General features: G+C 36.4%; 3 protein-coding genes across 5 annotated transcripts; 1 reads left to right on the top strand and 2 right to left on the bottom strand.

Annotated features, from left to right (window-relative positions):
* Positions 1-2,007: 2,007 nt before the first annotated feature.
* Positions 2,008-34,268, bottom strand: LOC104906282 (probable inactive shikimate kinase like 2, chloroplastic). 3 transcript variants are annotated; one of them, XM_048638771.2, is made up of 8 exons: positions 33,786-34,267; positions 31,394-31,584; positions 31,120-31,314; positions 20,617-20,678; positions 15,768-15,834; positions 15,566-15,684; positions 14,165-14,341; positions 2,008-2,295 (listed from the first exon to the last, which is right to left on the bottom strand). In XM_048638771.2, the coding sequence occupies exons 1-8, from the start codon at positions 33,951-33,953 to the stop codon at positions 2,276-2,278; spliced, it is 999 nt and encodes a 332-aa protein (XP_048494728.1). In that variant the 5' UTR covers positions 33,954-34,267; the 3' UTR covers positions 2,008-2,275. The 3 variants fall into 3 exon arrangements, with proteins under 3 accessions (XP_048494728.1, XP_048494726.1, XP_010693320.2); XM_048638769.2 differs by lacking the exon at positions 2,008-2,295 and adding an exon at positions 3,208-3,457 and having other exon boundaries at positions 15,566-15,655; positions 15,772-15,834; positions 33,786-34,268; XM_010695018.4 differs by lacking the exon at positions 2,008-2,295 and adding an exon at positions 3,208-3,457 and having other exon boundaries at positions 33,786-34,265.
* A 19,259-nt stretch (positions 34,269-53,527) lies between these two features.
* On the top strand, positions 53,528-55,969 carry LOC125498681 (uncharacterized). The gene has a single exon (XM_057392910.1). The coding sequence runs from the start codon at positions 53,528-53,530 to the stop codon at positions 55,967-55,969; it is 2,442 nt and encodes an 813-aa protein (XP_057248893.1).
* Positions 55,970-69,054: 13,085 nt separating this feature from the next.
* LOC125494748 (uncharacterized) lies at positions 69,055-69,777 on the bottom strand. The gene has a single exon (XM_048638524.1). It carries the CDS (start codon positions 69,775-69,777, stop codon positions 69,055-69,057), a length of 723 nt encoding a protein of 240 aa, XP_048494481.1.
* Positions 69,778-72,089: the final 2,312 nt, after the last annotated feature.

The raw sequence follows: 72,089 nt of genomic DNA on the forward strand, positions 1-72,089 counted from the left end.
GTAATCTTCTATTTTTTTATTTTTAAAGTGGTTTTTTTTTTGTTTTAATATAGTAAACCATATACGAAAAAGTATACTCCCATATTCGATATGGAGCAACTTTTCCATACCATTTACTTGATATGATTAGATGTAGTCCAGATATGATTTAATAGCTAACTGATATGATAAGATATTGTTAAGATATAATATAAGATTTCAACTAACAATGAAAATTCTATTGTGCTCCCCGGAGCACGGTGCACATCCTGCACCCGGTAAAATTATTCCATTTCCGATAAGTAAATGTTCTATTTCAACAAATGTTCATTTTAAGCATATTTTTCAGCAAAAAAAATATGTTCTAGTTTTCGTAAAAATTGTTCTAATTTCAATAAACAAATGCTCTATTTCAACAAATGTTCGTTTTTAAGCTTATTTTTCAGCAAAAAATTATGTTCTACATGTTGTGAATCTGTTTTATTTTCGATAAGCAAATGTTCAATTTAAAAAAATGTTCTTTCAAAACTTATTTTCCACCAAAAAATATGTTCTATTTTCACTAAAAATATGTTCTATTTTTGATAAGCATATGTTCGATTTAAGTAATTGAATTCTAGTAATGTTCCACTTCAACCAAAAATGTTCATTTTCGTATTTGGATTCTGGTAATGTTCCACTTCAACAGTAAAATGTTCTTTTTCATAAATGAATTCTTGTAATGTTCCATTTCAATTGAAATTTACGTTTTCGTAAATGAATTTTGTAATGTTCCACTTCAACAGTAAAATGTTCGTTTTCGTATTCGTAAATGTTTGTTTTCGTGTTCGTAAATGTTCTATTTTGCATTGTGGGAGCACAGTTCTCATTGTGCTCCCGGGAGCACAATACACGCATTAAACTAACAAGCCCCCAAAAAAACAATATGAAAAACAAAAAATTTATAATTTTTTAACATTAATTTTGTCATAAAAATTACATAAATGCCATGGTATTGGTCCATACTCGATATGGGAATATCATTGCTCTACCATATACTATATAACTAGTGTGTAGCTCGAACGATGTCCCGAGATTTTACTTTGAATAATACTTCTAAATTCCGAGCTTATATTTTTTCCATATTAGTTTGTTATATATTTTTATGTTCTAAGCTATATATATTATTTATGTTCTAAGCTATATATATTATTTATGTGGAGTAAAGAACACATCTAATAGTTGGTTGAGATGGTAAGTCTTTCACTTTACAATGAATTGGTCGCATGTTCGAATCTTACTATATAAATTTTTGTAATACGTATTTCTTGTTAAATATATGACATGGCATGTTTCTAATGAATGGGGGGGTTCCACATGGCAACATATATTTTTCTAGAAACACCTTTTAAGATATTAGTATACACTAATGCTTGTTTAGTTGAATGTAAGAAGTATGAATTCTTTGGAAGTTTATTTTCCCATGTAATTGTATTTCATATGATTTCCTAATTGTTGTCTGGTGACTCATGGGAAAAAATTTCATGGAAATTTCCACTTACCTAATTCCCCCTAGGTAAGTAATTTCCTCAATTTTGTTGAAAGTGAAACTTTCTAGGAATTTCTACTTCCCATGAATTTGTCAAAGAAACAACATCAAAAATTTCCAATTCCTAAGAATTCTAACTTCCCTGTTAAACAATATCAACCAAACATGCACATAATATTTTATTCCGAACGATGCATTGGATCAATTACAATCATCAAATATATTATTTATAAATTTCATTAATTTTATTAACTTTTCATAATATTCTATACAGTACGAAATTGAAAAATGAACATTATGACATGATAAGTTATAAAAAAAAATTGTAAGAAATTGAGAATAAAAATAACAATTTCAATAAAATTTGGGTAAACAAATGTCATTATTTAATAAAAGCGTTAAAGATTAGAAAGATCGTCTACATGATTTTATAGCTACATATAATTATGAGACTTTATTATGTTTTACTTTGAAACATCAAGCATTGAAATTGTATTGGATTAGTGGTTAAACTCTCACATTTCATTTCAAGGGTCATGTATTCGAATCATAGTAACTACACATTGTTAATATTTTTTTATTGAGATTATAAACATGTGTTTAGAAGCTTGAGAAGAGTGTCACGTACCGCAATTTCTTTAATAGGAACGTCTTTTAATATATTTGTATAAATTACCTAACGTTGTTGAGTGTGTAACAACTAGCACACTAGCATAGTGATTAGTCTGCAGCATGCCCTCATCTTTTCTATGCCCAAGAGCCCCAAGTTCATTCGAGCGAGCGCTTCCCTCAAAGGAAGAAAAAAAGTTTGGTAAAGTAATAATGTACGAAACTGAATAGTTCGAACGACAATTAGACAAAATCCAAGAGTCATCTAATCATCTTAAGAAAAGATATAAAAACAAACATGTGCATAAAAACTACGGTAATTTTACCAAATATCCCGAATTTTCAAAAAATTCACTAGGTACCCTCCATATTTTCAAAATTTACAAAACACCCCTCAATTATATCTTAATACACCCAAATACCCTTAATAACAAACGACTTTAAGTGTTGTTAGTTATTAACCCTAATTTTCTTTATTTAACCGTAATTAATCCCTAAACCTAACCCCAAACTCTAACCCTAACCCCTCCACCCTAGCTGCCCCCCACCCTCCCGGTCCCCCTCCCACCCCCCCGCAGCCCCTTTCCCCACCCCCTCGCAACCCCAATCGAGTTTCGTTCCCCAACCCTCCACCCCCGTCGATTTATGAGCCAAGAAAATCGACGGGGGTAGGAGAGGGGAGCGAAAATCGACAACAAGATGAGGAGCTAAAATCGACAGGGGGTGGAGGAATGGGAGCGAAACTCGAATGGGGGGTTGCGAGGGGTGGGGAGGGGTTGTAGGGGATGGGAGAGGGGAGCAGCTAGGGTGGGGCAGGGGTGGTGGAAGGGTTATGGTTTAGGGTTAGGATATGGTTAAAAGTTAAGATTAAGTTAGGTTAATTAGGACTAATTAGGATTTGATTAGGATTAAAACTAATGGCGATTAACGTCGTTAGTCATTAATGGTATTTAGGTGTATTTACATAAAACTAAGGGGTACTGTGTGAATTTTGAAAACATGGAGATTATGATGAATTTTTTGAAAACATGGAGGTTACCTGATGAACTTTTTGAAAACTTAGGAGTGTCCAGGGAAAAAACAGTAAAAACTATGTTAAGTTTCTCTAAACAAGTCTTGGAAAATATATTCACATTCGCATTTACACAAATCATAGTACACCATTACATTTAGCAAGAGCATTAAAAAACACCAAATTCCTAACCCCATGTCCATACACCCTAAACACGTTTACAATCTACAATGCTTTATAATCGTTTACCGTTGAAGGGTCCCAACCTGGAGGCTTGATGTTTGGCCAATCTCCACGACATCCTAGCCTTATATAGAGACTCTTTTTACCTTCAAAACAAGGCAATTTATAAAAAGTATAACATTGTTTGTAGTTTCAATTTTGCAACATTAAATACAAAAAGAATACAGCTTTGTTTGAATGTGCCCCAGCTAACAAGAGACGAACACGACTTTAGACCAATTTATAGATCAAATTGGTTTACAGTATCCCATTAGAAGAAAAGATGTATGTAGCTTTGTTGTAATTTTCGTGGTTACTGAAATTTAATGAAGAGAAGTTTGTTGCAAAAATGTATATTCATTCATGTATATTCATTCATCATTAACCTTATCCCTCTTTTAACCCCACTTTCCTCTACCATGATTCCGCACCGCCTTCAAAGGGAATCATCCTTACCTCCAAACTCCTCTATCCAATGACCACCTTCACAAACATTGACCACCCCATTACACCACACTTACGCCCAACCCATCCTCCAAAAGACCCCCAATCGCCACCATCACAGTCTTGCCGTCTAACCAACACCACCAGAATTGTCCCACCGCTACCATTTACCAAGAAAATTGTCATCCCTGCCCAACTCAACGTTCAACCACCCAAAAAACAACCATAACCACTTCAAATCAACCCACAACCACCTCAGGATTAACCACAACCACGTAAAATGAGAAATCAACCTAACTACCTCGAAAAAAACTCACCCCTAAATAACTACCCTACCCATCCAAAAACAACCTCACCGAACCCACAAACCACCCAATCCAACCATAATACCCTAGACTCAAAAGTACCGCTCTTGGTTCAACATCCACATATGGTTCTCATTTGTGCCCTGACCCCAGACAAACTTCCAAGCCGAATCAGCCAACAAAGTCGTCCTGAATATGATTAAAAAGTCACTAGAAAGCGCCAAGGGAGCATACGGTGACCTCTCGGGAGTTTTATGCTCCACCACGACCATAGTCAAATAAGCAACGACACGCTCTTTCAGCTTGGTCTATGGAAGTGAAGTCGTCCTGCCAGTCAAGATTTGGATACTCTCCACTCATGTCACCTTGTAGAACTTTGAACATAATGAGGAAGAAAAGAAGGTTAACCTCGACTTGGTCTCAAAGTGTAGAGGTAATTCCTTGTTCAAATCCACTCGCAATAAGCAACGACTCACAAAGCGGTTCAACCTTCGAATCAAGACCACACCCATTCATAAGGGGGTTGGTAGTAAGGAAAGTCGAGGCAACAAGGGTCGTAAATTTTAAAGATAAGTCGGGTCCCAAGTGAGATGGTCCCTACAAAGTGGCCCAAACGATCAAGTCGGGAACCTACCGACTCGAATCTCCTAGAGCATTCCACTAACTCAACCCTAGAGCCAAACAATTTGATAAAGTATTTGACTCAATGAAATCCTGTAACTTGGTTAATTGTAGCCATTATCTTTATCTTATTAGAAACAATTCGCGGCAAGATGAAGTACCCTAGAGCCATCCATGTACTTTTGACTATGATTGAAAGTCACAGTTTAGACGAAATCTAATCACATTTCGAAACAAACTCGGGTTCAGTTGTATCAAACAAGATAAGAGACAAAAAATGATACACAAAAGTCGTGATCAATTACTTGAAAGCAGATTTACAAACTGACCCCGAGAACATGCTCTCGAGGACTAGAAATTCTAAGGAAAATAAAAATTTTCAAGGCTTGGCCCACAAGGCTCAATATGAGCATATAAATGACCCTCCCTCCTCATCACCAACATCCTCAATATGGACACCCTCGAAGGCCTTGACTCGACGTTCTCTAGAACTTGAGAAGCCTCCCCAACTTGGCCCTTGATGGGAGCCGCCTACTCGAGGGAAATTCGATGGTCAAACTCTGCCTACACCTTGTTCCAATCCACGGAAGCATTGGATTGTGCCAGGATGGCCCTGAGTCACTCCTTTGTCTCGTGAACCCCAATACGGTGGACCCTGGCACCATACTCCATTCGTGAAGCTACTCCCCCTCGGTTTTCTTCGGCTTGGATCTAGCCTTCTTTAGATCATGTTTAGTAGACTTAATCTTCTCGTTGGCCTTGTCCAGTAGGTCGTCAACAACCTTCTTGGTTGTGCTCCTTCGTCGTTGCGTCCAAAGAAGCTCGGAGGGCTACTTTACTCGCTTGTTCCAAGGTTCCCTTCTAAGAATCGAGCTTCGTGTTAAGCTTCAAGATCTCGACATCATTAGCCGAGACCTTAGCCTCCAGCTCCTCCACTTGCTTCCAGAGGGCAACTACGATGTCTCCCTCCTAAACTCATCGATGAATAACCAAGTTCATCCGGATGGAGGCCGGCAAACAAACAAACAGATTAAGACAAGTATAAGATTAAGGGTAACTAAAACAACTCGCGAGGTTTCCATCTGCCTAGGACTTGTAAAGAGTGTTGACCTCCTTCTCACCTTCCGGGATGAGAAAATAACCGTCAACATCCGAGTATATCTCCCTCACAACATGACAGACTTTAGCCATTTTCAGGGTTATGGCGAGGCAAGTAAAAGGTGTACTCGAGCCTGCCTATTCAGCCTGTTACCGCTTTGATGCGGATCCAAAGGCATCAAGTCAAGTAGAGCCAATTGCACTTCTTATGGAACACATGGGGTACATTTTGAAGACTTACAACAATGCATTTGTATCATGTGTCACTTGGCTCGAAGAAGAAGCTACTTAGCATTTTAACTTAGTGTCACTATTAGTTAAAATGTTAGTTAAGTTAGTTAAGTTGTTTAGCTTTCAATAAAATCCGAAAATGACTTATTAGTTTCGGATTTTTAAGTCTTAATGTCATGGTTGTATTTTAGGAAATAGTTGACTTAACTTAGAGGGTAACTTGGTTGTGTGGTCCTTATTAGGGCTGTTCAAAGTGCGGTCTGGACCGCACCAAACCGCAACCCAAATCATTTTTTCGCGGTTTGGGTTGGTTTGCGGTTTCAAAATTGCGGTTTGGGTTATGATTTCAAGCAAACCGCGGTTTGCGGTTTGGGTTGGGTTTTAATTTTTGTAAACCAAAACCGCACCGCAAACCGCAATTCTATATACTTTTAAAAATAATAATATTAATTACACTTGACAAGGTGGTATACAAGTATAAAACTTAAAAAAGAAGTTTGAGGTAAAGAACATTAACATTTTTGATAAATCATTATTTATGTTTAATTATGAAGCCAACTTTATATCTATTTGGACTCTTATTAAAAAAAAGTTTTACTCTTAGATTATAAAATTAATATTGCGGAGGAAAAAATGGTTAAACCGCAAACCAAACCACACCAAACCGTTTTGCGCGGTTTGGTTTGGGTTGGTTTGGGCAAAAGTGCGGTGCGGTTTGGGTTGAAAAAATGTGAAACCGTATATTTGCGGTTTGGGTTGGGTTACATCCCAAACCGCACCAACCCAAACCGCGAACACCCCTAGTCCTTATGTAATTAAGGAAAGATTCGCCATCTTTCGTTAAACTTTTGTTTCTTTAAGTTCTAGCTAGATTCTAGGCTAGAAAAAAGGGAGAATACTTTCCTAAAATGGCCTTGGCCCAGGCTTTGAGCTTTGGACTTTGGGGAATAAATTTAACTTAACTAACTTTTTGGATCAACATTCTATCAGATTTATGACCGTAATAATCTAGAATTAAGTGACAAATTTCCCCTTAATTTCTCCCCACGTTTTTAGCCTCCTTCTAGTTTTCCTCTCTCTATAAATACCGAGGTTAAGATTTATTTAAAAAACACGAAAAAAAGCCGAAACATTTTTCTTCTCGACTTTCTCTCTTCTCTGCAATGGGCAATATTCTAGGGCATTTTCAATCTGTTTTTCCATCAACACTGGAAACACAGAGACCATGTATCCCTGAGGTTTTGAATCTGTATGTTATTACGGGGCAAATTCAACTTTAGGCCAGTGATCTTCTCACGCCACGGTCATCACATAAGTTAGATTTATTTGTTACAAGTTTTCGCTCATACATTCGAATGGCTTAGTTGATTGGAGGGCAAGTTGATCTTGTCATTATAAATAAACATGTCATGCTACATTACAAGAGCATGAATGATTTAGACAAAAACCTTGTTATTGAATTTTAATCATGCCTTGCAATTATTTTCGACCACTATTTAACTTTGAAGATTGTTAATTAACTAGTGTTTAATCTACTTAATTCCAGGAGTGGTTTGAGTGAGATTAAAGAGTTTACTAAAATATTCAGGAGTGTTTATTTTGGTTATCATATCTAAAATTCATTGTGCGTGTTCGAAGTTCATGAGTGTCCAACTATACTAGTTGTGCATTCATATCAAGTGGTATCAGATTTTCGAGGAGGGTGAGGATAGAAGGGATTCAACTCTCTCAAGATCCAAGTAAGTTGTTACTTTTATTATCTAAAGTTTCAATCTTTTAGTGGTGTTAGGGTTTGTTGTGCTTCTTCTGTGGCATGTGGTTGTTAGTATTATTGGTACTTGGTTGATATGGAACGTGTGTTAGAGAAGATCAAAAAAGCTCTTGCTGATTTAACTAAGCAACAATTTAATTTCAAATTAAGTATAAAGCGGGTTCTAGTAATGTTAGTAGACTTGAAACTAGAATGGATGTTATAGCTTCTATAATCACAAAGAAGTTAGATAAAAATAGCATTGGTTACATAGGGAATTCAGACGATGATGATGTGGAGGAAGTTAGAATTGTAAAACCTACTTTCAATGATGATAGAGGGTTAAATTGGAGGACTTTAAAGATTTACTTATGTGGATTAGGCAATTGGAGAAGGTATGTGACTATAGGGGATTTGATGATCAAAGGAGATTCAAGTTTGTTTCGGTTAGGTTAACCAAGTATGCTGGAATTTGGCTTGAAAACTTGAAAGCTAAGCGTGCTAGAAGAGGAAGGGAGAAGCTTAGTAGTTGGACTAAGTTGAAAGAAAAGCTGAAAGAGAAGTTTTTACCTAGTGATCTCAAGCAAAAACTATACATCAAATTGACAGCTTTGTGCCAAGATATGTTGAGTGTGCATGAGTACACTATGGAGTTTGATAAGTTATGTCTTAATTGTGACTTGGACGAAAAGGAAGCTCTCAAGATTGCTCGTTACATCAAGGGGTTGAATCGTACCATTGCAAGGAAAATAGAGGTGTCTAGCTACCATACTTTTGAGGATGTGTGTAGATTGACTCTCTAAGTTTGAAGCTCGTGAGAAGGAAGAAAAGCCGAAAATTCCCTATACAAAAACAAAAACAGGTAACTCTTTCAAACCTTCTTCATCTTATCATTCTTATTCATCTTCCAATAAGAACTATAAGGGTTTTAAGAAAGACAATGCATCTAAAGATGAGAAAAGGGTGGAGAAACAAAAGGTGTTCGTTCCTAAAGAAAAATTTGAAGAGAATAGGAAATGTTTCCAGTGTCAAGGGAGAGGACATATTGCTAGTAACTGTCCAACCAAGAAAGCTCTTACTATGAGGCAATATATAACTTTGAATGAAGAAAAAGAGTTGTATGAATTTGTGCCTCAAGAAGAAGAACATGGTGAGTGTGAAGAGGAGGATGCATATGCCGAAGATGATGGAAGACTTATTGGTATTGTTAGGAGGGTTTTACATGTTGATTCCCTTCCAAGCAAAGAACAGAGGGAAAACTAATTTCATACTCGTTACAAGGTGGGTGAAAACACTTGTTACATGATCATTGATAGTGGTTCTTGCACTGATGTAGTGGCGGCAGATGTGGTGAAGAAGTTGAGCTTGTTGTGAAGGATCATCCACACCCTTACAAGTTAAGTTAGCTTGATGGTACGCGATTGAAGGTAAAGAAACAAACACTACTTTCTTTCTCCATTGGAAGCTACAAAGATGAGCTATGGTGTGATGTACTTCCTATGAGTGCTTGTCATGTTTTGCTAGGAAGACCATGGCAATTTGATAGAAAGGTGATTCATGAAGGTGATTCAAAAGTGTATTCTGTTTTGGTTGGTACAAAGAGAATAAGGCTGCACCTTTTGACTCCTATTGAAGTGATCCACACGAAAGAAGAAAGAAGAAAGAAGGTCTAGTGTGTTGCTTTCAAGTAAAGAATTCGAGAAAGAGGTGGAAGAAGAGGTCTTGTGCTATGCTTTGTTTGTGAGACATGCTATGGTTAGTGAGAAGAAGCCATGTGAACCGAAGCTTGATGCTTCCACAACCACCTTTGAGAGGCATTGAGCATGTTGTAAACTTGGTTCCGCGAGCTCCTCTACCTAATAAACTAGCTTATAGGTGTGATCCAAGTGCTTCAAAAGAGTTGCAACGCCAAATTGAAGTGTTGATTGAAAGGGAATATATTAGAGAAAGTATGAGTCCATATGCGTTTCCAACTTTGCTTGCGCCTAAAACAGATGGAACATGGAGGATGTTTATTGATAATAGGGCTCTGAATAACATAACTCTGAAGTATAGTTTTCCCATGCCTAGATGGGAGGATATGCTTGATGAACTCAATGGAGCTTCGATTTTTTCGAAAATTGATCTTAGGAGTGGCTATCATCAACTGAGAATTAGAGAAGTGGATGAGTGGAAAACAGCCTTCACGATTATGCAAAGTCTTTATGAGTGGATGGTGATGCCCTTTGGCTTATGAAACACCCCAAGTTCTTTCATGAGACTCATGAATGAGGTACTTTGTTCCTTTTTAAACAAATTTGTTGTTGTTTACTTAGATGATATCCTTGTTTATAGTAAAAATGTTGATGATCATTTAATGCACTTGAGAAGTTTATTTCAGAAACTTAGGGAACAAAAATTGTATGACAAGATGGAAAAGTGTGAGTTCCTTGTTTCAAGCATTGCATTCCTTGGTTACATAGTGTCGAAAGAAGGTGTACATGTTGATCTTTCAAAAGCTTCATGGAAAGCTCCTATTGATGCTCATGAATGTCGAAGCTTCCATGGCTTGGCTTCCTTCTATAGAAGATTCATCCGAAACTTCTCATCCATCATGGCTCCCATCACAGCCTTGTTGAAGAAAGGAGAGTTTGAGTGATCTTCTTTAGCTCAGAAGGCCTTTGAAGAAGTAAAAGAGAATTTATGCATCGCCCCTATACTAGCTTTGTCGGATTTCAATAAGCTTTTTGAAGTAGAGTGTGATGCAAGTGGATTGGGTATTGGTGTTATTCTAATCTAAGAGAAAAGGCCAATTTCTTATTTTAGTGAGAAGCTTAATGGTGCTAACTTGAACTACTCCAACTATGATTGAGTTTTATGCTATTGTTCGAGCTTTGGACCATTGGTCCTAGTATTTGATGCCTAAACCTTTCATTCTCCATTCGGATCATGAGGCACTCAAACACATTCATGGACAACAAAAACTCAATCATATGCACGCCAAGTGGGTTGAATTTCTCCAATCTTTCACTTGAGGTGCTTATGATCAATTAGTGTTAATTAAGTCCTGAACATGCTTTACGTTCACTAATTGTATTAGTTAACTACTTAACTCCTCAATCAGTTTTTTGTAACTTGTTGTTTGTAAACCGATTTTGTTTACTTAACCTATGATGTATGCCATGTTGGACGTCCAAGTATGCAGCAAGTAATCATGAGTTTTCTTGATTTGAGGAGTCTTCACAAGGAGGAAAGGCTCTCATTGGTTCTCTTTGGCTACCCCTTAGAACCTCACGTCCAAGAGAAACTTAGGGGAAGCAAGTGGATGATTTCAGTAGCTCTAGGAGATATTTGGAGTATTTTGGCTTTGTTTAATCTCCTTAGTGTACCAGACTTAGTTTCTTTTATAGTAAGTCTTTTAATCTATGTACTACATATATGTAACTCAAAACATGAATGAAAATCATATTTGAAGTTGCAAACAAGCTTAGAAAAACCGTTGTGTTTAAAGACTAAAAACCGAGTGTTTTTAATCTACTTTGCACGAATTACTTGGGAGGTAAAACTACGAAGTGTTCAATCCAATTAACAAGATTTGAGAATGATTCACTTATTTTGTTAATTAAAACCCTTAGTTAATAGTGGAGATTCACTTCCTTAGCTAAAACCGAATTAGAAACTTAAAGAGGAGTCTTTTATTTTGTAATTCATTCTATCCTAAACACAATTCTTCATAAGAGTGTGTTTGTTTCACACGCCTCTACTTCTTGGTAGTTGGGACTCGAAGAACTTCATCTCGACAAGAACTCAAGCATGTTTGAGAACCCTTGGTCGCAGCAACCAACCCCATGGCAACTTCCTCCTCAACAGCAGTCATAGTTATCGTAGGCGCACACCTCAGCGCCAATGGTTTCGATCCAATGTGTTCCCCATTCACAAGCACCTAGCATATACTATCCCTCCCATGGCGAATCATACTCCTATCCCACGACCATGGATGACCAAGAAGTAAAGAGCATGTAGTCATGGACACCATATCACACCAAATTTGATCTATATAAACACATATTTGAAAAGAGACAAACACTTACTTTTTCACTCAAACACTACTATCAACATCCAACCAACTTAACTTGTAGAGCTTAGAATGAGGTTGAGAAGACGAGTTAACCTTGTTCACCATAGAAACAACACACAGGTTAGCACAAGATCCACTATCAACAATTATGGAAAACGTCTTACCATTAATAAGGCACTGTGTTTGAAACAAATTCTCTTGTTGTTCTTGCTTGTCTGGAAGTTGTGGTGTAGCCATTAAGGTCTTGCACAAGATCAAGTTTTAACGCTCTTGTTCCGGTTCAAACATGGGGGAAGAGTCCCAAAAAGATGCAACAGCCACGGTTTCCAATGATGCATGTTCCTTGTCTAGCTCAAGCGTAGCAAGCAAGACTTGATGATCCTTATAGGATAACCAAAGTTTGTTTGGACATTCCCGTTGAAGGTGACCAAAGCCTTGCACTGAAACACATAAGTTTCTTCATGCTCATCTTCATCCTCACTATTAGGCTTAGATGCAACATCTCCTACCTTTGTTCCTTGGACCCTCGGCGCCATCATACCACTCCCTTTTCTAGCCATTTGGTCTTAATGCCTTTCTACCTTCTTGGCTAGTAAACACAAGTCATCAAGCGTATCATATGGATGGAGTTCCACAAAATCAACAATTTTCTTCTTAAGACCAATTAGGAACTTGGTTGATTTTCGCTCATCTTCATCCTTGCAATCACACGCCAACCACAACCTTTCAAACTCCGAAATATAGGCTTCCACACTCAATTGATTTTGTTGTAAGGAATTCAATTTGATGAAGAGTTCTTGCTTGTCCTAGAGACAAATTGTTTCTTCATCTTGGCACGCAAATCTGTCCAAGTTGCTAACTCCTCCTCCCCTTCTCTCCTACACCTATTTTGATAGCTATCAAACCAATCACTTGCATAAGCAATCCTAATTAAGCTAGGATATCAATGTTATCACACGCCTAGCCTACTCCTAATCCAAGTAGGAATCTAACAAGACTATATTTGATCCATTGAAAGAAGCTCAATTGTTGGCTCTTGCTTCAAAGGTTCCTCAACTAGAGTGGGATTGTTCCTATGATGCTTGCTTGGGGTTTGCTAACTCCAAGGTGTTGGTGTGCATGGGAGAAGGAGCAGCATCAACGTAGACATGCATTGTGCTACGCAATGTGCCATACATTGTGTTCTACATTGTGTTACGCATTATGCTAGTTGATATTCAACTAGGACTCTTCATCTTTACTTGCTTTCTAGTTTAGAATTTAACAGGACTCGTTTTTATTTATCTTTATAGTTATGTTTATCTTGTTTGGTGTGTTTAATCGTGTTAATGACTTAAGGACTTGTCCTAAGCATGATAAGAGTTTGCTTTCATTTATATAGCATAAGTTGTAGTTCGATTTGATCATAGTCGAATAATATTGAGTGTTTTTGTATTGTCGAATACATTGAGTGTTCGTGGGTGATTAAATTCTTTAAGCTATCAAACCCTTGGTTTAATTCCTTGGTGCTTAAATTCTTTATAGGAACCCTAAACTAAGTTCTATCCGGTCCTAGTTCGAACCATCTTCATTGCATCCTACCATCTTTCATTGAAGTTACTATTTTAAACACACAAACTCTGCACAAGTGTTAGATCCCCTATATCAAATACATCACTATGATTAAGGGCATTAGACTCCTAAACATAATAGGATCCCATTCATCATTTCGCACAACTAACATAAGAGTTATACATAGTTTTCTAACAGAACTAGAGAACTACATAAAGAGTCCTAACAAAACTAGAACTTGTGGAAATGAGCCATCCTACATACATGAACATTTACTCACTCTCTCTCTTTCTCTACCTCAATCAAATCTGACTGGAGCATCAAAGGGGCGTTGTCGGGGAAAGTTTAACAGTCTCTTGTAGGATTGCCAACGATAAGGGTCTCGAGATTTCACACCTTCTCGGGATTTTGGACTCTCATCAACACTCATTCCTTTGACTAGTTTCTAAACAAAAACGCCTATATATGTCTTGGAATGTGTGTATAGTAAGTTATAAATCATTAACGTAAAGTTCGCAAGAAAAGACTACAAATCATCAAAGACTTGTAAAGAATGCTCTAGCCTAATTAGATTTGAATACATGGTATGTGTGTATCAAGAGCTTGTAAATATGATATCTAGGTAGATAAACTAAACGAGTAATATAAAATCAGGGAAGATTTTCTATTTGGAAATTTGAAGACTCAACAAGGTGAATCCTCTTTAGTTAACAGCACATAAGTGTAAATTCCTCGAAAGCAAAGCAGTAACACGTACCTGGGAGCTTTTTATCAGATAAAATTAGTTGTTTCAAAGCACTCAAGGAAGCCTGGGCTACAGATTTGGCATGACAATCATCCCAACTGTCATACTTGACAACAACATCAGCTTTTGAATATGATTCACAACCATCATAGACTTGCTTGATTGCCTCTTCTTTTGCTGAATCTTCATCTGCATTAATGGTCATGCAAACTTAGAAACCTAAAGATGCATTGAAGAGTACATGGGGAGCTGAATTTGCAATACCCCACCCAGAAATAGAAGAGAAAATAAACAAGCCAAAGTTGAGACACCAATTACTACTTTATTATTAAAAAGATAAGGTAAATTGGCGTAGAAATATTATGATCTTTCACTCATGTGCAAAATAATATGAACTGAGCTATTTGCACTTATAGTTAATACTACTGTATTAATATGAATTGTACTGTTAATTGTGCAAAATAATATGCGGCTACTCCAAGCATATGTTGAAAAACTTGATAAAATAATTAATTAAATCAGATATATCAACATGTTTATAGATTTATAAAATTTGAAAGTAGTCTTTCATTTAAAAATATTAATGATAGCATATTATCAGGATACTCTGTCATTTGTGAGTTGTGACTCTCATATTATTTTGCACAAGTAACAGAATAGTTCATATTATTCATAACTAATAGCACAGTTTGTATTATCTTATGCCTATGAGTGAAAGTTCATATTGTTTTAAACTAATTTTCCAAAAATAAAAAATGACATAATAAGATATTTACAATTAAGGACTAGATGAAGTAGATTCTTTAATACATTTTAGATGCATCAATCTTCTGTTTTAATTTTTCTCGTTTCCCAGATCCTTGAGCGTGGTACAACTAGGTTATCAGCTAAACAACCACCAGTTTCCATTCAATATATACTTGCTCGCTTGAAAGTGGTTTTGGGTGTTCCTAAGTTACTTTTATCTTGTTCTCAAATATAAGCTCGAAAAATAGAATTGTTTAATACTTCTTCTATTTAAATTCATCGATTCATTCATGTTCAGACGTATATACAAATAGACGGTAGTATGTGCAGAACTGCAGCTATAGGTCTACGAAATATAACCTTCTTACTCTTAAAAGTTTTCTTGGTAAGAAACTAGCACATAAGCCATATTTGTTTCAAAACGCTTTAAGAAACCTTCTTAGATACTCTAATAACATGCAGCACCGTCACCTACATTCAATTAGTTTTGTGAGCATATACCATGTTGGGTGTCGTCTCAGATTGTCTGCAGTCTATAATTTGTAATTGTTTCCCAAAGTATAATAATTCAAAAGGTACACCAGAAGTCAATTTCATCAACTAGTTTTAATTTAGAAAGTTCAGAGAATCCATCTAGCTTGCATGTCAAAAGTAAGATGGAGGTACCTGTCGCTTCAGATTGTGATAACCAAACAGTAAAGCCTGCATAAAGATGCCGCCATTTGTCTGCTCGTCCAGCAGCACCATGCTTGCCACCTAATGTTGCAACAATGGCTCGAACATGGCTGAGAAAAAAGAAATCATAAACGAAAAGGCTGCTTCTCACATACATAAACCAAAGCACTTCTTGCTTATGCTAGAAGATTACCTACTTAGACTCTCTAAAACTGCTTCCTCTGCTTCTGCCACAGCATCTGGTCCTTCTGTTAACACCCCTATCATTTCAGGTAGTCATTAATGCACTGCAAGATAGATATAAAAGTAGCAATTCTTACATAAGATAAGCAATTGTTAAGTCTACTACACCTTCTCCAATTCCCACAACACCAAATAAGTAATGAATCAATAAATAAGATTCCAAGCAGCACTAATGACTTATGGGATCAGGGACACACACAAATGCAGCTAAAGGTAAACTTAAGCAGCCAGAGATTGATTAGATTAGATCATTGTAAAAGCACTGAAGCCAGAGGAGACATGAAAAAAGTAGTATTACAGAGACAAAGAACGCATGACAAATGAAACACACTTAGTGTAAGATATTTCACGGCTGACCCCATAGGCATGGAAAAGGGTTCTGTTAGCAATATGGTGGAGCACATGGAAAGAAAGGAACCAGAAGGCAGAGTGTGTTCAAGCCAACGTTTGAAATCCCTTTTGTTGAGGTTACTTTGGGCTAAGTGTTGTATGTCAAGCAGCACCTGCACTTTTACAATGTTGTAGATATGTTTATACATGACAGCTTGAGGGCACATATAATTTGGTTCCAGGCCTTTTCGCACATGGGCAATACACCCTTCATGTCTATTTGATATACTCAATTTCACTTAAGAGGCATAACCTACTTTACCCTTCAAAGTTTAATGATAAGAAATGAGCATTTGATAAGCAGCTTGAACTCAAACCTGTAGATAGCTTAAGTTTTTCCGCTTAATATTTAGAGCTGGATTACTAAATGGAGTAGGCTTGACAAGTTGGGGATGCAGTCCTATTCCCAAGAACTGCTCATTCATATAGGAATGACAACGGGTCGGACTTAGACCGAACTATGCGTAATCCAACTCCGACCCTACATGAAGTCGGATTTTAATTCTGACATCCGACTCCAATAATCCGATCTGACCTCAAATCCGAACATCCGACTCTGATACTCCGAATCCGATCCGACTTAAACTCCGAAAATCTGACTCCGACTTTTTTCTTGCACGATTTTATATTATAAAAAACTTGTATATATTTCAAATGATAGTTAAAAATCTTCAAAAGTATATAATTAACTAAAATTAATTATTATATATATGACATGATGTGTATATATATATATATATATATATATATATATATATATATATATAATATTAATATAAAATAAGACCAATTGTCTTGAAAGCACGGAATTAAAACTCTCCCGTTCCGTTATAGAACGGCCGTTCTGTAACGGATTTTGGATTTGCCGTTCCGCGAAATCCCGTTACGGAACGCCATAATAAAATTCACATACTTCTCGCCGCGTTGTCCGTTCCGTAACGCGAACTCGCCGCGTTAGAACGCTTTTATCCCCGTTACATCCGTTTTTTTCAAACATTGGCCAAATTCTTTCTATGATTTAATTATATAGTTGATGAAACATGATATTCTATTAGATTTGATTATATTATGTTGTAATAATGCTTCATAAACTAAAAAATGCAAATAAAGTTGAAACATATTATGTGAATTTTTTAAAAAAATTCACGCCGCGTCGGCCGCGAAACGTTCTATTTGCCCGTTACAAGCCGTTCCCGCGAAAACGTGACCGTTCCCGCGAACGCGACCGCGACCGCGTTTTTTTTCCCTGCTTGAAAGTTAAAATCAAAGTTAGAGTATGCATACATAATACATTAATATAAAAAAATAAGATTATGTCGAAGTCGGATCTGGTGAGTCGTATTTTTATGACATCCAACTCCAACCCTACTCCGATTCGGAGTCAGACTTTTTAAGCGGAGTCCGATGCGGATTTTTTTTTTCTCATAGAAGGATCGGATTTTTTGCCTCGAAACGGACCAGACAGGTTCGGATTCGGACTGGATTGCCAACCCTATTCATGAGACCATTGAAGCAAAAATATGATAATTTCTGATTTTCGGTACTAATTTTTGGCTGAAAAAAGAAAATATGAAATCTATGAATGGCAACAAAACATCAATGGATTAACTAAAAGACCTTTACTGAATGGAAGGAAAAGTTTGTGCAAGTTTGTGTACAACTAACACCCTGCTAAGCGACACTGGACCTACCAAAATTTAACCCAAATGAAGAATTATCCACACAACCTACTAATAAATCAATCAAAACTGATTTGTAATCTTGAAAGCCCATGAAAGGTTATTTTAAATCTGCATTTTTAACTCAGAAATTGAGATCGATTGACCCAAACCTGATATGAGCAGCTAACCTGAGAATCAACCCGACCAGAAACTAACAAAAGGTTAAGTTTAATCACATAAGACCACTTGAAGTTGGAACTACAAAATCTTGAAACCATAAACATTCAAATTAGCTGGTCCGAACCTGACCCAACCGACCATTTTGCCACCTCTAGGCAGTGGGATAAGATAATCATTGACAAAATCATAAAGCAATCAGTTGCAACTTGCAACTGCGAAAATACTATGACAAAATTGTAGGTGGTTGGAACATATGTTTGTTAATTAACAAAGCTTTCATCCTAATTTTGATGTAACCCCCACAATATACCAATAGGATCTTTCCATCCTCATCCATCTTCCCACCTGGATTTTTCTCAGAAACTCCCAAACCCAGTCACTTCCTTTTCTATCATTAATTGCTGAGAGAACCATATCCACGACCACTTTTTTTTGAAAGAATATCCACGACCACTTAACACTACCTTGTTACGTTAAAGAGGATACTTTCGCGAACCAACATAAAAGAGGATGACACGGAGTTTGCTATTGCCATATGATATGCACCAACAAAGAGCTTCCTTGGTGAAGCAACAAATACCTCAGCTAAAACAGCAAATAGAAAACCAAAGAGGAAACAGAGAAGCGAAAAACCGAAAATGCACGTCAGTTAGTCCCCAGCATCCGATGAGCACCAAAAGAGAAGTGAGGAATCCCCTTTTCAACTCTAACTCTCCCTCTCAGACATCCCTTTTCTTTTGTCAGGTTCATTGATGGCTATTGCTTCTCCGAAGAACTATTCAATCCTTTTACTTCTTGTAAGTCCCCTTGTTGCTTTATAAAGGGAAGGTTGGGAAGGACTGGTTATTAGGATTTGATATGCTGTCATAGGTATGAAAGTAAAGAAAATTCACTTGAAAGACACTTCCACTAAACCAAATGTCAGTACCAGTTGAGGACTGAAGTCATCAAATTACATAATATTGGAGGAAGTGCCACACAAAATTGCACCAATGAACCATGCTGACATTATATCCTCCCCTCATCATCAAATATAGTAACACGTACTATTTGGGATATTCAGAAATAGTTGTCATCTCCTTCAAATCAGCAATAGGCTATACGTGTATCTCCAAGAACAACCCACTAACATCCCCTTCTTTTCATATCTATGCATGTGATGGGACTTCGGTTAAGATGTTGAATGTCTGAAAAAACAATAGTTGATCAGAATCTCATGTTCTCCTTTGTTTTATGAAGGGTCTTTAAATATACTGAGCCTTGGGCCTGTATTTTATTTCAGCTTTTTACCTATAATAATTACCTTGCTAGGTTGATCCAAGCAGTGCAGTGTGCATGCTCAGTTTTAGTTAACTTGCGTTATGAAACGACGGGAAAGGGTAGTTTGATGGTATATTTTGTCTATTAGATTGAATCCTTGCGTTTAAGGGGAAAGCACAATCTGAACAAAAGCTCCAGGTGGAAGTAGTTATAAAGTAAACACTGGCAGTACAATGGTATGAAACCACAACATCTGACATTACTTCTTAACTAGTTCACATGACCAGTCAACAACTTGCAGGTTTTCTTTTGAAGTGTATTTAAGAACTATTTACAGCATAGAACCAGGTATTAGATGTATACAACAAATCTATTCTCGATACTTAATCATTAAAGCACTCAAGCATATACCTTAAGCTGTCCATCACACAACTATAAGTATTCCAGCAATCTGAAAGAGACCTCATACATTCGTAAGAAATTCATTGTCCTGTCTTGACTTTATTTGGGCCTTGAATAATCTTGACTATTATATTTTACACATTGTAGGTAAAATGATGTCAAACGCACAAGTGGAGTCTATTTTTCATGACAAATCCAAAAATGAATACTTGCATACTCTGAACAAACATAGTATATGATCTATTGATAGGCACAAATATTAAAAGCTATTTTGATATCTTATAAGGCAATGTAATATTGACCAGAAGCAGCAACTAATTATCGACACTTTCCCGAGTGACAAACATGATACACAGTGTACCAAAAGTTCGTATTAAACACAAATAGAAGTCTTTCATAGGTAAAGGCAACAGTAATTGCTAAACTGAGCCATCCAATCCCCATGGTATGCAAAAAGGGAAAAAACACAGTAAACACACTAGTTTAAAACGAAAAACTTTGGGCACTGTAATACTAATGCATGCAGCATATTAAGATATACTTAACGCGATGTTAGTACGTTGGAACATACATGACCCTGCCTATGGTCACCAAGATGGAGAGAATAATACATAATCATAATACATTGGTGCATAAACATCATATACTGCCTCTGTTTTTTTTAGTTGCAACGATTAGACATAAAGTGTGAGTAGAAAATGTCTAATCGTTGCAACTAAAAAAAACAGAGGTAGTATAATTTATCAAACATCTATAAGAGCACATTTTCGATTCTGTATGTAGATGCATACCCAAAAAAATGCAGTAACAGAGTGAACAAAATGTGCACCACGAAATAAAAGATGGATAAACTCCATGTGCAATCAAGACCAGCATATAGCAACACCACAATCAATGTAAACTTACAAGAGTCTATACTTTTCCTTGCATATGTTTCGAGCAAGCTTTTTGTATCGAGTGGAGTATACCTGATCAGAATCAATGTATCAATTAGAATTACAAAAAGAATTACAAGCTTTGTAGCAGAGCATTACTGGTCAACCGTCAAAGTGGGAAAACCCTGTAAAGATAAGGGAGCGAACATCAGAAGTCAAATGCATGCCACTAAAATGAAGAAGTTCTCAACCAACCATAAACCCTCAATCAGGCCTTTCACACCAAACTGAACACTCTCTAAATAGTTTTCTTCCAAAGTCAATAATATTTCCTTCATAAATACTATACAGCCGCCTCTCTTTCGTCTTCAGTCCCAATCTAAAGCACCAGACACCAAATAAGTAATCAAATAGAATAAAAGATATAGCGAATTCCATGTGAATGCAAAGCTCAAAGAATATATAGAAGCTTCAGGAGTAAACTACTGCAAATTCACCACTGGACACAGCTATCCAGAATACGAATAGGTATTACATCAGAAGATAAGGGTGCACGGTGCGGATTTACACCTCACATCATGGATTGCAATTGTTAGCATAAACTAATATGGTTTTTCTCTTACACTATATGTATCTTCACATATAGGATTCGTATTAGGTGTTTGGGCCTTTAGTTGGGTTCCAAGTTATGAGGGCTATTTTGTGCAAATTTGTTCATTGATTGCTTCTTTTGGATTTATTAGGCTTTTTAATTTTCCTAGTTTTCTTATTTCCTTGTCCATGTAAGGAGCAAGGTGATTCGACTATAGATATGGACCTAGGGTTGTACATTCATATTGACAATGAATGAAAATATGCGACTTAAGTGTGACCTTCCTTGTTAGAATTTTCAAATTTGAGCAATTCAATTCAGAGTTGAGTTTCTTTCTCATCAAATTACCATTCAGCTTTTATCTCTAAAATCACTTATCATATTCCATATGTCCAAAGCCCCAAGTCACTCAACTCCCTATGAACTTGGTACCAAATCCAAATTTCTAATTCCTATCGTGATATGGGTAAAATTTAATTGCAGTTGCTGTTCAAATTTTCTCTAAGTCAGGTACGGCCAATGCTCTTGAAAATTCTGGCCTACTTTGGAATTCTTAGGGACATAATAAGACATAGTATGATAAGGAGGAAGTCGAGGATATTTGCGAGACCGTAGCAATCCTCTAAGGTGAAAAGGAAAATACTAAAGACCGCTATAAGACCAGTGTTATTATATTCACATTCACGAAGGAACATTAAGAGAAGCGCATTTTGAGATGGATCAGAGTCACCTAATTCGCCGAACGCTTCGAATTGCGGAACGGGTACGGGAAGTCAGTTAAGAGAATCCGAATTGTCAGGGAAATTTTGTTTACTATGAAATTTGGGAACATAATCTGTCATATTTTATTTGTTTAATTCGCTAGTGTATTTAATTATATAATTACAAAGAGAACTAATAATAAATAAGGATGCCCATTCATATCTTTGCATCAATTATATACAAAAATCCTAGTTAATGTGGTATAATTTGTTAATTATCTTTAATAGTTAAACAGAAAAGCTTAGCAATAAGAGTGAGTACTTCCATTTCAATAAGGAAAAGATAAAGAGAATATGGAAAGTCAAAAGGGAAAAGATAAAAAGAATATGAAAAGTCTTGACAATGAGTAGATAATGTTAGATTATTAATAACCTCCAGTTATTTTAAGAAAACTAAAATAGTAAATCAATGAAATCCTTTGAAAATTTAGAAAGCTTAAAATATTCAAAGGAAGATATCAATTTGCTAAATTTAGATAACCACGTTTAGCAAGTATGAAAACTATATATATGAAGTTTGAAATCATATATTAAATCATCTTAAGAACAAAACAAATAAGCTTAGAGAGAAAGAGAAGCTTTGAAAAGAATTTCTGCGAAAATTCTTGAGTGTATTTGAGGTGTGTGATATTTGTTTTATAAGTGTTGTAAACACTTGTTATATTTTTTCTTTACCATTCTAATAAAAGTTTTGCAGCAGAGTTAGATATACAAATATTCTTGTAATATTTGGTTGTGCCATTTCTACTAAAGTTGTGTTCCCAATAATCTGATTCTAAAGGAAATTTGCATATTATTTCCTAACAACTGGTATCAGAGCCGAGTTGGTAAATTTTGTTCGTATCCATAGACGAATTGTAAAATACGATCCAAAGAAGTTAGAATTGAGTGGGAGTAATGGCTGCAGATGAAGGAAAGATAAAAATCTAGAAATTTGATGGTGCAGATTTCGGGTTTTGGAAGATGCAGATCGAAGATTACCTATACCAGCAAAATCTTTATGAACCTCTCTCGGAAACTAAGCCAGAGAGAATGAAAGATGAAGATTGGAATCTTCTTGATGGACAAGCCCTCAGAGTTATCCGATTAACGTTATCACGCAATGTTGCTTTTAATATAACAAAGGAAAAGACCACGGCAGGTCTTATGAAAGCTCTCTCGAATATGTATGAGAAGCCATCAGCCTCTAATAAAGTTCATTTAATGAGGCGGTTATTCAATTTGCGGATGACGGAAGGTGCATCGGTAGCTCAACATCTCTAACAAACTTAATTCAGTCACAACTCAATTAAGTTCAGTCGAAATAGATTTTGAAGATGAAGTTTGAGCATTGATACTTTTGTCTTCATTACCATATAGCTGGAATGCTACAGTCACAGCTGTGAGTAGCTCGTTAGGCAGCAATAAGTTGAAATTTGACGATGTTTGTGATCTGGTTCTCAGTGAAGAGATCCGGCGGAGAGAGTCGGGTGAATCATCAACCTCTTCAATATTGCATACAGAGTCAAGAGGAAGAAATTCAACCAGAAGGAATGAACGTGGAAGATCAAGCTATCAAGGTAAATCTAGAAATTGGAGATCGAAATCAAGGGCTCCCAATAATTCAACGAGCTCGAAGACTATCGAGTGTTAGAATTGTGGGAAGACCGGGCACTACAAAAATCAGTGCAAGAGTGCACCGAAAAATCAAGAAGCAAATATCACTTCTACCTTGGAAGGAGATGATGCGTTGATATGCTCTCTAGAGAGTAAGGAAGAGTCTTGGGTGTTAGACTGTGGAGCATCATTCCACGCTACTTCGAAGAAAGATTTCTTCGAGAGATATGTCCCTGGAAACCTTGGAAAAGTATATCTGGGTGATGATCAACCTTGTAACATTGTTGGTAAAGGTGTAGTTAAGATTAAGTTAAATGGGTCGGTTTGGGAGCTGAAGGATGTCAGGCATATTCCCGACCTAAGAAAGAACTTGATCTCAGTTGGGCAATTGGCTAGTGAAGGCTACACTACAAAATTCCAAGGTGATGATTGGAAGATTACAAAGGGAGCCATGTCAGTTGCTCACGGTAAATGGTACTCTTTACATGACAGCAGGGGCATGTTGTATGATTGCAGTTGTAGTAGGGAATGAAAATTCCAAATTGTGGCACCAAAGACTTGGCCACATGAGTGAGAAAGGGATGAAGCTTATGCATTCAAAAGGAAAAATTCCAAAGTTACAATCTGTTGAAGTAGACATGTGCGAGGAGTGCATACTTGGAAAGCAGAAGAGGGTAAGCTTTCAGACTAGTGGTAGAACCCCAAAGAAAGAAAAGTTGGAGCTTGTTCACTCTGGGGACCAACAACTACCTCATCTATTGGCGAAAAACACTATTTTGTAACTTTCATCGACGATCACTCTCGGAAGGTATGGGTTTACTTCCTAAAACATAAATCTGAAGTTTTTGAAGCTTTCAAGAGATGGAAAGCTATGGTGGAAAATGAGACAGGTCTGAAAATTAAGAAGTTAAGAACCGACAATGGTGGTGAATATGAAGACACCACATTAAAGAAGTTTTGCTATGAGCATGGAATCAAGATGGAGAGAACTGTGCCGGGTACGCCTCAACACAATGGTGTAGCTGAGCGTATGAACCAAACATTGACAGAAAGAGCCAGAAGCATTCGTATACATTCAGGTTTACCGAAGCAATTCTCGGCAGAAGCAGTCAACACAGCAGCTTACTTGATCAATCGAGGACCATCGACTCCACTAGAATATAAAATATCAGAAGAGGTGTGGACTGGAAAAGAGATAAATTTGTCTCATCTAAAGGTCTTTGGTTGTGTAGCATATGTGCATATTAGTGATCAAGGCAGGAATAAGCTTGATCCTAAATCAAAGAAATGTACTTTCATTGGCTATGGTGGGGATGAGTTCGGTTACCGCATTTGGGATGATGAAAATAAAAAGGTGATACGTACACGAGATGTGATTTTTAATGAAAGAGTCATGTATAAGGATAGACATAAAACTGACGCCAACGACTCATACAAGAGTGGGACCATATTTGTCGATCCAAGTTCTATCCCAGATTGTCCCGTGACAACGCACAATCCTGTTACAGAAGAAGCTATAACAAGTCATCAAGAAGAAGAACATAGTGGTATGCAACTGTACGAAACAACGCAACCTTCTATTACAGCTCCTCCTGTACTAAGAAGGTCTTCTCGACCTCGTGTACCTAATAAAAGGTATATGAATTATCTATTATTAACTGATGAGGGGGAGCCTGAATGTTATGATTAAGCATGTAAAACCAGTGATGCTAGCAAGTGGGAGCTTGCAATGAAAGATGAGATGCAATCTTTGATCTCAAACCAGACATGGGAATTAGCTGAATTACCCATGGGTAAAAAGGCACTTCACAACAAATGGGTATATCGAGTGAAAAAGGAGCATGATGGTTCCAAGAGATACAAAGCTCGAGTAGTAGTCAAAGGATTCCAACAAAAAGAAGGGATTGACTACAATGAGATTTTTGCACCTGTTGTGAAACTCAATACCATCAGAACTGTATTGAGTATTGTTGCCATTGAAGATCTTCATCTTGAGCAATTAGATGTGAAAACTGCATTTCTTCATGGAGATCTGGATGAAGAAATATACATGCATCAACCAGAAGGTTTCTTAGAAAGAGGGAAAGAAAATATGGTGTGCAAACTTAAGAAAAGTTTGTATGGCCTAAAACAAGCCCCAAGACAATGGTACAAAAAGTTTGATAACTTTATGCATAGGGAAGATTTCCAGAAGTGCAATGCTGACCACTGTTGCTATGTCAAGAGATATAAATCCAGTTATATCATCTTACTACTTTATGTTGATGATATGTTAGTAGCAGGTTCGAATATGGATGATATAAGAAGATTGAAGCAGCAATTGTCAAAGGAGTTTGACATGAAGGACTTAGGTCCAGCAAAGAAGATTCTTGGAATGCAAATTACAAGAGATAAGCATAAAGGTACTTTGCAGCTATCTCAAGTAGATTACATCAATCGTGTTTTGCAAAAATTTAATATGACCGACGCTAAACCAGTGAACACGCCCTTAGCAAGTCACTTTCGATTATCCAAGGATCAATCTCCTCAGACGGAGGAAGATAAAGATTATATGGCTAGAATTCCTTATGCCTCAGCTATTGGAAGTTTAATGTATGCAATGGTTTGTACAAGACCAGATATTGGACATGCAGTGGGAGTTGTTAGCAGGTTCATGTCAAATCCAGGAAAAATTCATTGGGAAGTAGTTAAGTGGATTTTGAGGTATCTACGAGGCAAAGGTGAATTAAAACTAAAAGGCTATGTCGATGCTGATTACGGAGGTGAAGTCGACCAAAGAAAAAGTACCACCGATTATATATTCACAGTTGGAGATACAACAGTTAGTTGGATGTCGCGGTTGCAGAAGATTGTTGCTCTATCCACTACAGAAACTGAATATATGGTAGTAACTGAAGCTAGTAAAGAGATGATATGGCTTCAAGGTTTGTTAACTGAGTTAGGATTCAAGCAAAAGAATAATTTGTTGTATAGTGATAGTCAAAGTGCAATACATTTGGCAAAGAATTCAGCATTCCATTCTAGAACAAAATATATCGGGCTTCGGTATCATTGCATAAGATCTCTATTAGAAGATGGAGTGTTAAAGCTCGAGAAAATTCATGGAATTGAGAATCCGGCAGATATGTTAACAAAGACGGTAACTATTGACAAACTGAAGTTGTGTTCAACTTTAGTTGGCCTACATGAGTGACATATGAGAAATGATTGTGCTACATGGAATAAGGTGTGAAGACAGATTAAAATCAGTCTTCAAGTGGGAGATTGTTAGATTATTAATAACCTCCAGTTATTTTAAGAAAACTAAAATAGTAAATCAATGAAATCCTTTGAAAATTTAGAAAGCTTAAAATATTCAAAGGAAGATATCAATTTGCTAAATTTAGATAACCACTTTTAGCAAGTATGAAAACTATATATATGAAGTTTGAAATCATATATTAAATCATCTTAAGAACAAAACAAATAAGCTTAGAGAGAAAGAGAAGCTTTGAAAAGAATTTCTGCGAAAATTCTTGAGTGTATTTGAGGTGTGTGATATTTGTTTTATAAGTGTTGTAAACACTTGTTATATTTTTCTTTACCATTCTAATAAAAGTTTTGCAGCAGAGTCAGATATACAAATATTCTTGTAATATTTGATTGTGCCATTTCTACTAAAGTTTTGTTCCCAATAATCTGATTCTAAAGGAAATTTGCATATTATTTCCTAACAGATAAGGAGAGAGTAAAAGTCTTCAATCACACGGGTCATTTTCCACTTTCCAAAACTACCTAACCCCTTTTACTCCTTTTGTAAGGAAACAACCCCTTCTACTCATAGACAAATACGACCAAAGAACAGAGACACCGAAGAACAAAGAGGTTGACAACGACCAAGACTCATCAACGTCGGAGGAGACGCCATAGATGATTGGTGGCGAGATAATCTCCGATGAAATTTCACATCATCTTGTTCAACTCAACCTTCTTAACAAACACCCTAACATTTAAACCAAAAAATATATTAATTTGTCTTTGATTACCAGATCTAGGGTTTTGTACTTTTATTCTCAAGCCCTAGTTCGAACATTTTCTTTAAGAATGCTGCATCTTCGTGCATTTTTTCTTTAGAACAAAGACAAAAAGCAATGTCTAAGGGTTTGGTGCACCATGTGGTAAACCCACTAGCAAAGTAACAACTCACGCAAAAATATAAGGGAAGTACAGAGGAAAGCTTAACATTGATAAACCCATAAATGGGTGAGGATAACGTACTGCATTCGAGAGACAGACTCTCTCCAAATACAAATAACTTAGCTAATTTCTCAACGCCTTCGTTCATAGCACTAACTTCTATTTATAGAGTCACCCTAACAGTAAGATGCTCCTAATTACACCCGAGCAATTTTGTTTCTCTATAGCAAACTAACCATGACTCACCAAATCTATCAATCATAATTAACAGAATCATTCTTCTAGAAGGCATCTAGAATTACGCTATAGGCAAAACGTATGGGAATTCTAGGTGAGTATATTGCATTACCCCCTTCCCAAACTCACAGCTTGTCCTGAAGGTGGAAAGCAGGGAAACGTTCTTGTATGAGAGAGGAAGGTTCCCAGGCAGCTTCAAACGCGGTCATGCCCTGCCACTGAATAAGAACTCTACAATTGATACAATCCCCTTAGAAGTAGCGCACACCCCCAACAGTTGTTGTGGATAGTGTCAAGCTCCATATCTACAGTAAGCTGGAGTGGTAATTCAGTAAGAGGTACTGTAGTATTGCCATAAGCCCGTTTGAGTTAGGAGACATGGAATACTGGATGGATTTTGCTAGCAGCAGGTAGAGCTAATTTGTAAGCCGCGGGACCAATGTGAGCGACAATGGTATAAGGCCCATAGAACTTGGCAGCCAATTTCTCCCAAGGTCGACGGGGAAGGGATTTTTGGCGGTAGAGCTGCAGCTTGATGTACACCAAGTCTCCTACCGAGAAAGCTTCGTCACACCTTTTTCCATTAGCTATGGCCTTCATACGATGTGCTTGGAGCATGTGAGCTCGTAAAACATAAAGGATAGCATCAAGTTCTTGCAAGTGATTATCTAGTGAGCCGAGTAGGCTATGGCGAATAATGTGAGGAGCTTCCCTTCCATATAAAGCTTGGGATGCTGTCATGTTGATGGAGACATGTGGAGAAGTGTTGTACCAGATTTTGCCCATGGTAGCCAATTTGCCCAACTGAGCTTCCCATCCACAAAACACCTCAAATATGTCTCCAAGCATTTGTTCACCATTTTCGTTTACCCATCCGTTTGATGATGGCAAGCAGTACTATGAAGGAGAGTAATGTTATGTAGTCGGACGAGTTCCTTCCAAAATAAACTCATGAAGATGTGGTCCTGATCTCAAACAATTGACATCTGAAACCCATGAAGACTGACAATCTCCTTAATGAACACGTTGGCGACCGTTAGGGCAATGAAAGGATGAGTGAGGCCTATAAAGTGGCCATACTTTGTAAACCGGTCCACCACAACCAAAATTGTATCAAATCCCTTTGATTTTAGCAAACCTTCCACAAAGTCCATAGTGATCTCCTCCCAGACTTGTGACGGCACCGGTAGTGGCTGCAACAATCCCGTCGGACACCAGGTGGAGGAGGCTTTATGCTGCTTACACGTAGCACACCATTCACACATATTGTGCTACCGCTTAGTGCATGCTAGGTCAGATGCATTCGGTGGCCGAGCGAAGGTAACTCTTGAGGTCCCCGGAGTCGCGGCAGTAGGGTGAGTCATGAGAGAATTGCACTAGTTTGTTGACCAAAGGGTGAGAGCTGGGATTACCTTGCGAACCTTGTAAAGTAATTGTCCATTTTGGACCTCATACCCTCTAACCTCATTACCTCCTTGGATGGGAGATAAAGGGTATGTGAATAGCCGGGTTTGAATTTGGGCCCAATTCACAATCGGGCTTGAAATTAATGCCCTCAAGGTTGGTTCACGTAGGGCCTGTAGAGAAAGGGCATCAGCCACCCTATTTGAGGCGTCAAACTCTCAAAGTCAAAGCCCAATAGTTTACTGACCCATCTTTGATACTCTAGCACAACTTCACGTCGATCAATCATAAACTTTAGACTTTGTTGGTCAGTTCGAAGTACAAAGGTACGGCCCAATAGGTAATTAATGGTGCAACTTCATCACTACCAACACTATAGCCATTAATTCTTTCTCGTAAATGGGCTTGAGCCTGCCACGAGGGCACAATCTGTGATTATAGTATGCAATGGATCTCTGTTCTTGCATTAAGACCGCCCCAACCCATAACCCGAGGCGTCAGCCTCTATGACAAATGTTTTGTCAAAATCGGGCATGAGTAGTATAGGAGCTTGGGTCATGGCCCGTTTCAATTCTTCAATCATAAATAACATAAACATTCTTCTAGAATGAATCTAGAACCAGTGAGTAGTCCTCTTGCTGTAGGTAAAACGTATGGTAGGTCTAGGTGAGTATATTACATGCCAATTTCGGCATTCTAGATCGCTCACCATCAAGATTTAAAACGTGTACAAATTGTGGTTGGCAACAGATGAACTCAAATGAGATTCGCGGGGGGTAAAAAGCGAATTAGCTAACACTGAGACAAATGCACGGAGACAACGTAAAAGGATAAAATTCAAAATGAAGATATTTGGAAGAAGCTGAAAGTTGAAGATAACGAGGAAAAGATAAAGAAAGTTGATCACATTAGCTTGGACATGTGAGATGTCAAATTGTCAACTAGATGCCGCACCAATTAGGAAGATGGAGACTTACATTGGAAATTATAGAAAAGGCGGGGTTCGGAGGCCAAAGATGGTTTGATAAGAGGGCGTTCAAAACCATATGACAAAATTGGGGTTTTAGAAGTATATAGTACTTGACATAAGAATATAAAAACACGATTAAAGTGGACGACCAACTAAGAAATAAAGTGAAGCTAGTGAGCTACTAATCATTACCAAGTTTCTCCATTTTTGGTCACTCCAAACAAGAATGGTCTAACAAAGGATAACCTAATCTCACTCTAAAGTACTTACAAACTGATAACGCATCTATAAATTTTGTTTCTCAATCAACGCTCTTACTCAATGCATGTTTTTTCTTTATGTTCTATTTCCAATGTAACTATACACATAGTGTGTAACTATACACATAGTGTATATATCTCTCACAAAGGCATGCTTTCACGGTGAAGGAGCACGTGATAGCATGATAAACTTAAGATTATTTTTCCTACATATTGAAGGTTAGCCTACATAGACCCTACCACAACTAAGGACTCAGAAGCCACAAAGTTCTGAAGTTGAAGTACGACTATTAACATTAGAAGAAAAGAAGGATCCCAAGTTGCTTTTAACTCCTTCTGCCCATCCTACTTAGATAGTTCACTAGTTGTTCAACCTATCTGAGTAAAGATAATGGAATTAACTTAAGTGACGTAGTTAAATCATTATCAATTTTTTCAAATAATATAAAAGAGAGATATCAGCCAGTCAAACAGCAAAGTTATTTCAATTAGTCTATCCTGCATATCAATTATATTTTCTGCAATATGTGAATCATACCCTAGACCAACTGCAAGCTCCTGAGCCACCTTCTGATTGATCTCCGAGGAATTTCCAACTAAACAGATTGATGTCCCTTTGAGAAGCTGCAAGACTCCAATATTAAGGGATTCCCAGGATTCCACGATATCAGGCCATTTCAACTCCTGGTCTTGTTTCCTTAAATTAATAACCAATTCATCATCATCAAGATACCTGTCAAAAAGAATTGGAGCTTAAGGAGTGGCCAGAAGTGGACTGTTCAAAGATTATAAGCATGAAAACACTGACTTACCATATAGTTTCTGCAGGTTTGATCTTACCATAGAGCTGCTTAGTTTCCATCAATGTTGCGACACCTTCGGATTGTTTTATTTTTATAACTAAGGAACCTTCATCAGCATCCACGTGTATATCCTTAGAACTTTGCACTCTCATGCCTCTTAGGAATAATCGTAGCTCAACATCGGAAGTACCATCACAGAACTGACAAAGATATTCATATTAGCATCGAGCAAAAAGAAATTTGGCTGCCAAAATGTAGGATAACCTAACACCCATTGTAAGATAAAGGGGGGGAAAACCACTAAAAAAATTCTAAATCTGCACCTGCCACTCTGTTTTGTTAAACAAATGATTACTTTTTCTATGGGAGGAATGGTGAAAGAGAAGTCTTCGTCTTATTCTGCAAGGAATCATGGGCCGCCAAATATAATTACTTATGTGAGGAGGGGCAAGAAAGGGAAAGGCCCAAAAGAAAGAAAAGAAGGTCAGCGGAATGAAATAGTACAGGGGCAGTAAAGAATATCAGGGAGCAGCAGAGGATATTCTTACACCAATGATGAGTCACTGTACCTGTGAGTGGGGAAGAAAAGGAACGTTGGGATTAGGGCAACCACCTGGGCTCTTTTTCCTAGGAATATAAATAACCAGAAGTAGTACTGCATATTTTTTTATGGAATGTTTTATCTAGTTTTTCTTTTCTTTTCTTGTGGAGAGTGCTTACCTCTTGAAAGTTGAGTAAGTTGTATTAGTGTTAAGGTCATTTGATCCGATTAATATAACATATCCCTTTTCTGTTTTCCCTAAAGATTAAAGTGTTCGGATCATTGTGCAATGTCTTAATCAAATGCCGCTTTAATCTGATTCCTAGCATATTCCTCAGTAAGTTCTACTTGTTTAGCTTCTACAGTGGAAGAAAAAAAGAAGTGTGCATGTGAATTGTACTATGAACAACTTCATATAAAGTAAAATAGTTCAATGATCTAGCAGATGCTTTCAGCGAAAGTAAACAAATTATAGGAACACATTACCTGGTGTTACCACCACTAACTGAGCCCTCTTAATAAGGCCTTTGGTCCCATATTATAGGCAAAAATGAGTACTAAAAGAATCCCTTTCAAGCAACAGAAAATTAATCGCAAACAAGATATACCACGAAAACAATTGCTAATTCGAAGAGCGCATAAGAGGACCTAAAGGACGATTGACAAGTCAGATACATCCATCCCTCTAAATAAAAGATATAACCCACAGTACAGCAACCCAAACAAAGACGAGTGATCCATCAATACAAGGAATATAATGAAAGTATGTAGAAAAAGTATCCTCGTTTAGCATATATATTCTACTAACCCAGCTCAAAACTAAAGTAAACACTACTGATTTTAACCTCTCCTAAGGTATATCCTTGCCACAAGTTTCACCTCATAGCTTTCTTAGCATCAGGTTCTTAGTATTCAAGAAGAAGCTGAGACCTCTTTGGGCTATAGTCATTTCAAAAGAATGATGCTAGACTGCATGAGGCACTTCAACATGACAGTTTACATCCATCACCAGTTCTGTGCGATGGCCCAGATTTCTAGTTAATTTATCCTTTCCATGAGCTTAGTTGCAGGTACATTTTATCGAAATCAATTATAACAAAAAGAGGCAGAGGCCTCGTTCGGCTACAGTCATTTCAAAGATTAGCATCAAATTGCATGAGACACATCAATATGCCAGAATCTATCCATCAGCAGTTTTGCGTAATGGCTCATTTAGCATATCCTTTTTCTGTTTGGAATTTAATCATTCCTTTATAATAAGTTGTGAAACAACTGTGAAATATATCCATGAATTTCGCTGCTTCTGGAATAATCTACACCTATCGACGTCCACACCTTCCCATAATAGTAATAAAAATGTCAAAAGTTCATATGAGAGGCCTAGAGACTAGAGTATACTACCTCTTTAAAGAAAACATAGTTATACAACCTTAAAACTCATAAAGGCGTACAAACAACATCAAGCATTTAATATAGAAAATTCTAATTTCTACAAGCTTAAAACTCGATATGAAGCCGTAACAATTTATATCAACTCATGAAAATCCTTACTAGCCTAAATCTCAAAGAGAAATGCAATGCTTAGAGGTCTAACTGACAACTAATAGTTCCTTTCTGACCATTTCAAGCAACCATCAGTCAGTTCCAGTGCGCAGAATCCATATCTAACCGATCGAATACCTTATAAGCCTTCAGCGTTAAAATACAATAATATTTCCCTATCAAAATAATAGACCATGTTTGCATGAATAACCAAAACTTGAAAGTTTTTAGAATTATCTACAGGCATCTACATGATACGAAATGGTAAGTGTAACAGTAATCTTAGAAAGGAGGAAGTATAAAAATAAAAGAGTTAACCTTGAGTCTGTCTGAGGTAGGTTGAGGCGCCAATTGAGAAAATGCGGGAGTGAGAGAGACGAGAATCGACTGGCGGCGTGGGAAGCGCGTCGGCGGAGGAGCGGCGGAGAAGAGGCAAAGAAAAGGACGATGAGAGAGAAATGCGTTGAAAACTGCCGTAGAATTCATCTGTGAATATAGCGAGAAGTGTTCAAGCAAGTAAGTGTTCAAGGAAGTAGAATGATGGATGAGATGAGACGCTCATGTGAATTGTGAGGTTGTCCCAAATTATTTGATGAATCTTCAAGATGATTCTAACATGGTTTTTTTTTTGAAATCATAAGTGCTATATACACAAAAAAAAAAAAAAAAAAAAAAAAAAAGCTAAATATAGCATCTAAAATTATGCCTAAATTAACCATGATTAATTTTAATTTTTTTTAATAATATTATTGCACAATTATTACTTATCCCATAGCAAATTTGAGAATATAATTTCACTCGCCACAAACACTTTTTCCTTTACCGCGTAAGTCATATTTTATATTTTTCGAATTGCGATTATGAAAATGGGGTCATTTATCATAGATGACCCCCCCTTAGGGAGGTCATTTGTCACAGATGACCCCCCCAAAGCGGGGTCATTTGTCATAGATGACTCCCCCTTAGGGGGTCATTTGTCATAGATGACCCCCTCAAGGATAGGTTAGTCTTTTAATATGTTTTGTTGTATTTAGCCTTTTTTTTTTTGTTGTATATAGCACATCCCTTTGAAATAAGACATAGAAGTAAATGAACTTATTTCTTTATTTCATTTCCTTTTTCTTTTAATTGTTAAAATTAATTAATTTTTAATTTGTTTATCTACCAAAATTTATGTAATTTTTTTTTTGAAAATCCTCAAAATAATAGAAAAAAGAGAGAAAAAATTGAAAAAAATTTTACCAACCAAAGTAAATTTCACGTCGGAAAGAAAATTGGAGCCAAAATATTTTTTACTCATTTTCTCTCTCCTCTCTATTTTTCATGTTCTTCATGTTTTTCCTCTAAGAACTCAAAAACACCTTTCTCCTTCCATCTAGAGATGACAATGGGTCATGGACCCGACCCAGACCCGCTTGGATCCTATCCATTTATAAGGGTTTGGGTCCAATTTTTTTAGACCCAATGGGTCTGGGTCGGGCCTGGGTCTTAGAGAGCATGGGTCAGGTCTGGGGTTGGGTCCAGAAATCTCAGACCCAGACCCGGCCCACAGACCCATTTATATTAATATATTAAAAAAAATCTAAAAAGACTAAACCCTAATAGGCATACTCGCCCATCTCTAACAGTAATTGGCTAACAGCCGTTTCTTTTTTTCTCTAACTCGAATACTCCATCAGTCTCCAATCTCCATGGCTCACTCCTTTGATCCTTCCTGGTTTCTACTCTCTGACTGGTTTGTTCTCCTACTTTCCTTCATTATCATCACGCAAAGTTAATAAACTTATTTCTTTTTTTTTTGTTTCTGATTGCGCGTTAATTGGTGTGAACTTCAGAAGGGTAGTTGAATTTGATTGCGAGTTTGCGACCACACAATCCGGCGACCTCCTACTCTCTAGTTTCTTCCCATTTCTTTATTTTACCTCAAGTCGCAAGGTATGATAATCTGCAAGTTTAATCTATAATCTGCAACTCGCAAGGTATGATAGAAAATGTGTAGATTTTATGAACTAAAATTGTAGTTTGGTTCGAAAATGTCATTGTAATTTGATAGAATAATTAGCTACTGTTATGATGTTATTGTGAAATATATTGTAATTGTGAAATTTTAGTGCGTTTGTGAATAATTACCTACTGTTAATTAGTTTGGTTCGAAATTAGCTACTGTTAATTAGTCTGGTTCGAAATTGTTGACTTGTTGTAGTTTGATAGAAAATGTCACTGCAAAGTGTAAAATCACTGCCTACCTAGTATGATTTACCTACTGTTATAGTGATAATTTATGATTATTTTGTGTTATTTATGTATTTGTAGGATCTTGATGATGATGACATTGATGATGAAATGGAAGAGAATTAGCGATATGGAAGTGGAACTTATGTATTTGAGACTTGAATTCTTGAGAACATGTGTCTTTGTGATATTGTGAAGTCTTGTGACTCCATTTGAGAATTGCAACTTTGTAATTTGTATGATAATGCTTCACCAAATATATTCTTGAAACAGTGTAGTGATCATATTCATAACACCATGCACAACTAAAATAAGTGTAATAGTTTTAAAATAAGAAACTAAGAAGGACCCATCTAAGACCCATTTAGGACCCGTGGACCCATTAGACCCAGCGGGTTTGGGTCCGGGTCAGAAAATTCTAGACCCAACGGGTCTGGATCTTTAAAAAATAAACGGGTCTGGGTCTGGCTGGACCCGACCCAGACCCGGCCCATTGCCATCTCTACTTCCATCCTTCCACAATTCTCAACCAATCTTTCATCCAAATTCATTCCAATCTTCTACCTTCTACCTCAATTTCGACCCAATCTTTCATCTTCTCCCTCCATTTTGACTCAATCTTCACCTCCATTGATGAACTTGACCTTCATGAAAATCGACCTAAACTCTTCGCCCGTATATGAAATGGAGGTAAGTTTACTTGAATATTTCGCATATAGTAACGAATTTATGATTTTCTATCTTCATTTGTGCATTTGAGTAAGATTAAACTTGCAATCTATGAAAATTTTCTCCAAAAAAACCTAGGGTTCTAAGGAAAATAAAATGAAGGTTTTGATGAGATAATTGTACTAAATCAATGCACTTCACATTCTTATTCAACAATTTGTGGTTACATTTGTTGAGTAGTTCATACTTTAGTTTAGCAATTAGATGCAAAACAATTATAGAATTTTTTAGACCTCCATGACAGGTTGAGTTGGTTTTTTGTCTAAGTTATTGTAGGGTTTAGGTAATTTCTAAGGATATTTCAGACATGACGAAAAATAAAATAAGGTGTGGGTGAGATAATTGCTCTAAATCAATGCACTTCACACTTTAATTGGATTACATTTTCGAAGTAGTTAATACTTTAGTTTAGCAATTAGATGAAAATAAATTCGCAGAATTTTCGAGACCTCCATTGAACAAGTTACTACAGGGTTTAGGTAATTATTAAAGATATTTTGGTCATAACCTAACATAACCGTTATATATGTTAGGTAATTACTTAATTAGATTAGCATATTACCAAACATTTTAGGTCATCACCTAATCCATTGTAGAGCATTACCTAAAATAATAATTAGTTTGGGCAATGACCTCAAATCATATGACTATAACATATATGATGAAGCATTGTATGCTTAAGATGTGGGTTATTGATAACTAGATCCATGACGTTTTATGTGGTTTATATGACAAGATTGCATTAGGAAAACTGTTGCATTTTTGTTTTTTCTTTTGCTTTTAAATGATAGAATTGAATTACTTTTTGGTTATATGAACGGTTTATCAAAAGAATGTTCATGTGAATAGCCGATTGGAATGGTAGAACAATCTCTCAAATAAATCATCTCCATTGTCGTGGAATGTCACTGATTTTTTGTGTAAAATAATACTGCAGGGTTTAAGTAATTACTAAAGATATTTTGGTCATAACCTAACATAATCACTATATATGTTAGGTAATTACCTAATAAGATTAGGATATATTACCAAACATTTTAGATCATTACTTGACCCATTTTCGTGCATTACCTAAACTAATAATTGGTTGGAAAATGGCCTCAAATTATGTGACTTTAACATATATGATGAGGGATTGTATGATTAAGTTGTGGGTTATTGGTAACCAAATCCGTGAGATTTTATGTGGTTTATATGACAAGATTGCATTAGGGTATAACGCTGCATTTTTCTTTTTTCTTTAGCTTTCAAATGATGGAATTGGATTACTTAGGTGATATGGAAGTTTAATTGAAAGAATGTTTACATGAACAATTGATTGGAATGGTAGAACAATCTCTCAAAAGAATCCTCTCCATTGTCGTAGAATATCACTGATTTTTTGGGTAAGAACTGCAAGGTTTACGTAATTACTAAAGATAATAATTTGGTCATGACCTAAGATAACCACCATATATGTTAGATATTTACCTAATTAGATTAAGATATTACCATTTATGTTAGGTTATCACCTAACCCATTTTAGTGCATTACCTAAAATAATAATTGGCTTGGGTAATGGCCTCAAATTATTTGACTATAAGATGAGAGAATTGTATGGTTAAGATATGGGTTATTGATAACGTAATTCATGAAGTTTATGTGGTTTATATGATAAGATTGCATCGGATAAATTGTTGCGTTTTTCTTTTACTTTTAAATGATAGAATTAAATGACTTTGGTGATATGAAAGATTCATCCATAGAATGTTTATGTGAACAATGGATTGGATAGTAGAACAATCTCTCAAAAAATACTTTTCATTATAGTGGAATGTCACTGATTTTTTGTGTAAGTTATTACATCATTTAGGTAATTATTAAAGTTATTTTGGTCATGACCTAACAATACTACTATATTTTAGGTAATTACCTAATTAGATTAGGATATTACCAAATATTTTAGGTCATCACATAACCCATTTTAGGACATTACCTAAATTAATAATTGACTTGTGCAATGACCTTAAATTTTGTGACTAATATGATGAGGGAATTGTATGCTTAAGATATAGGTTATAGATAACCTAATCCATGAGCTCTTATGTGGTTTGCATGACAAGATTACATTGGGGATTAAACATTGCATTTTTCCTTTTTGTTTTGTTTTGAAATGATATAATTGAATGACTTGGGTGATATAAAAAGTTCATTGATAAATGTTTATGTGAACAATGGATTGGAATGGTAGAAAAATCTCTCAAAAGAAGCATGTCCATTGTAGTGGAATTGTCACTGATTCTTTGTGTAAGTTACTGCAAGGTTTAGGTAATTATTAAAGGTATTTTTTTTATGACCTAACATAACCGCTATATATTTTAGGTTATTACCTAGTTAGATTAGAATATTACCAAATATTCAGATCATCACCTAACCCATTTTTGGACATTACCTAAAATACTAATTGGCTTGGAAAAAGGCCTCAAATTGTTTGACTATAACATATATGACGAGGGAATTGTACGGTTCATATGTGGGTCATTAATAATATCACTACTAATAAATGAGGGGTTTCTCGACACTATGTCCTCGACACTGTACCAAAGCGTTTTTTGCGTTTTTTTATTCTCGTGTTTTCTCGGCACAAAATAGCGTCGAGAAAATCGGGGATACAAAATAGCGTCGAGATACCACGTGGGAATCATGTGCGATGGAAACCGCGTGCTTTTCATTCTTAGGCGCGTATTCAAATTTTTACATTGAAAATGCCGCGGGCTTGAAACAATCCCCGTCATTCCCGTCATTCTTAATTAGTTTGTACTGTCTTCTCTCTTCTCCTATATCTATGAATTTTTACTCTGAAGAAAATCCAATATAATGGAAAAAAAAACTACTCTAACTCTCTCTTCATTTCGCCATCAACAACCGCTCTTCATCAATTTTCAATTTTTTCGGTGAGGACTTTATATTTTTCGATTTTCAATTTTTTTCTACTTCCTCTCATTATTTCTTGAAGATCTCATTATTAGTTTTCTGAATAATCTATTTTTGGAATTGTGTCTCATCAATTTCACCTATTTTCAGTAAAAAAAAAAGAAAAAAAGAAAGAAGAGCAAACCCAACAATCTTATACTAGGTTTTCAGTTTTTTTATTTTATTTTTTATAAGTTTCCATCTCACTTATTCTCTGATTTTTAAAGCTGGAATTTTATGAATATAAATCCAGCAATTGGGAAATGAACCTTGTTAAAATGGGGTTTCCAACCTCTCTTGTTGATGAGCTAGGCGAAGAGAAGACGACGAGCCGCCGAAGACCCCGTCGGAGGATGCCGGAGATGGGGCTGATAGAGAAGGTACTGGATCTGTTGTTTTGATATATTTTGTAACCTTTTTTCGTTACCTTTTCTATCTCCTTGATTTTATTTGGTGTAGGTCAAGAATGAAGATGTAGCAGTTCGTGATCATGAAGGCAGATAGATAGAGTCACAAGTTCTATCATCTTCACTGCTCGCAATGATCAAGGTACCATCGATCTTTAGGGTTTTTGCTTTCTTTCCTTTGTTCAATTTTTTGTGAAATTTCGCATTCTTTGATGATTATTGTTCGTGGGTAATGTTTTGATTTGAGGGTTGTTTTCGGAAATGAATATGCGAAGTCATCATTTTTTATACTAGTATAATTTCACAGATTTAATTAATTAATTGATTGGGGAATAAGGTGCCTGTATCTTTCATTTCCTAAAGTTTCTTCCCTTACATGTGCAGTTTGCACCAGGGAGTTCTTAGTTAAGATTAGATATTTGTTTTAAAGGTGCTCAAATTTGGACATTAAAATTTCTATTTTGTGTTTGGTCAGTGAAGATATATAGACAACGATTAAAATGTGAAATTAGAAGAAAGCAAACAAGATATAGTTGTCAAATTTGTAAGTATAAAATTGTTAGATTTCAATAGTAAAGTAAACAAGTTTCTATTTTTAAATGTGTAAAGATTTTGATCTATAAACTGTGTTGTTATCAAGCCCCATAATGGGGTAGTGGAATAATGAAAACTGATTGAGCTTGCATTCTTTTCTTTGATTTAGCCTGAGAAAGGGGTTTATTTAAAGGTTAATCTTGATGTGTTGTCACTTGCGAATTTTACTTATTATCTATCTAGAGAATAATAAGTCACTGAATTTGGAGCTGATTCGAGGTTGGTTCAGGGTCTATTTCATGTCTGTTCGGGGCTTGTTCGCTTGCATCTTCATAGTTTTATAACTGATTCTTATGTTGAGCATATGGTGCTTTTTGTTGTTGCTAAATTAGTTGGGGCTAAATGGGTGTTGTTTCGCTGCAGTTTAGGGGCTAAAACAATGCTGTCTTTTTTTTGTAGTTTCCATTTTTTTAATTGAGTGTTGGGTAATTGTGAGTAAATGTATTATCATTTGAAATATATTGAACTACTTCCTCCTATTTCAGTTTTTTTATAAGTATGGTGTAGAAGATCTCATTTCAACATTATTTATTGGGTGGTGAACGAATTTTCCATTTCTTATAAGGAGCTCACTGATGGTAATAATGCAACATTAATGCTAAATCAGTTAAATGTATCATTTTGTCTGGGGAAGCTCTCTGGTCTGCTAGAGTTTTGTTTCTGGGGTTTTGTTTCCACCAGCTCAACCAACATTGTATATCCGGGGGTTTCCAGTTGTTAATTGGGATATAACTTCTTGAATTACCCTGACAATTCGAATGTAAAATGGCCAAGCACCCAAGACTCTCGAGATCTTAATATATCTACCTGTATAATTGAAGTAGACCAAGACAGAAAAAACACTAGTTTTTGTAAAACAGAATCTGTTTGATGTACATTCTTGTGAGAAGGAATCTTTGTTTTTGTCTCTTATCATATATTGTGTACTAGATAGGTGTAAAGTGTACCTAATTTAAAATTTTGATGCAAATTGGATTGAAACATGATTTCAATTGTGAATGTTGCTGGCATCCATGTCTATGCATTAACGATGAAGATGTGTATGCCTATTTTAGCCTTGTAGTTTGCTCTATGTTCACTTTTCTTCAGTCTACTATTATTGTCTTGGTCAGCTGTAAACTTAAATAAGAATTTGGATGCAGCCTTGCAAACCGGCAGTTGGTGGACATGCAAAATCACAACTTGTACATGAAGTGGATGCACTTGGTGGTGAGATAGGGAAAATTGATGATAGGTAATGTCTGTTTTTTGCCTGTCTTAATTTAGGTATTAATTTTTTTTTGAAAGGCCTCTTTTCCATAAGATGAGAAATTGTAATATGTAAACATATACTACTAGTATTATGGCTTTAAGTTTGTAATGGTGATGTGTCTGCCAACACAACCCATTCAAGCACAAAAAAATGATAGGTAACACTAATAAGGTGGATGGGAATTAAACCGATGCGGTGGTGGCTTGTCTAGAAGTAGGCAAATTACAGTTTAGATAGTTGTAATACAGTTACAAACAAAATTAGAGGATATTAGAGTTTAGGGATATCAAGAAAGCAGATGCTTACATGACAATATAGAGCTTCACTCACCCTCATATGCTTGTAAGATAAATTTTTGCTTTGTTGTGAGTGGGTTTGTATAGTGCCTTTAGTGAGTGACTTTCATGGAGTACACCTGTCTGACTAATATCATGGCCATGCTCTGTCTGACTTCTTTGCCTGAACCATAAGGTCCATGAATTAGCCTTGAGGCTGTTCTTCAGGCCGACACTTGACTGATTTTTGGATAAATACATGAAACTACTGACTGAGCAGATTTAATCTCTTGTATTGCTCAGTAAAAGCTTTTTCAAACTATGTACTGATTATGATTAGAAATGTGGGGTTTTTATTGCCTGTATTTCCCTGATGTTTTTTTATCCTTCAGAATACATGATCCATTTGGTTAACCATATATGGATTGGTGCTACTAGAGGAACTATTTTTTTTATCCTTCAGAAAAGAGTGTTTTTTTCTTCATAACTTTTACATTTGGTGATTGTATTTTTTTAGCTAGTAAGTGAACTGATCAATTTGATCATAATCTGCAAGCAGTTTGTTTTTCGCATTACGGCACCAGTTCTCATATTAGCATTTCTTGGATAAGCTATGAAACTATGAACTTTTTATGGTAGTTGATAAAAATGATATAAATTATGTTTAGACCATCAATTTCAAGTGGGCTTGACTCGTTTTTATTTTAGCCCGACCTGCATCCTAACCTGACTCGCTATGGACTATGGCCGACCTGTCTTTTGTCATTAACTAACTTTTTTTACATCTTTTATAATTGACCCTCATTATAAAATACTATCACATTATATAAGATTACTTATGTCGTTCTTTATTTTTTTTACAAGGTTCAAGATGATGGTGAAGGAAAAGATGCCAAGGATCCATTAAATTAGTACAACTCGTAAATCTATTAATGATTTGAAAAGGCCTTGTAAAAAATATATTTCTTTTGTTATGTTTTTCTTTGTAAGGTTTGAAGAAGTTGATAATAGACATTATCTAATTGACTTATTTTATTTGTGATCGAACATAAATTTTAGTGTGTATTTAATCATTAGTTAATTAAGACAGATATTAATATTATTATATATTCTACCTAAATATTTTATTATTATTGGAAACTCGCTTATAATATATTATTTTTGATCCATATCCAATTAAATAGTGGCTATTACTATTAGTAGATGTGTAACACCCCATATTTTTATACCCGTTTAATAATTATCTGTATTAAATTATTTGCTGAAAATAATTTCATATTTCTTTTATTAAAAATATATATATATTTTTTACTAACTTTGACTTTACCTTTGAAGTGGTTAAAAAAAAAAACTGATTCCTAGATTTACTAGGTTACTATCTAATACCTATCACTATAGTATTAGTATAAGAAGAGAGAGAAAAAAAAGGGAAGTAAAAAGCAAAACAAAAGAAGGAGTAATAGTAAGGTGTTGCATCTCTTCTTCTCTAACCTACGTGCAACATTCCATTCTTAAAGAAAAAAAAAAAACAAAACTTTCCTCACAGTTCTTATCATCTTCTTCTCCATTTATTTTTCCCTTATTTTTTGACTCAATACCCTAAATTCACGAATTTCGTTCAACCTTCTTCACAATTCATCCTTTCTTCATCTACCTTTACAATACTTAGATATTGTGAGTATTTCAAAGAGGGAAACTTTGGGTTTTATTTTGGACGTTTTGGGACGAACTTTGGATTGAAAGTGCGATTTTCGGGTCTGTTATTGTGTAATTTTATCTTCTCTATTCAAGTAAGTTCTAATCCTAAGTTTAATTTCAGTTTTTGTTCAATTTTCAGAAATTTGGGGTTTTATAAGTTAGGGTTCATAATAAAATTGAATTGGGGAAAAATTTGTTATACCCAACTGTATAATTTATTTTGTGTGATTTTGTCATTTGTTATAATTGCCATGTATAGAACTTTACTCTTGTAAGGCTATAATGACTTTCAAGACTAATTGCTGCAAATTGTAAACAATACCTACTGAATTACAGAGTATGCATTAAGTTTTCTCCTGTCATATGGTGCATGGATTTTTGATGGTTAGGTACTTAAGTATTAGATTAGTTAATAATTGATTTGTGATGGGTTTGCTGTTGGTGGCGCCACATGCTAAGTTTCTTTCAAAAAAAAAATAATATTAAAAAAAAAACAAAAAAAAAAAACAAAAGGAAAAGTCCCCTGCATCACTGCTATATATGGCCTTAGTACTAGTGTTATCACACTCTATGGTTTGGTTGTCATTCGGTTTTTTATATAAGTGGAGCATAATAAGTGTTTTGTATCTATGTTTTGTGCATAAAGTATTGTTATTATATCATGAATACGTGCTCAGTGTTGAATACTCTTAACGGTCAATACTGTCTTGTTAGTATTCTAGTGACTAGTTTGTTTTTAATTTGATAAGTTCTCATAAGTTACAGTATGTAAACAATAGTAGAAGTATTTTGTTGTGGATTTTATAAGTATAGTCACGAGTTAATTTTAGGTATACCACAAGTGACTTATACTATGTATGTTATTATATTGTAGATTTCGGGTTTGTAGAGGAACCCTTTTGACTTGAGTTTTGAGGTTGTGGAGTGTTATTGCTGATAAGGTAAGATTTCTTACTGTGCTTGTACAGATGAGTTGAGAAACTGTCTTATAATGTTTGGAAATTTATTTTTACAATGAGATTGTTTTATGAATTTTATACGTTGAGATTTAAATGGTTCTCGATATTTATATTGAAAGAGTTTATGAGATTATTCATGAGATTTATATTAAAAGGAGGAAGTTCCTCAATGTTACCAAGTTGAGATTTTGAAAGGAGGAAGTTCCTCACCCTTACGAGGGTTTATAGAGTTTTATTGTGGGGTTGCCGGTAAGCGGTATTCTCCGAGTTTGGAAGTATGTTGAGTTAACAGTGTCTCAACAATATATTTAGTAGTTGGGTGTATGTTGATCAATACACTTGCCATTAGTCTTCCTTCTTGGTTCGTTATCAAGTTAGGGGTATGCATACTAGGGACTTTGGTGTTTACCTTGTCTAGTGAGCCTAGCTAGCTCATTGGATTTTATACACTTCCTACTCACAGATTACGAAATGTTATATTTGAAAGTTTTAAAGAATAGTTCAGAAAGAAAGAAAGTCGTATTTGAGGTTATTGAAAGTTAATTTTATATATATAATCTGTACACCTTTTAAATGAATTTGTAAGATATTCCTATATATCTTACCTGCACATTGAATAGTTTTGTTTTATTTCAGTATTAAATCTTGCTCAGCCTTTGGCTGATATTACAGTGTTTAATGTGCAGGGCTTGAAGATAGTTAGCTCCAGTGGGTAAAGAGTGCGTTGGATCCCTTTTGATTTAATAGGACTTTAAAAGACTTCCGCTGTTATTTATTTATAAGATTTATGTTCTGGTTTGTAATAATTAATTTACATTCTATTTAGTTGGTCTGTAATAATTAGTTAAAACTTTTGGTTATTGTTTTAGTTAGAACCATTAGCCTTGCGGTTATTATTAATAATTATCGCGGCGTAGCACCTTTGGATTTCCGAGTTTATTTTTATTAAGTTGATTTTATAAGTATTGGAAATTCAGGGTTGTTACAGTTGGTTATCAGAGCTTTAGGTTACTAAGATTTCCTTAAGACGACTTTAAACAAGAATAGGTAATAAACTTATTAAAATTGAAAAGACGTTGTGAGGAAGTGATATGGGAAGACAAGGAATTATACTATTATGAGCTGATGATATATACTTCTCTTTTCATGTTCTTGCTTGATTCATTTATTTATTTTCTTTTCTTTCTTTTGTTAAGAATAATTTGGTAAGGGTGAATCATTTTTGGTTTATCTTTGTTTCGATTGTGTTTTTAAGATGATGCGTAGACACGCGCGTGCCAGAAACTCAAGCTTGAATCGTATGATGCGTGGGATAGCTCAATCCACTCGAGCCTTAACTATGCTATGGAGAAACTTGCTGAGGCTCAAGCTGCTGCTCTTAATACTCTGTTACTCCTATGCTGGCAATGTTAGTTCAAAAACTGCTGTGATTTCTAAGGCAATTGACCAGAAGAAACCTTCTTCTTTTGATGGAAAGGGTGACCCTACTAAGATGGAGAACTGGATTAGAGAATTTGACAAAATTTTTACCACTCTCCAAGTCCCGAATGAGATGAGGGTTGATGCTGCTGCCTATTATCTGGTTGAGGATGCTGATATTTGGTGGACTCATAACAAGTTTGATCTGACTACTAAGGTGACTGTGGATGAGGAAGGAGAAGAGCTCATGGAAGAGAGAGAGTTTGGTTGGACTGAGTTCAAGAAGGCGATCGTGATGAGTTCTTTCCAGCCCATATGAGGAAGAGGAAGAGGACGGAGTTTAATGATCTCGTGCAGGGAGATATGTCAGTTCATGAGTTCTATGTGAAATTCTAGGAGTTGGCTCGTTTCGCTAAGGGGTTAGTTCCTGATGAGCAGGAGAGAGCGTGAAATTCGAGGAGAAGTTAGACCCGATCTTCATTCTAGGATGGGAGCTGGTGAGTATGCCACAGTGAAGGAGGTGTACACTCGTGCTTGTAATGCTGAGAGGATTGAGGAAAAGAGACTAGCTGCAAAGAAGTTGAAATCCACTCCAGCAGGGTCTACTCAGGCGACAGAAAAGGTGATACATCTGGTTCCACTGGTTACAACAAAGGTAGAGGGGGTTTCAATAAAAATCGAAACTTTGGGAACCGTGATTCTGGTGGTAACTATAACAAGGGAGGTTCCAGTCAGCAGTATTCAAAGGACAATCAGAACTCCACTCCTTCCCGTAGCCAGCCCCAAGGTCAGATTCAGAGGACTGATCGGATTTTCTATTGCAAACGTTGTAGTGAGAACCACCCTGGCAAGGATTGTGATGGTAATTTGGTGGAGTGTAATCACTGTGGGAGGAAAGGGCATCGTGCTTATGAATGTTTTAGTAACCTAGATCGAGGAACTTCAAGCCTGAGATGAGTTCGAGGAATGGGGCACAAGCAGATAAGAGACCCACAGAATGGTAACAACAGTCGCCCTGCTCTTTCTACACCAGGGAATGCTGCACCTAATCGCAATGGAGGGACTGCAAATGCTACTCAGGGCATAGAGGTGATGTGAGGAGGAACACTGGCAGGTTCATGTGATGAACCAGACTGAGGCAAACACCAAGGGCAACGTGGTCACTGGTACTTTTTCTATTCATTCGATGTCCGTTTATGTGCTATTTGATTCTGGTGCTTCTCATTCTTTTGTGTCTGAACTTGTGAAAAAGTTAGGGTTAGAGAACTCTAGGACTTGTGATGTAGACATCTCTATTCCTTCTGGTGTGATCATAACTTGTAATAATTTGTATCCAGATGTCCCTATTATGTGTGGTAGTACCACCCTAGTAGCTGATTTGATAGCTTTTCCTTTGCATGATTTTGATGTAATTCTAGGGATGGATTGGCTTAGTAGGCATAAAGCCAAGATAGATTGTGAGAAACAAAAGGTGTCTGTAGTTGGTCCTAGTGGAGTCCATGAGTTTTATAGAGGGTCTTCTTTGAAAATCATTTCTGCTTTGACTCTAAAATCCTATTTGAGGAAGGGTTGTCCTATGTACTTGTGCCATGTTCACGACACTAGTAAGGAAGAGCCACGTGTTGAAGATGTTCGTATTGCTAATGAGTTTGTAGATGTTTTTCCTGATGAATTCCTGGCATGCCTCCGAGACGTGATGTTGAGTTCAGTGTTGACTTGATGCCTGGAACTGGACCTATTTCTAAGCCTCCTTATAGAATGGCGCCTGCTGAAATGAAAGAACTTAAGGCTCAATTGAAGAGTTGCTTGATAAGGGCTACATTCGGCCTAGTGTATCCCCATGGGGTGCACCTGTTTTGTTTGTGAAGAAGAAGATGGGAGTTTCGTTTGTGTATTGATTACAGAGAGCTCAACAATGTTACGTGAAAAACAAGTACCCCTTGCCAAGAATAGATGATTTGTTTGATCAGTTGGTGGGAGCTGGAGTTTTCTCGAAGATTGATCTGAGATCTGGATACCATCAACTTCGTATTGCAGAGAATGATATTCCTAAGACAGCTTTCAGAACTCGCTATGGGCACTATGAGTTTACTTAAGCCCTTTGGGTTGACTAATGCTCCAGCAGTGTTCATGGACTTGATGAATCGAGTCTTCAGGCCGTACCTGGATAAGTTTGTGGTGGTGTTCATAGATGATATACTGATTTATTCAAAGGATGCTAGTGAGCATGAAGAGCATCTTCGCACTGTTCTGCAGGTTTGAGGGAGAATAAGTTGTATGCTAAGTTCTCCAAGTGCGAATTCTGGCTGGAGAAAGTTGCTTTTCTTGGTCATATCATTTCTAGGGAGGGTGTCTCAGTTGATCCATCAAAGATCCAAGCTGTTTCAGAATGGCCTACTCCAAAGAGTGTGACTGAGATTCGCAGTTTCCTTGGCTTGGCAGGTTATTATAGGAGGTTTGTGAAGGACTTCTCGAAAATAGCTCGGCCATTGACTGCATTGATGAGGAAGGATACTAGGTATCGTTGGATGATGATTGTGAGAAGGCATTCCAGATTTTGAAGGAGCGTCTCACCACAGCTCCTGTGTTGACCTTACCTGATGGTAATCTTGAGTACGAAGTGTTCACAGATGCTTCAAAGAATGGGCTTGGTTGTGTGCTTATGCAGGATAAAAAGGTTGTTGCTTACGCTTCTAGGCAACTGAAGAACCATGAGTTGAATTATCCGACGCATGATCTAGAATTGGCAGCTGTTGTTTTTGCACTTAAGATCTGGCGTCATTATCTGCTTGGCACATCATTCAAGATATTTTCAGACCACAAGAGTCTGAAATACATCTTCACTCAGAGAGAGCTGAACATGAGGCAGAGGAGATGGTTAGAGCTGATCAAGGATTATGATATGGAGATTCAATACCATGAGGGTAAGGCTAATGTTGTTGCAGATGCACTTAGTAGGAAATCCTCTCACTGTTTGCAGACCATGCGTTCGAGGAATCGTCTTCGAGAGGATTTCAAATCTTGATGTGGAGATAGTCAATTGGGGCTCAGCTTAACTCTCTTATGATTCAGTCCACTTTGTATGATGAGATCAAGAAAGCCAAGTACATGATCAATTCTTAAAGGAAAAGCAAGCTAATGAGCCTGTCAATTTCACAGTGGTTGAGGATGGTAGCGTGAGATTCAAGGGGAGATGGTGTGTTCCTAATGTTCCTGAGTTGAAGGAAAAGATCTTAGGAGAAGCTCATTCAGCACAATATTCAGTTCATCCTGGAGGGGATAAGATGTACAAGGATCTTAAGCAGACTTTTTGGTGGCCGCATATGAAGACGGATGTTGCTAAGTATGTCTCGAGATGCTTGACTTGTCAGAAGGTCAAGAGTGAGCACAAGAGGCCTCAGGGGATGATTCAGCCTTTAGAGGTTCCTACATGGAAATGGGACTCGATCTCAATGGATTTCGTTTGTGGACTTCCGAGGACACCAAAGGGGAATAATATGATTTGGGTTATTGTGGATCGTCTTACCAAGTCTGCTCATTTCGTTCCCATGAAGGATACTTGGAAGCATGAACGATTGGCTACTGCTTACAGAGAGCACGTGATTAGACTTCATGGTGTTCCGAGTGATATTGTTTCGGACAGAGATCGCAGATTCTTGTCTAACTTTTGGCAGAAGCTTCAAGAAGCTTTGGGGACTAAGTTGAAGATGAGTACAGCTTTTCATCCTGCTACAGATGGTCAGACGGAGCGACTATTCAAACATTGGAGGATATGTTGAGGCTTGTGCCTTGAGTTTCAGGCTCTTGGGAGGATAAGCTTGATTTGATTGAGTTCTCATATAATAACAGCTATCATTCTACCATTCAGATGGCACCATTTGAAGCTTTGTATGGTAGGCGTTGTCGTACTCCTTTGTGTTGGAGTGATATTGGTGAGTCGTTGTGATTGGTCCAGAGATGATTCAGGAGACTGTTGAGCAGGTCAAGCTCATCCAGCAGAAAATGAAGGCGGCACAAGATAGACAGAAGAGCTATGGTGATAAGCATCGTCGCCATGAGGAGTTTCAGGTGGGAGAGAAGGTGTTGCTTAGGGTCTCTCCTATGAAAGGAGTTATGAGATTTGGGAAGAAGGGCAAGTTGAGCCCTAAGTTCATTGGCCCGTATGAGATTCTGGAGAGAATAGGAGAGGTGGCTTATAGATTGGCATTGCCGCCAGGCGTTGATCGTGCGCATAACGTGTTCCATATTTCTCAGTTGCGGCGATACATTAGTGACCCTTCGCATGTGCTACAGCCAGAACTCTCCATTAGATGATAACATGACTTATGAGGAGTTTCAGTTCAGATTCTAGATCACAAAGTTCGTAAGACTCGCAAAGGTGAGACAAAGATTGTGAAGGTGTTGTGGTCAAACCACAACTCGGAGGAGTCTACTTGGGAAGCTGAGGATGCGATGCGTCTTAAGTATCCCCATCTCTTCACCCAGGTAAATTTTAGTTACGAGGGTAACTCCTTTTTAAGGGGGGTAGAATTCATACTAATTCATGCATATTATTATTGATGGTTTCTATATTAGTAAGTGTGAGTTTGATCATTTGAGTTTATCTATTAATATGTGAAATGCTAGTTGAGGTTTTATACTTTAAGTGATGGTAGTTGACTAAAGTATATAGTTGACTAAAGTATAGAGTCAATGTGTTATCTTAATGTAAAGGAGTATTGGCTTGTTATTTGGGTAATACTTTAAGTTTCGGGACGAAACTTTTTTTAAGGGGGGTAGATTGTAACACCCCATATTTTTATACCCGTTTAATAATTATCTGTATTAAATTATTTGCTGAAAATAATTTCATATTTCTTTTATTAAAAATATATATATATTTTTTTACTAACTTTGACTTTACCTTTGAAGTGGTTAAAAAAAAAAACTGATTCCTAGATTTACTAGGTTACTATCTAATACCTATCACTATAGTATTAGTATAAGAAGAGAGAGAAAAAAAAAGGGAAGTAAAAAGCAAAACAAAAGAAGGAGGAAAAGTAAGGTGTTGCATCTCTTCTTCTCTAACCTACGTGCAACATTCCATTCTTAAAGAAAAAAAAAAACAAAACTTTCCTCACAGTTCTTATCATCTTCTTCTCCATTTATTTTTCCCTTATTTTTTGACTCAATACCCTAAATTCACGAATTTCGTTCAACCTTCTTCACAATTCATCCTTTCTTCATCTACCTTTACAATACTTAGATATTGTGAGTATTTCAAAGAGGGAAACTTTGGGTTTTATTTTGGACGTTTTAGGACGAACTTTGGATTGAAAGTGCGATTTTCGGGTCTGTTATTGTGTAATTTTATCTTCTCTATTCAAGTAAGTTCTAATCCTAAGTTTAATTTCAGTTTTTGTTCAATTTTCAGAAATTTGGGGTTTTATAAGTTAGGGTTCATTATAAAATTGAATTGGGGAAAAATTTGTTATACCCAACTGTATAATTTGATTTTGTGCGATTTTGTCATTTGTTATAATTGCCATGGTAGAACTTTACTCTTGTAAGGCTATAATGACTTTCAAGACTAATTGCTGCAAATTGTAAACAATACCTACTGAATTACAGAGTATGCATTAAGTTTTCTCCTGTCATATGGTGCATGGATTTTTGATGGTTAGGTACTTAAGTATTAGATTAGTTAATAATTGATTTGTGATGGGTTTGCTGTTGGTGGCGCCACATGCTAAGTTTCTTTCAAAAAAAAAAAATATATTAAAAAAAAAAACAAAAAAAAAAAAAAACAAAAGGAAAAGTCCCCTGCATCACTGCTATATATGGCCTTAGTACTAGTGTTATCACACTCTATGGTTTGGTTGTCATTCGGTTTTTTATATAAGTGTAGCATAATAAGTGTTTTGTATCTATGTTTTGTGCATAAAGTATTGTTATTATATCATGAATACGTGCTCTGTGTTGAATACTCTTAACGGTCAATACTGTCTTGTTAGTATTCTAGTGACTAGTTTGTTTTTAATTTGATAAGTTCATAAGTTACAGTATGTATACAATAGTAGAAGTATTTTGTTGTGGATTTTATAAGTATAGTCACGAGTTAATTTTAGGTATACCACAAGTGACTTATACTATGTATGTTATTATATTGTAGATTTCGGGTTTGTAGAGGAACCCTTTTGACTTGAGTTTTGAGGTTGTGGAGTGTTATTGCTGATAAGGTAAGATTTCTTACTGTGCTTGTACAGATGAGTTGAGAAACTGTCTTATAATGTTTGAAAATTTATTTTTACAATGAGATTGTTTTATGAAGTTTATACGTTGAGATTTAAATGGTTCTCGATATTTATATTGAAAGAGTTTATGAGATTATTCATGAGATTTATATTAAAAGGAGGAAGTTCCTCAATGTTACCAAGTTGAGATTTTGAAAGGAGGAAGTTCCTCACCCTTACGAGGGTTTATAGAGTTTTATTGTGGGGTTGCCGGTAAGCGGTATTCTCCGAGTTTGGAAGTATGTTGAGTTAACAGTGTCTCAACAATATATTTAGTAGTTGGGTGTATGTTGATCAATACACTTGCCATTAGTCTTCCTTCTTGGTTCGTTATCAAGTTAGGGGTATGCATACTAGGGACTTTGGTGTTTACCTTGTCTAGTGAGCCTAGCTAGCTCATTGGATTTTTATATACTTCCTACTCACAGATTACGAAAGGTCATATTTGAAAGTTTTACAGAATAGTTCAGAAAGAAAGAAAGCTCGTATTTGAGGTTATTAGAAAGTTAATTTTATATATATAATTTGTACACCTTTTAAATGAATTTGTAAGATATTCCTATATATCTTACCTGCACATTGAATAGTTTTGTTTTATTTCAGTATTAAATCTTGCTCAGCCTTTGGCTGATATTACATGTTTAATGTGCAGGGCTTGAAGATAGTTAGCTCCAGTGGGTAAAGAGTGCGTTGGATCCCTTTTGATTTAATAGGACTTTAAAGGACTTCCGCTGTTATTTATTTATAAGATTTATGTTCTGGTTTGTAATAATTAATTTAACATTTTATTTAGTTGGTCTGTAATAATTAGTTAAAACTTTTGGTTATTGTTTTAGTTAGAACCATTAGCCTTGCGGTTATTATTAATAATTATCGCGGCGTAGCACCTTTGGATTTCCGAGTTTATTTTTATTAAGTTGATTTTATAAGTATTGGAAATTCAGGGTTGTTACAGTTGGTTATCAGAGCTTTAGGTTACTAAGATTTCCTTAAGACGACTTTAAACAAGAATAGGTAATTAAACTTATTAAAATGGAAAAGCCGTTATGAGGAAGTGATATGGGAAGACAAGGAATTATACTATTATGAGCTGATGATATATACTTCTCTTTTCATGTTCTTGCTTGATTCATTTATTTATTTTCTTTTCTTTCTTTTGTTAAGAATAATTTGTTAAGGGTGAATCATTTTTGGTTTATCTTTGTTTCGATTGTGTTTTTAAGATGATGCGTAGACACGCGCGTACCAGAAACTCAAGCTCGAATCGTATGATGCGTGGGATAGCTCAATCCACTCGAGCCTTAACTAATGCTATGGAAAAATTTGCTGAGGCTCAAGCTGCTGCTCTTAATACTCCTATTACTCCTAATGCTGGCAATGTTAGTTCAAAAACTGCTGTGATAGCTAAGGCAATTGACCAGAAGAAACCTTCTTCTTTTGATGGAAAGGGTGACCCTACTAAGATGGAAAACTGGATTAGAGAATTTGACAAAATTTTTACCACTCTCCAAGTCCCGAATGAGATGAGGGTTGATGCTGCTGCCTATTATCTGGTTGAGGATGCTGATATTTGGTGGACTCATAACAAGTTTGATCTGACTACTAAGGTGACTGTGGATGAGGAAGGAGAAGAGCTCATGGAAGAGAGAGAGTTTGGTTGGACTGAGTTCAAGAAGGCGATCCGTGATGAGTTCTTTCCATCCCATATGAGGAAGAGGAAGAGGACGGAGTTTAATGATCTCGTGCAGGGAGATATGTCAGTTCATGAGTTCTATGTGAAATTCCAGGAGTTGGCTCGTTTCGCTAAGGGGTTAGTTCCTGATGAGCAGGAGAGAGCTGTGAAATTCGAGGAGAAGTTAGACCCCGATCTTCATTCTAGGATGGGAGCTGGTGAGTATGCCACAGTGAAGGAGGTGTACACTCGTGCTTGTAATGCTGAGAGGATTGAGGAAAAGAGACTAGCTGCAAAGAAGTTGAAATCCACTCCAGCAGGGTCTACTCAGGCGACAGAAAAGGTTGATACATCTGGTTCCGCTGGTTACAACAAAGGTAGAGGGGGTTTCAATAAAAATCGAAACTTTGGGAACCGTGATTCTGGGGGTAACTATAACAAGGGAGGTTCCAGTCAGCAGTATTCAAAGGACAATCAGAACTCCACTTCTTCCCGTAGCCAGCCCCAAGGTCAGATTCAGAGGACTGATCGGATTTTCTATTGCAAACGTTGTAGTGAGAACCACCCTGACAAGGATTGTGATGGTAATTTGGTGGAGTGTAATCACTGTGGGAGGAAAGGGCATCGTGCTTATGAATGTTTTAGTAACCCTAGATCGAGGAATTTCAAGCCTGAGATGAGTTCGAGGAATGGGGCACAAGCAGATAAGAGACCACAGAATGGTAACAACAGTCGCCCTGCTCTTTCTACACCAGGGAATGCTGCACCTAATCGCAATGGAGGGACTGCAAATGCTACTCAGGGGCATAGAGTTGATGTGAGGAGGAACACTGGACAGGTTCATGTGATGAACCAGACTGAGGCAAACACCAATGGCAACGTGGTCACTGATACTTTTTCTATTCATTCGATGTCCGTTTATGTGCTATTTGATTCTGGTGCTTCTCATTCTTTTGTGTCTGAACCTCTTGTGAAAAAGTTAGGGTTAGAGAACTCTAAGACTTGTGATGTAGACATCTCTATTCCTTCTGGCGTGATCATAACTTGTAATAATTTGTATCCAGATGTCCCTATTATGTGTGGTAGTACCACCCTAGTAGCTAATTTGATAGCTTTTCCTTTGCATGATTTTGATGTAATTCTAGGGATGGATTGGCTTAGTAGGCATAAAGCCAAGATAGATTGTGAGAAACAAAAGGTGTCTGTAGTTGGTCCTAGTGGAGTCCATGAGTTTTATAGAGGGTCTTCTTTGAAAATCATTTCTGCTTTGACTTTAAAATCCTATTTGAGGAAGGGTTGTCCTATGTACTTGTGCCATGTCCACGACACTAGTAAGGAAGAGCCACGTATTGAAGATGTTCGTATTGCTAATGAGTTTGTAGATGTTTTTCCTGATGACATTCCTGGCATGCCTCCGAGACGTGATGTTGAGTTCAGTGTTGACTTGATGCCTGGAACTGGACCTATTTCTAAGCCTCCTTATAGAATGGCGCCTGCTGAAATGAAAGAACTTAAGGCTCAATTGGAAGAGTTGCTTGATAAGGGCTACATTCGGCCTAGTGTATCCCCATGGGGTGCACCTGTTTTGTTTGTGAAGAAGAAGGATGGGAGTCTTCGTTTGTGTATTGATTACAGAGAGCTCAACAACGTTATTGTGAAAAACAAGTACCCCTTGCCAAGAATAGATGATTTGTTTGACCAGTTGGTGGGAGCTGGAGTTTTCTCGAAGATTGATATGAGATCTGGATACCATCAACTTCGTATTGCAGAGAATGATATTCCTAAGACAGCTTTCAGAACTCGCTATGGGCACTATGAGTTTACTATTATGCCCTTTGGGTTGACTAATGCTCCAGTAGTGTTCATGGACTTGATGAATCGAGTCTTCAGGCCGTACCTGGATAAGTTTGTGGTGGTGTTCATAGATGATATACTGATTTATTCAAAGGATGTTAGTGAGCATGAAGAGCATCTTCGCACTGTTTTGCAGGTATTGAAAGAGAATAGGTTGTATGCTAAGTTCTCCAAGTGCGAATTCTGACTGGAGAAAGTTGCTTTTCTTGGTCACATCATTTCTAGGGAGGGTGTCTCAGTTGATCCATCAAAGATCCAAGCTGTTTCAGAATGGCCTACTCCAAAGAGTGTGACTGAGATTCGCAGTTTCCTTGGCTTGGCAGGTTATTATAGGAGGTTTGTTAAGGACTTCTCGAAAATAGCTCGACCATTGACTGCATTGATGAGGAAGGATACTAGGTATCGTTGGGATGATGATTGTGAGAAGGCATTCCAGATTTTGAAGGAGCGTCTCTCCACAGCTCCTGTGTTGACCTTACCTGATGGTAACCTTGAGTACGAAGTGTTCACAGATGCTTCGAAGAATGGGCTTGGTTGTGTGCTTATGCAGGATAAAAAGGTTGTTGCATACGCTTCTAGGCAACTGAAGAACCATGAGTTGAATTATCCGACGCATGATCTAGAATTGGCAGCTGTTGTTTTTGCACTTAAGATATGGTGTCATTATCTGCTTGGCACATCATTCAAGATATTTTCAGACCACAAGAGTCTGAAATACATTTTCACTCAGAGAGAGCTGAACATGAGGCAGAGGAGATGGTTAGAGCTGATCAAGGATTATGATATGGAGATTCAATACCATGAGGGTAAGGCTAATGTTGTGGCAGATGCACTTAGTAGGAAATCTTCTCACTGTTTGCCGACCTTGCGTTCGAGGAATCGTCTTCGGGAGGAGTTTCAAAATCTTGATGTGGAGATAGTGCAATTGGGAGCTCAGCTTAACTCTCTTATGATTCAGTCCACTTTGTATGATGAGTTCAAGAAAGCACAAGTACCTGATCAATTCTTAAAGGACAAACAAGCTAATGAGCCTGTCAATTTCACAGTGGTTGAGGATGGTAGCGTGAGATTCAAGGGGAGATGGTGTGTTCCTAATGTTCCTGAGTTGAAGGAAAAGATCTTAGGAGAAGCTCATTCAGCACAATATTCAGTTCATCCTGGAGGGATAAGATGTACAAGGATCTTAAGCAGACTTTTTGGTGGCCGCATATGAAGACGGATGTTGCTAAGTATGTCTCGAGATGCTTGACTTGTCAGAAGGTCAAGAGTGAGCACAAGAGGCCTCAGGGGATGATTCAGCCTTTAGAGGTTCCTACATGGAAATGGGACTCGAGCTCAATGGATTTCGTTTGTGGACTTCCGAGGACACCAAAGGGGAATAATATGATTTGGGTTATTGTGGATCGTCTTACCAAGTCTGCTCATTTCGTTCCAATGAAGGATACTTGGAAGCATGAACGATTGGCTACTGCTTACAGAGAGCACGTGATTAGACTTCATGGTGTTCCGAGAGATATTGTTTCGGACAGAGATCGCAGATTCTTGTCTAACTTTTGGCAGAAGCTTCAAGAAGCTTTGGGGACTAAGTTGAAGATGAGTACAGCTTTTCATCCTGCTACAGATGGTCAGACGGAGCGTACTATTCAAACATTGGAGGATATGTTGAGGGCTTGTGCCTTGAGTTTCAGGGCTCTTGGGAGGATAAGCTTGATTTGATTGAGTTCTCATATAATAACAGCTATCATTCTACCATTCAGATGGCACCATTTGAAGCTTTGTATGGTAGGCGTTGTCGTACTCCTTTGTGTTGGAGTGATATTGGTGAGTCAGTTGTGATTGGTCCAGAGATGATTCAGGAGACTGTTGAGCAGGTCATGCTCACCAGCAGAAAATGAAGGCGGCACAAGATAGACAGAAGAGCTATGGTGATAAGCATCGTCGCCATGAGGAGTTTCAGGTGGGAGAGAAGGTGTTGCTTAGGGTCTCTCCTATGAAAGGAGTTATGAGATTTGGAAGAAGGGCAAGTTGAGCCCTAAGTTCATTGGCCCGTATGAGATTCTGGAGAGAATAGGAGAGGTGGCTTATAGATTGGCATTGCCGCCAGGCGTTGATTGTGCGCATAACGTGTTCCATATTTCTCAGTTGCGGCGATACATTAGTGACCCTTCGCATGTGCTACAGCCAGAGACTCTCCAGTTAGATGATAACATGACTTATGAGGAGTTTCTAGTTCAGATTCTAGATCACAAAGTTCGTAAGACTCGCAAAGGTGAGACAAAGATTGTGAAGGTGTTGTGGTCAAACCACAACTCGGAGGAGTCTACTTGGGAAGCTGAGGATGCGATGCGTCTTAAGTATCCCCATCTCTTCACCCAGGTAAATTTTTAGTTACGAGGACGTAACTCCCTTTTTAAGGGGCGTAGAATTCATACTAATTCGTGCATATTATTATTGATGGTTTCTATATTAGTAAGTGTGAGTTTGGTCATTTGAGTTTATCTATTAATATGTGAAATGCTAGTTGAGGTTTTATACTTTAAGTGATGGTAGTTGACTAAAGTATATAGTTGACTAAAGTATAGAGTCAATGTGTTATCTTAATGTAAAGGAGTATTGGCTTGTTATTTGGGTAATAACTTTAAGTTTCGGGACGAAACTTATTTTAAGGGGGGTAGATTGTAACACCCCATATTTTTATACCCGTTTAATAATTATCTGTATTCAATTATTTGCTGAAATAATTTCGTATTTCTTTTATTAAAAATATATATTTTTTTTACTAACTTTGACTTTACCTTTGAAGTGGTTAAAAAAAAAACTGATTCCTAGATTTACTAGGTTACTATCTAATACCTATCACTATAGTATTAGTATAAGAAGAGAGAGAAAAAAAAAGGGAAGTAAAAAGCAAAACAAAAGAAGGAGGAAAAGTAAGGTGTTGCATCTCTTCTTCTCTAACCTACGTGCAACATTCCATTCTTAAAGAAAAAAAAAACAAAACTTTCCTCACAGTTCTTATCATCTTCTTCTCCATTTATTTTTCCCTTATTTTTTGACTCAATACCCTAAATTCACGAATTTCGTTCAACCTTCTTCACAATTCATCCTTTCTTCATCTACCTTTACAATACTTAGATATTGTGAGTATTTCAAAGAGGGAAACTTTGGGTTTTTATTTGGACGTTTTGGGACGAACTTCGGATTGAAAGTGCGATTTTCGGGTCGTTATTGTGTAATTTTATCTTCTCTATTCAAGTAAGTTCTAATCCTAAGTTTAATTTCAGTTTTTGTTCAATTTTCAGAAATTTGGGGTTTTATAAGTTAGGGTTCATTATAAAATTGAATTGGGGAAAAATTTGTTATACCCAACTGTATAATTGATTTTGTGCGATTTTGTCATTTGTTATAATTGCCATGTGTAGAACTTTACTCTTGTAAGGCTATAATGACTTTCAAGACTAATTGCTGCAAATTGTAAACAATACCTACTGAATTACAGAGTATGCATTAAGTTTTCTCCTGTCATATGGTGCATGGATTTTTGATGGTTAGGTACTTAAGTATTAGATTAGTTAATAATTGATTTGTGATGGGTTTGCTGTTGGTGGCGCCACATGCTAAGTTTCTTTCAAAAAAAAAAAATAATATTAAAAAAAAAACAAAAAAAAAAACAAAAGGAAAAGTCCCCTGCATCACTGCTATATATGGCCTTAGTACTAGTGTTATCACACTCTATGGTTTAGTTGTCATTCGGTTTTTTATATAAGTGTAGCATAATAAGTGTTTTGTATCTATGTTTTGTGCATAAAGTATTGTTATTATATCATGAATACGTGCTCTGTGTTGAATACTCTTAACGGTCAATACTGTCTTGTTAGTATTCTAGTGACTAGTTTGTTTTTAATTTGATAAGTTCATAAGTTACAGTATGTATACAATAGTAGAAGTATTTTGTTGTGGATTTTATAAGTATAGTCACGAGTTAATTTTAGGTATACCACAAGTGACTTATACTATGTATGTTATTATATTGTAGATTTCGGGTTTGTAGAGGAACCCTTTTGACTTGAGTTTTGAGGTTGTGGAGTGTTATTGCTGATAAGGTAAGATTTCTTACTGTGCTTGTACAGATGAGTTGAGAAACTGTCTTATAATGTTTGAAAATTTATTTTTACAATGAGATTGTTTTATGAAGTTTATACGTTGAGATTTAAATGGTTCTCGATATTTATATTGAAAGAGTTTATGAGATTATTCATGAGATTTATATTAAAAGGAGGAAGTTCCTCAATGTTACCAAGTTGAGATTTTGAAAGGAGGAAGTTCCTCACCCTTACGAGGGTTTATAGAGTTTTATTGTGGGGTTGCCGGTAAGCGGTATTCTCCGAGTTTGGAAGTATGTTGAGTTAACAGTGTCTCAACAATATATTTAGTAGTTGGGTGTATGTTGATCAATACACTTGCCATTAGTCTTCCTTCTTGGTTCGTTATCAAGTTAGGGGTATGCATACTAGGGACTTTGGTGTTTACCTTGTCTAGTGAGCCTAGCTAGCTCATTGGATTTTTATATACTTCCTACTCACAGATTACGAAAGGTCATATTTGAAAGTTTTACAGAATAGTTCAGAAAGAAAGAAAGCTCGTATTTGAGGTTATTAGAAAGTAAATTATATATATATAATCTGTACACCTTTTAAATGAATTTGTAAGATATTCCTATATATCTTACCTGCACATTGAATAGTTTTGTTTTATTTCAGTATTAAATCTTGCGCAGCCTTTGGCTGATATTACAGTGTTTAATGTGCAGGGCTTGAAGATAGTTAGCTCCAGTGGGTAAAGAGTGCGTTGGATCCCTTTTGATTTATAGGACTTTAAAAGAATTCCGCTGTTATTTATTTATAAGATTTATGTTCTGGTTTCTAATAATTAATTTTACATTCTATTTAGTTGGTCTGTAATAATTAGTTAAAACTTTTGGTTATTGTTTTAGTTAGAACCATTAGCCTTGCGGTTATTATTAGTAATTATCGCGGCGTAGCACCTTTGGATTTCCGAGTTTATTTTTACTAAGTTGATTTTAGAAGTATTGGAAATTCAGGGTTGTTACAAGATGTTTTTTCTAGGCTAAAATCTCGACACTTTTTCGTGTTAAGAGTTATTTTGGCTCTAAAAATTTATTTGTGGAGGTAAAATAATCTTGACGCTAGAATGTGTCTAGAGCATATTGCGCGACGCAAAAAAGCGTTGTGAAACCCAACACAAAACAGCGTCACGCATATTTCAAGACGCAGAAAAGCGTTGAGAAACTCAACACAAAAAGCGTCACAAGTCATACTGGACGCATCTCTACGTTGAGAATCTCAACGCAGGAAAGCGTCGAGAATTCTCCACGCGTGAAATCTCGACGCTTTTAGAAAGCGTTGAGAATCAATTTCTCAACGCATTTTTCCGTCTCGAATATTTAGGAAAAGCGTTGAGAAAACACTATTTTTCTAGTAGTGATGAACTCCAAGAAAAGAAGAGTCGTTCTTCCCTCCTACTAGCACTGGTGGAGTGTTTGATCTGGATTGGTAATCCAAGTAGAGGAATCACAGTTACGATTCTATCTCCGGATCTCGATGAACTTTGTGGAAATCACGCTTCAAAGGTTAATTCTAAAGCTATTATGTGATCCTTGATTTTATATGCATGAGATCCTGTTTTAAGTGCTTATGAATATGATTCATGAAATTTCGCTTATAGTACTTATAATCCTACAGTGGTATCAGTTTTAGCCTCTTGCATAAAGGTTTTCGTCATAATATTTAGATTTATTTTGATGTGTATGGCTAATCTCTATTATATAAGCCAAGGGGGGAGCTAAATGTCTTTTTCATCCTTAGCTAAATAAATATATTTAATTGGATATTCAAATTTTGTACATTTATATCCTTTCCTAAATTAAGATGGGTCAAAAATTCCAATAATAGACTAAATAAGCATTAACAAAGTAATTTGACATAATGAGAGAAATGGTTACTCAATAGAAAAAAATTATAAATTTAATTTGACTATAAAACTTTACATCAAAATGTTTATGTGAATTTCTAAAAACATTATAGATTACAATAGTTTGTATAACAATATTATAAATCACACTTCTATAATTATATTTTAATGAAATTTATTAAAAATAGACCCAAACAATCGACGCACGCATCGCGTGCATAGAATACTGGTTTTCATTTGATTAATGGGAGGAATTGAATTATGGATTACCTAATTAATTGGAATTGATTAAATGAAGATTTAATTGCTTAATTTTTCAATATAAAGTGACCGAAAATTTTATAAATTTTAACTCTGATTTTCGAAATTCAAAATTTTAGATCTCTAAATTTTGAATATTAAATTCATATTATTAATATAATTTTCATGTTTAAAATTATTTATGTATGAAAATTACTTCATGTGAAAAGCATTTTATATGAATTATAGATCAATTTATGTGAATAGCCCTAAAATTAATTAAAATGGAGATTTTACTTTAATTTTATGAAGTAAGCATAGATGAGTTTATGTTTAATTTAACAAGTTTTTTCACCATATACCCTGACAAATTTTTATTGCACCATATACCCTTTCAAGTTTCCAAATTTACCATATACCCTCCACTTTTCAAAAAATACATCCACTTGCCATTAATGACTAACGGCGTTAACGTCTGTTAGTCATTAACCCATAATTCCCTCTTAACCCAAGTTAACTAACCTAAACCCTAATCCCCTCTAGCCTAATTAACCCTAAACCCTATCCTAATCTCCCATCTGATCCTAATTAACCCTAAACCTACCCTAACCACCTACCCAGCACCCCCACCCCCACCCCTTCCCCCACCCCACCCGCAACCCCCTCCCCTTTCCCCAGCAACCCCACCCCCTCTCCCCTCTCCCATCTCCCGCATCCACCACACCCTGAAACCTGATGCCAACACACCAACGAAACCTGATGCCAACACACCAACGGACTCGTCGCCTTCAACATCTCTCTCTCTCCACTTCCAAATTTTCATAATCTTCAGATTTCTCGCATGAATGTCCACGATCGAGCAACCAAGTCGAAGGAGAATCGCTTGAATCCTCGAACTCAGGTGTAACACCCCGATAATTCTCTCTTTTTAGAAAATACTTTTATAATATACAAGTAGAGAATTACCCAAGTATTATTGCCCATGGGATAACGTATCGGCTTATTCAGAATTTTGCAGCGGAAAACAATTAACTAAACTTTAACTTTATTATAACTCAAAATGAATAACAAGTGTTCAGGACTTAACAAACCAACTTAACCAACTCAAACAACTTAAATAAAATATGTTCTCAACAAAGCAGAAATTAAACTATGCTAGTTACACAATCTCTCCACTCCAGATTCCCAATGATGCACATCTGCGAACCTGTAATGTCAATGCTATACTAAATCTGCTCACCGTAAAGGATCATCACAGGATCAATAAGGCAAAGTCATGATCACACACACAACAACGCACATAAATATAATCAGACAGTCACAACTGAACTTCTTTTATCTTCGGATTTAACAAGTGATCACAACTTACAATCTAAGAATACTTTCTATTTAATCTCAACTTTCTTTATTTGTTGAACCTAGCCAACAATAATCTTACCTTTATATAGGCATAACTTGTCAAACTTACCAAATAAGGCCCACAATCCTCAAAAGATAATAAAATAATAATAATCAAGGAATACATGAATAACATGATTCAATCTCTATAACATATATTAATTCCTCATGTGAATCAATAAATGAACTTTCTTTTCATGCTTGCATCAATTATTCCATACAAACATACAATCTAGTATTCATAATAAATCTCAAATCACATGCTTGCACACAGGCATAAAACATGTAAATCAAATACTAGAAATCACATATATATGAACAAAATAAGTTCCTATACATGATACTAAATTTATTCCTCCTTAAAATATGATACTAATCACATAGCACGTAATTATGTACGTACCTCGAGTAAACTAGCCTGTAGGCCACTTTTAATCCTTTAAAAGTCCCCTACGAGATATTCTCCGCCTAGAAATCAATATAACCGAAATTAATAACCTTAAATAAAAATTACAGCAGCCTTAAAGTACTTAAAACCTCCTTTAAATACGTTTAAAAGTTGATTTTAATATAAAAACTTGAATTATTATAAATTCCTAGCATAGTACTACCATACTAGTAATTAAAAACTCTATAAATAAACCCTTTCTGAAATTACAGTAACTTTGAAAATTAATAAACCTCCTTTATTTAAACATATATAACATATTTAAAATTATAGTTAATCTCATAGTATCTAATATGGTATTATGGTTTTCTATCAATTTAAAACCCTAAAAATTCATGTTTTCATGATTAAAACTAAAATCTAATCATAATAACAAATCTGATTTTTTTTTTCTTATAATATAAACTATAGATGAATTGAAATTACTTATTAAAACAGTAATTTAAACTAATAATCATGATTAACAACAATAGAAAACATAAAAATTTATACTCTTTAATGGAATCTTAAGAAAGAAGAAAAGAAAACAACCAACAAAGGAGAGAACAAAGAGGCGCCGAAAATAACAGACCACGACAACAGCACGACGGCAGCAACTCGGCGGCTTTTGGAAGGCTTGTGACGTTTCTTGTTGAAGAAGAGACGTTACTTGAAGAAGAATAAAGGAATTTGAAAGAGAAAAGAAGAAACCGTGGAAGAGAAAAGAAGAGAGAGAGTGCCGTGTGGGTGAGAAGGAGGAGAGAGAAAAAAATATTCTTTTGTGTGGGTAAAATAATTGAGTAATAGGGTATTTATAAGGCTTCCCTTTTTGGGCTTAGGAAAAGAGATAAAGTTTAATGAAAATTGATGATGAACGAGATAATTAATTCGGGATGTTAATCATCACTATGACTCGTTTCCTTTTTATCCTTTTAGGATTTTCAATTCCATTAGACTTCTTTTTCAATATAAAGTAGTATTTAAAACTTTTATCAAAGCATGATTAATTAAAATATTTTCAACTTTATTACATCATGAAAATAATTTCATTTGACTTTTAAAAATAGTCAACCTTTTTAAATAGTCAAATCATTTTAAAACTCATTTGTGTTTATATATAAATATATAAATACTTAAATTTTAAATCCTTTAAAATTATGGGGAGTTACAGTCTACCCCTCTTAAAAGAAGTTTCGTCCCGAAACTTGACACGAAAACTCCCATACTTTCAAAAGTTTGGACTCATCTTTTCAAAAGTTTAAAAAAGAATCGTGCCACTTGTGCACTTTTCCCAGTCTTAAAATACTTGTGTTACTTATGAACACCTTTTCTTATGCGGAGAATCTACTTTTTTTGCACTAACATGTGCAAATTGCCCAACATAGGCATATAAGTGAATGAAAATTTCATAAAAAGAGGCAAAAAACGCGAAATTTATCGCATTCTACCCCCCTTAAAGAAAATGAGTTACGCCCTCGTAACTCACCTCAAGGAATAGGTCTGGATATTTCTTTCTCATATCATCTTCGACTTCCCACGTCGCCTCTTCCGGCTCGTGGTTCGACCAAAGGACTTTGACGATGTGGACATCCTTATTGCGTGTACTATGCACTTTCCTGTCGAGAATCTTGACAGGTCTTTCCTCATATGTGAGGCTACTATCAATCGGAACTCATTCAGGTTCTAGGACATGACGCTCATCAGGGATATAGCGTTTAAGTTGGGAAATATGGAATACATCATGCATCTTCTCAAACTCCATTGGCAGTGCTAATCTATAAGCTACTTTCCCATTACGCTCCAAAATATTATATGGGCCTACATACTTAGCACTTAGCTTGCCCCTTTTCCCAAATCTCATAGCGCCTTTAGTGGGTGATACTTTCAAGAACACCTTATCACCTATAGCAAACTCATCTTCGCGTCGTTTCAAATCAGCATAACTTTTCTGCCTATCTTAACTTGAATTCTAGCCTGAATTAGTCTGACATTCTTGACGGTCTCCTTAAATTCAGTCCCCAAGACTATATTTTCACTAAATTCATTCCACCAAATGGGACTTCTACATTTCCGTCCATATAATGCCTCAAAAGGTGCCATCTTAATTCTCACATGATAACTGTTGTTGTAAGAAAACTCAATCAAATCTAATTGGTCCTCCCAACTACCTTGAAAGTCAATCGCACATGCTCTCAACATGTCCTCCATAGTCTGATTAGTCCTCTCAGTCTGATCATCAGTCGCAGGGTGAAAGGTGTACTCATTTTAATGTTGTCCCAAGATTTAATTGGACCTTTTCCCAAAATTTCGAAGAAACCTAGAGTCACGGTCAGAAATGATATCCTTTGGAACTCCATGTAGTCTCACCACATGCTTAATGTAAGTCTTAGCGAGCTGCTTCTTTTTCCATGTCTCCTTAATAGGTATAAACACGACAGATTTGGTCAATCTATCCACAATAACCCAAATGGTGTCATTTCCACTTCTCGTCTTAGGTAAGGCAGTCACAAAGTCCATAGAAATAGAATCCCTTCCATCCAGGAATCTAAAGATTGAACCTTTCCCATAGGTCTCTTATGGTCTATCTTCACCTTCTGACAGGTTAGGCACTTAGACACATACTCAGCTACCTCTCGTTTCATATTTGGCCACCAATAGATGACCTTAAGGACTTTATACAATTTATCACCTCCAGGGTGCACAGAATATGGAGTATTATGCCCCTCATCCATAAGGCGTCTCTTAAGGTCATTACACTTCTGTGGTACACACCACCTCCCTTTAAACCTTAGACTCCCATCATCATGAATCTTAAAGTCGGCTTCCTTCCTTGCTTCATTTTCTTCTTGACCTTATCTAGGTGCTCATAACCAACTTGACCCTCTATGATCTCATCGAAAACTGACACTCCCAAAGAAAGAGTACTAAGCCTCGCCTCACTTTCCCCAGGATTTAAAATTTCTGAGCTCAATCTTTGCATATCTCGACACAACTCCTCAGGGACTATCAAAGCACTCAAGCTATGACTCGATTTTCTACTTAGGGCATCAGCAACCACGTTTGCTTTCCCCTCATGATACTGGATATCTAGGTCATAATCCTTTATCAACTCGAGCCATCTTCGTTGCCTCATATTCAGGTCTTTTCGGTGAAAATGTACTTTAAGCTCTTATGGTCTGTGAATATCTTACAAGTCGCTCCATAAAGATAATGTCTCCAAATTTTCAATGCAAACACTATGGCAGCTAACTCTAGATCATGGGTAGGGTAATTTGCTTCATAAGGTTTCAATTGACGCGACGCATATGCAATTACCTTTCCATTCTGCTGTAACACACATCCTAGACCATTTTTCGAAGCGTCACTATATACCTCGAATCCCTCATTCCCATCAGGCAGGGTTAAAACAGGTGCAGAGGTTAAACGATCCTTCAAAATTTGAAAGGCTTCTTCTTCACACTTCTCACTCCACTCGAATTTCGACTCCTTTTTCATCAAGTTGGTCATCGGTCTTGCTATCTTTGAGAAATCTCTCACAAATCTCCTATAATAGCCAGCTAGACTTAAGAAACTTCTAATGTCTCACACACTCTTTGGAGTTGGCCACTCACTCACAGCTTGAATCTTAGCAGGATCTATTGAGACTCCTTCCTTAGACACATAGTGACCAAAAAATGCTACTCTCTCTAAACGAAACTTACAGTTAGAGAACTTGGCATATAATTGGTTTTTCCTCAATGTCTCCAAAACAATCCTCAGGTGCTCATCATGCTCAGCTCCATTCCTCGAGTATATTAGAATGTCATCAATGAAAACCACTACAAACTTGTCTAGAAACTCATGAAAGATCCTATACATTAAATCCATAAATATAGCAGGAGCATTGGTTAACCCAAATGGCATTACAGTGAACTCATAGTGACCATAACGCGTTCTAAAGGCAGTCTTAGGTACATCCTTATCGGCTACCCTCAATTGATGATATCCTGAACGTAAGTCAATCTTTGATAACACACTCGCTCCAGTCAATTGGTCGAATAGGTCATGAATTATAGGCAAAGGGTATTTGTTTTTGATGGTTACATTATTCAACTTCCTATAGTCAATACATAACCTCATGCTTCCATCCCTTTTCTTCACAAATAACACAGGAGCTCCCTAAGGTGATGCACTAGGCCTAATATAACCTTCATCTAAGAGCTCTTGCAATTGCACCTTGAATTCACTCATCTCAGCAGGTGCCATTCTGTAGGGTGCCTTAGATATAGTTGCAGTTCCAGGAACTAAGTCTATGGTGAACTCAACAGCTCTAGCAGGTGACATACCTGATATTACACTTGGAAACACATCCATAAACTCGTTCACTGTTGGAACATCCTCAAGTTTTAACTCAGCTTCCTTACTCACATCCTGCACACTACAGAAAAATAGCTCACACCCCTTTCTCATCAACTTCCTCACTTGCATAGCAGAGATAACTCCAAACTTCTTAGTTTTCCCAAAACGTCTATAGGAGGTCAACTTTCCCAAAGGGATCCTCAACACTACTTTATGAATCTCACAATCAATATTAGCCTTGTAAAGACTCAACCAGTTCATTCCAAGAATCACATCCATGTCTCCCAAGTTGAATTCTATTAGGTCAGACGGAAAGACACAACCTCCTATCTTCAAAGGCAGGTTTCTAAACAACTTAGTGTACTTTATGATTTTGCCCGTAGGAATACTAATAGACAAGTCAATTACTTCAAAGTCTACTAATCCTAGACTTTTTATGACAGATGACGATATAAAAGAATATGTTGCCCCTGAATCAAATAATGTTTTAACAAGGACTAAGTTAATAGAAAAATTACCCGAAACTACGTCGGCAGATTTCTCAGCTTCCTTTCGACTCATCACATACATCTTTCCCGCATGCTTATTCTGGTTGGGGTTCTCACCTGCAGGCTTGCTATAGTTTCCTTGATTGTTTTGTTGCCCCCAGGCTTAGAACCTTGGTTTCCAGACTGGCTGGATCCTGATCTGACCTGATTACTATTCCCTTGACCCTTCAGGTCTTTACCATGCTTAGAATAACACTCATACTCCCTATGACCCTTCTTCTAGCAGTAGTTACAAGTCACTGGTTCTCCCTTACAATCCTTCCCAGGATGGTTTTTGTCACAGAACTTACAGTGATGCACTTTCTCAGGTCTACCCTTGTTGCGATTATCCTAGTTGTTTGTCCCTTGGAAATTCCCATTACCATTCCGGTTTTTCTTGAAATTCCCTTGGTTTCCTCCAGTATTAACATCCTTTCTCTTTTCACCTACTACCCCATTTCTCTTATCTCTCCTGGTCTGTAACCCATAAATATGAGATGCTCTCCCATACACCACATCTAGGGACGTAAAGATCTCACCTCCTAATCCCAACTGGATCTCTTCAGTTAAGCCTTGCTCGAACCTTTGGACCCTAAGTTCCTCAGTGGCTACAACCTCAGGTGCAAATCTAGACAGGGCTATAAATTTGCCATAATACTCAAAGATGGTCATACTACCCATCCTCAGGTTAATGAATTCTTGGGCTTTCCGCTTCCTCATAAAGGCAGGGTAAAACTTTCCTCTCAAGGCAACCACAAATGCTTCCCAATTGAATCCTTCAGCAGCACTCAGTCTAGCACCATTTTCCCTCCACCATAGGTCAGCCTCATCCTTCAAGTATAACACAGCCTGACCTACTCTCATATTACCAAGGCAGTTCACTACCTCAAATAGCTTTTTCCTAATCCAATTCTCTAAGAAGGTCAGGTCAGATTGCCCCTTAAAGTAGAGTGGTTTAACTTTAGCTAATCTTTCGAACATTTCTCCAGCAGTCTCAGGATGCTCAACCCTCTCTTGCGTCAATTTCTCCGCCAAAAGGCGAATAGCAGCAGCTAGATCAGTATTGTTAGCCATTCTACTCTGGGACCTGAAAGTAATATAACTCTACTTTAGGTTCCAGTATAACTTATATTTCCATCTAATAAGGTAATATTTGATTTGATCGTTAAAGATCGCATCAATAGACAATTTCTCACTAGTTTCAACATGAAATGTTCTCTAATAATCACATACTCATTCATGTAAAATATATTTACATCAACATGAAAGTAGAAACAAGCAAGTAAGAATATAATCACATAATGAAAATTTAAATAATAAAAATGTTCCCATTACGTGCCCAGAATAAATTCTTACTCACTCGTATAAACTAAATAATAACTTTTATTCTTCCATAAAGGGTATTTAATAAAAAGAATGTTATAGTATTATATTTCCTAAAACAATGATTCTATAAAACTTCTCTATCGTTGTTGGTCACACATCCAACATTATTTCTAAAGCTAATATTCTATGTATATATATTAATCAGGGACATAGAATAAATCTAAGGTACTACATTGTTATTCCTATCCTTAGCTTCTTGATACTGATCAGGCATAAATGTTGCATCATCAGCTTCCTCTTCTTCCCCATCATCATCATAATTGATGTACTTCCTTTATGCCTTTTGGATCTTCTAATGGGTCGAGTATCCTCATCCTCCCCAGGTTTAGTCTCAGATTTATACCTGAAACAAGCATGATAAATGTCTTCCCTAGTTTTGCCCCTAGCATTATCAAGTTCTATTATGACCTCATTGTCACTAGGTATCCCCTTTCCCCAGGATGCAACGCATAGTCCATTCTAGATCCGTGTATTCTCTATCGTCCACGGGTGCAATGTCTTCGTCAACTTCATCGTCACTCAGGACGATAGGGTTATAGTAGCTTCCTAGTCTGGCCGACATGTTTAGAGGACTATAATACAATAAACCATAATGTCTTAGTACTCTCTCTAATGTATTCCCACAGGAAACAATAAGAGTAAGTACAAATCAAAGGCAGGAAATCATAACAGTTAGTAGGCAAGAAAATATAAACAGCTAGCAGGGAAGAAAAACATTCATGCATCATCAGCAGGAAAGTATAATAATAATAATGCATCGTTAGCAGGAAAGAACAATAATAATGTGTTATCAACAAGAAAGTATAATAATAATGCATCGTTAGCAGGGAAGAAAAATAATAATGCATTATCAGCAGGAAAGTATAATAATAATGATGCTAAACTAACTATTGAATGCATGCATATAATATTTCTATCCTATATGCCCTTCCTATAGTACCCATTCTCACAATGTAGTAATATAAACTTCAAAGGCATGAAAAATGTAGACACTTTTCATGAAATAATAATAATCAAAGGTCTAAAATATTCGACAAAAAAAAAATTTGGGACCTATACGGTCGAAAGAAAAAAAAAATTTGATTCTCAAAAAAATTTCGAGAATGTTTCAATTTTTCGAAAAAAAAATAAATTTCAAACAACTAAATTTTTTGAAAAACATTTTCGAACTCTCTTTTTTTTTCGGACTACTAAAATTTCGGAAAAAGAAATTCGAGCTGCATAAAAAAAAAATCGAACCTTCCTATAATTCGAAAAAATTTTGAACATAAAAAAAAAATTTTGGACATAAAATTCCGGTCTATAATATTATAATATAATATATTCCTATATAAGTTTACGAAATGAATAAGTAGGAGCAATCTAAAGTTTTCTTCAAATAACTAGTAAGCTATTTAGTTAATTAGGCGCCCATAAGTTTGAAAATAACCTAAAGCTCCCAGATACCACTTTGTAACACCCCCGATAACTCTCACTTTTTAGAAAATAGTTTTATAATATACAAGTAGAGAGAATTACCCAAGTATTATCGCCCGTGTGATAACGTATCGGCTTATTCATAATTTTGCAGCGGAAAACAATTAACTAAACTTTCACTTTATTATAACTCAAAATGAATAACAAGTGTTTAGGACTTAACAAACCAACTTAACCAACTCAAACAACTTAAATAAAATATGTTCTCAACAAAGCAGAAATTAAAATATGCTAGTTACACAATCTCTCCACTCCAAATTCCCAATGATGCACATCTGCGAACCTGTAATGTCAATGCTATACTTCTGCTCACCGTAAAGGATCATCACAGGATCAATAAGGCAAAGTCATGATCACACACACAACAACGCACATAAATAATAATCAGACAGTCACAACTGAACTTGTTTTATCTTCGGATTTAACAAGTGATCACAACTTACAATCCAAGAATACTTTCTTTTTCCTATACTTGATACTAAAATTTAGTCCTCCATAAAACATGATACGAATCACATAGCACG

Source organism: Beta vulgaris, chromosome 2 (assembly GCF_026745355.1).
Source record: "Beta vulgaris subsp. vulgaris cultivar EL10 chromosome 2, EL10.2, whole genome shotgun sequence".
Classification (NCBI taxonomy): Eukaryota; Viridiplantae; Streptophyta; class Magnoliopsida; order Caryophyllales; family Amaranthaceae; genus Beta; species Beta vulgaris.

Excerpts from the sequence above, each read along its gene's own strand:
- LOC125494748 (XM_048638524.1), bottom strand. The coding sequence starts at position 69,777 with ATGGCTAACAATACTGATCTAGCTGCTGCTATTCGCCTTTTGGCGGAG.
- LOC104906282 (XM_010695018.4), bottom strand. The coding sequence starts at position 33,953 with ATGAATTCTACGGCAGTTTTCAACGCATTTCTCTCTCATCGTCCTTTT. Across the intron at positions 15,835-20,616 it reads AAGGAAAAGTATAGACTCTT|GGGTGTTAACAGAAGGACCA; the intron begins GTAAGTTTACAT and ends CTGAAATGATAG. Across the intron at positions 15,685-15,767 it reads GTTTTAGAGAGTCTAAGTAG|CCATGTTCGAGCCATTGTTG; the intron begins GTAATCTTCTAG and ends CTTTTTTCTCAG.
- LOC125498681 (XM_057392910.1), top strand. The coding sequence starts at position 53,528 with ATGCGTGGGATAGCTCAATCCACTCGAGCCTTAACTAATGCTATGGAA.